General features: G+C 33.7%; 15 protein-coding genes across 22 annotated transcripts; 7 read left to right on the forward strand and 8 right to left on the reverse strand.

The window, feature by feature from the left end:
- Positions 1-4,710: 4,710 nt before the first annotated feature.
- LOC106786508 (endoplasmic reticulum metallopeptidase 1-like) lies at positions 4,711-10,757 on the reverse strand. Its single transcript, XM_014747976.1, has 15 exons — positions 10,475-10,757; positions 10,064-10,359; positions 9,345-9,897; positions 9,115-9,242; positions 8,906-9,037; positions 8,708-8,828; positions 8,289-8,591; positions 7,987-8,216; positions 7,666-7,846; positions 7,393-7,577; positions 7,147-7,302; positions 6,860-7,065; positions 6,614-6,726; positions 6,353-6,528; positions 4,711-6,291 (listed from the first exon to the last, which is right to left on the reverse strand). Exons 2-15 carry the CDS (start codon positions 10,064-10,066, stop codon positions 6,127-6,129), a joined length of 2,652 nt encoding a protein of 883 aa, XP_014603462.1. The 5' UTR covers positions 10,067-10,359; positions 10,475-10,757; the 3' UTR covers positions 4,711-6,126.
- Positions 10,758-11,157: 400 nt separating this feature from the next.
- On the forward strand, positions 11,158-15,206 carry LOC106786510. The gene is made up of 9 exons (XM_014747977.1): positions 11,158-11,790; positions 11,879-12,549; positions 12,638-12,947; positions 13,056-13,399; positions 13,458-13,683; positions 13,758-14,096; positions 14,174-14,327; positions 14,388-14,551; positions 14,664-15,206. The coding sequence occupies exons 2-9, from the start codon at positions 11,927-11,929 to the stop codon at positions 14,961-14,963; spliced, it is 2,460 nt and encodes an 819-aa protein (XP_014603463.1). The 5' UTR covers positions 11,158-11,790; positions 11,879-11,926; the 3' UTR covers positions 14,964-15,206.
- LOC106786511 (26S proteasome complex subunit DSS1) lies at positions 15,188-16,133 on the reverse strand. The gene is made up of 3 exons (XM_014747978.1): positions 15,948-16,133; positions 15,783-15,879; positions 15,188-15,653 (listed from the first exon to the last, which is right to left on the reverse strand). The coding sequence occupies exons 1-3, from the start codon at positions 16,030-16,032 to the stop codon at positions 15,602-15,604; spliced, it is 234 nt and encodes a 77-aa protein (XP_014603464.1). The 5' UTR covers positions 16,033-16,133; the 3' UTR covers positions 15,188-15,601.
- A 229-nt stretch (positions 16,134-16,362) lies between these two features.
- Positions 16,363-20,868, reverse strand: LOC106786512 (diphthamide biosynthesis protein 1). The gene is given in 6 exon segments (XM_014747979.1): positions 16,363-17,365; positions 17,510-17,769; positions 19,177-19,384; positions 19,495-19,878; positions 19,954-20,261; positions 20,347-20,868. Coding segments are annotated over 6 exon segments (1,731 nt in total). The 5' UTR covers positions 20,663-20,868; the 3' UTR covers positions 16,363-17,110.
- A 391-nt stretch (positions 20,869-21,259) lies between these two features.
- LOC106786536 (E3 ubiquitin-protein ligase MIB2) lies at positions 21,260-26,162 on the forward strand. Its single transcript, XM_014748028.1, has 11 exons — positions 21,260-22,365; positions 22,486-22,601; positions 22,703-23,094; positions 23,185-23,397; positions 23,547-23,718; positions 23,787-24,054; positions 24,135-24,446; positions 24,527-24,890; positions 24,985-25,196; positions 25,290-25,540; positions 25,615-26,162. The coding sequence occupies exons 1-11, from the start codon at positions 21,938-21,940 to the stop codon at positions 25,926-25,928; spliced, it is 3,042 nt and encodes a 1,013-aa protein (XP_014603514.1). The 5' UTR covers positions 21,260-21,937; the 3' UTR covers positions 25,929-26,162.
- A 919-nt stretch (positions 26,163-27,081) lies between these two features.
- Positions 27,082-28,120, forward strand: LOC106786474 (39S ribosomal protein L30, mitochondrial). 2 transcript variants are annotated; one of them, XM_014747890.1, is made up of 4 exons: positions 27,082-27,221; positions 27,294-27,447; positions 27,516-27,642; positions 27,731-28,120. In XM_014747890.1, exons 2-4 carry the CDS (start codon positions 27,341-27,343, stop codon positions 28,016-28,018), a joined length of 522 nt encoding a protein of 173 aa, XP_014603376.1. In that variant the 5' UTR covers positions 27,082-27,221; positions 27,294-27,340; the 3' UTR covers positions 28,019-28,120. The 2 variants fall into 2 exon arrangements, with proteins under 2 accessions (XP_014603376.1, XP_014603377.1); XM_014747891.1 differs by having other exon boundaries at positions 27,086-27,191; positions 27,272-27,447.
- A 567-nt stretch (positions 28,121-28,687) lies between these two features.
- LOC106786468 lies at positions 28,688-38,499 on the reverse strand. Its single transcript, XM_014747880.1, has 16 exons — positions 38,479-38,499; positions 37,986-38,228; positions 37,271-37,902; positions 36,319-37,190; positions 35,421-35,652; positions 34,738-34,792; positions 34,034-34,315; positions 33,623-33,934; positions 32,478-32,893; positions 32,207-32,419; positions 31,756-32,124; positions 31,421-31,532; positions 30,928-31,343; positions 30,580-30,807; positions 30,146-30,491; positions 28,688-29,910 (listed from the first exon to the last, which is right to left on the reverse strand). Exons 1-16 carry the CDS (start codon positions 38,482-38,484, stop codon positions 29,584-29,586), a joined length of 5,061 nt encoding a protein of 1,686 aa, XP_014603366.1. The 5' UTR covers positions 38,485-38,499; the 3' UTR covers positions 28,688-29,583.
- A 3,433-nt stretch (positions 38,500-41,932) lies between these two features.
- LOC106786473 (retinal homeobox protein Rx2-like) lies at positions 41,933-45,207 on the forward strand. Its single transcript, XM_014747889.1, has 3 exons — positions 41,933-43,110; positions 43,526-43,698; positions 44,548-45,207. The coding sequence occupies exons 1-3, from the start codon at positions 42,987-42,989 to the stop codon at positions 44,965-44,967; spliced, it is 717 nt and encodes a 238-aa protein (XP_014603375.1). The 5' UTR covers positions 41,933-42,986; the 3' UTR covers positions 44,968-45,207.
- Positions 45,208-45,547: 340 nt separating this feature from the next.
- Positions 45,548-47,358, reverse strand: LOC106786471 (dual specificity protein phosphatase 12). Its single transcript, XM_014747885.1, has 2 exons — positions 47,018-47,358; positions 45,548-46,811 (listed from the first exon to the last, which is right to left on the reverse strand). Exon 2 carries the CDS (start codon positions 46,802-46,804, stop codon positions 45,758-45,760), a length of 1,047 nt encoding a protein of 348 aa, XP_014603371.1. The 5' UTR covers positions 46,805-46,811; positions 47,018-47,358; the 3' UTR covers positions 45,548-45,757.
- A 144-nt stretch (positions 47,359-47,502) lies between these two features.
- LOC106786470 (nucleolar complex protein 4 homolog B) lies at positions 47,503-49,910 on the forward strand. Its single transcript, XM_014747884.1, has 6 exons — positions 47,503-47,806; positions 47,997-48,099; positions 48,168-48,581; positions 48,666-48,713; positions 48,806-49,169; positions 49,260-49,910. The coding sequence occupies exons 1-6, from the start codon at positions 47,669-47,671 to the stop codon at positions 49,762-49,764; spliced, it is 1,572 nt and encodes a 523-aa protein (XP_014603370.1). The 5' UTR covers positions 47,503-47,668; the 3' UTR covers positions 49,765-49,910.
- A 486-nt stretch (positions 49,911-50,396) lies between these two features.
- LOC106786469 (probable serine/threonine-protein kinase mps1) lies at positions 50,397-54,003 on the reverse strand. Of its 3 annotated transcripts, none has more exons than XM_014747883.1 (6): positions 52,486-54,003; positions 51,663-52,403; positions 51,411-51,571; positions 51,101-51,312; positions 50,615-50,998; positions 50,397-50,484 (listed from the first exon to the last, which is right to left on the reverse strand). In XM_014747883.1, exons 1-6 carry the CDS (start codon positions 53,523-53,525, stop codon positions 50,458-50,460), a joined length of 2,565 nt encoding a protein of 854 aa, XP_014603369.1. In that variant the 5' UTR covers positions 53,526-54,003; the 3' UTR covers positions 50,397-50,457. The 3 variants fall into 3 exon arrangements, with proteins under 3 accessions (XP_014603369.1, XP_014603368.1, XP_014603367.1); XM_014747882.1 differs by lacking the exon at positions 50,397-50,484 and having other exon boundaries at positions 50,503-50,998; positions 52,486-53,569; positions 53,640-54,003; XM_014747881.1 differs by lacking the exon at positions 50,397-50,484 and having other exon boundaries at positions 50,503-50,998.
- A 677-nt stretch (positions 54,004-54,680) lies between these two features.
- Positions 54,681-57,660, reverse strand: LOC106786472 (casein kinase II subunit beta). Of its 3 annotated transcripts, none has more exons than XM_014747887.1 (5): positions 57,351-57,660; positions 56,607-56,682; positions 56,104-56,206; positions 55,632-56,013; positions 54,681-55,511 (listed from the first exon to the last, which is right to left on the reverse strand). In XM_014747887.1, exons 1-5 carry the CDS (start codon positions 57,485-57,487, stop codon positions 55,400-55,402), a joined length of 810 nt encoding a protein of 269 aa, XP_014603373.1. In that variant the 5' UTR covers positions 57,488-57,660; the 3' UTR covers positions 54,681-55,399. The 3 variants fall into 3 exon arrangements, with proteins under 3 accessions (XP_014603373.1, XP_014603372.1, XP_014603374.1); XM_014747886.1 differs by having other exon boundaries at positions 55,632-56,016; positions 57,351-57,657; XM_014747888.1 differs by having other exon boundaries at positions 55,632-56,016; positions 57,205-57,657.
- Positions 57,661-59,042: 1,382 nt separating this feature from the next.
- On the forward strand, positions 59,043-60,609 carry LOC106786478 (probable low affinity copper uptake protein 2). Of its 3 annotated transcripts, none has more exons than XM_014747896.1 (5): positions 59,043-59,222; positions 59,626-59,643; positions 59,706-59,968; positions 60,085-60,311; positions 60,375-60,609. In XM_014747896.1, the coding sequence occupies exons 1-5, from the start codon at positions 59,205-59,207 to the stop codon at positions 60,467-60,469; spliced, it is 621 nt and encodes a 206-aa protein (XP_014603382.1). In that variant the 5' UTR covers positions 59,043-59,204; the 3' UTR covers positions 60,470-60,609. The 3 variants fall into 3 exon arrangements, with proteins under 3 accessions (XP_014603382.1, XP_014603383.1, XP_014603384.1); XM_014747898.1 differs by lacking the exon at positions 59,043-59,222 and adding an exon at positions 59,313-59,536; XM_014747897.1 differs by lacking the exon at positions 59,626-59,643 and having other exon boundaries at positions 59,044-59,222.
- Positions 60,610-60,645: 36 nt separating this feature from the next.
- LOC106786477 (carbonic anhydrase 2-like) lies at positions 60,646-63,680 on the forward strand. Its single transcript, XM_014747895.1, has 9 exons — positions 60,646-60,715; positions 61,221-61,480; positions 61,589-61,628; positions 61,697-61,735; positions 61,803-61,970; positions 62,032-62,194; positions 62,268-62,373; positions 62,444-62,671; positions 62,761-63,680. The coding sequence occupies exons 2-9, from the start codon at positions 61,439-61,441 to the stop codon at positions 62,926-62,928; spliced, it is 954 nt and encodes a 317-aa protein (XP_014603381.1). The 5' UTR covers positions 60,646-60,715; positions 61,221-61,438; the 3' UTR covers positions 62,929-63,680.
- LOC106786475 (tetratricopeptide repeat protein 27) lies at positions 62,921-66,245 on the reverse strand. Its single transcript, XM_014747892.1, has 8 exons — positions 65,953-66,245; positions 65,026-65,887; positions 64,872-64,938; positions 64,455-64,787; positions 64,159-64,332; positions 63,925-64,077; positions 63,670-63,831; positions 62,921-63,595 (listed from the first exon to the last, which is right to left on the reverse strand). The coding sequence occupies exons 1-8, from the start codon at positions 66,020-66,022 to the stop codon at positions 63,005-63,007; spliced, it is 2,412 nt and encodes an 803-aa protein (XP_014603378.1). The 5' UTR covers positions 66,023-66,245; the 3' UTR covers positions 62,921-63,004.
- Positions 66,246-66,387: the final 142 nt, after the last annotated feature.

Consider the following 66,387-nt stretch of genomic DNA (forward strand, 5'->3'; position numbering starts at 1 on the left):
TTTTATATTTTTGGAACGTTCTCTTTAATATTTTTTATACTTACAGTGGTCAAATTTTGATAAAGTTTATTTTAAATAAAAGTACACTCTTTGCCCTACACGTACAATACTTTGTACAACTGAAGCTCTCGCGTTTTAAATACTTAAAATTTCATAAAATGAAATACTGCAAAGTACATAATAAAAAAAAAAATATAGGAAATTTAAAAAAAAGAAAATCAGAACGTTATAATCCTAATTTCTATTTAATACAATTAATATTTTTGGTATACACACATGCGCAACTTTAAAAAAGCCATATAAACAACTTTCTATCGAAAAAACTTTTTTATGTTACAACGTATCAGTCTAACAGAAGATTTCGAAGAGGAAAGAAAATCAACAGCTAAATCCATGCTTTTGTATTACAATATAAACATTTTTATCGATTAATTAACAATTATTTTAATACTATAATACACTTTCCTTATATTTCAGATTGCTTAAACACATCCGTACTGTTTTAAGAATTACAAACCTTTTAACATACTCTACATATTAAATAATTTCTATGTGATATTCTTATCGATGATAATATCCCCCTCCAAAGTCATCACTATGCAGGAACGTAACAACAAATGTGCATTAGTTTAAACTATTACATAAAAATGTAAACATGGTAAAATAAGAGTGTTGGGATTTGAAATTTTATCAATTAGATGAATTATTCCCTTTTTATACACAAGCGCAACGTTCGAAAAGTCATATAAACAACTTTCAATAAAAGTATTTTCATAGAAGAGAAAGTGCCAGTCTCAAGGTGCATTTCGAGGAAGATGGTTGACAGATCTTATACTCGGAGCTTTTTAACAATAATTACACTTCTATCGATTATTTAACAATTATTTTAATACTCTAATACACCCTCTTTATATTGCAGATTATTTAAATACATATGTACTGGTTTAAACATTCCATATGTATTAACGTACTTTACTACGTACTAATAACACGACGTTTTTTAAAAAATTATTATTTCTAAAGCATATTTTATAAACTTTTATAATATCATACTATTCTTAGAAGTCTGCAGAGTATTCCGAGTGCCTCAATGCTCACAATTTATTTCTAGAAGTATATAAAATTAATTTTTTAACGAGTGACTAACATCTATGTTAATAGATCATTACGATCATCTATAAAAAAGTATTTTCTGAAGCTTTTTTGTAAACTTTTATAAAATCATATTATTCTTAAAAGTCTGTAGAGTATTTTGAGTGCTTAAATGTTTACAATTTGTGTCTGGAAGTGTATTAAATTAATTTTTTTATAACTAACCATGATGCTGGGCGTCTATTAAGAGCTGGACGTCTATTATCAACCAATCAGCGCTCTTGTTGTGGGACGTCCTACTCTCTGCCCCGAATACCTCTTGTACCTTTTGTATCGTCATGCCCTCCTGTTACAAATCTTTCATTTTTGCGACGGTAGGAAAACGATTCAAACTACTGGAACATCTGGATTCCCATTGGAGATTAGAAAAACGTCAAAATTTTGATTCGAGGGTGGCATTTAAATGCCTTTCATATTGTATATAGATATAGTAAATGTATTGATAGATGCATTCATTAATATTTTATTCAAGCTATTTACTATTGTTTATTAATTTAAATAGTCTCATATACTTAAATGTGATCTGGAAAGGCACATGATATGCTACCGCTGAAAAGGACAAGTCCCACAATCTCCGAGCTTATACAGAATTGCCACAAAATTATATCATTTTATTCTATCGTGGTTGGAAGAGGGATCAATGAAATAAAAGTATTGCAAGAAAATAAATTGCATTAAAGTATTAGTAATGTTATTAAGTCATCGATTATAGTTATTATCTGTTCGAACATTCGCGAATAAATTATTCTCAAAGGATTTTTAAAAAAATGTTCTCTTTATTTCCTGCCAAATAGCACAGTCACGATCGATAATAATTAGATATTTTGTATTAAATTTTATGGACTTATATCAAGCAACCTATATGTTTATAATTTGTTTTGTGAAAATTTGAATAAATAATATCTATAAAGAGAAATACTTAACATCTTGAAATATACTTTCCACTTATTTATAATACTAAGGATTTGTGGTTTTAATCTCTTTTATTCCCTAATTACAAAGACTAAAAGTACACTAGTAGTAATTATAATTTATTATTTATTTGTGTGTAGTTAAAATTATATAAATATAACAAAAGATATCTTGCAGCATAATTTAATTTGACATTTGAACTTTTCTAGAACATAATTGAAATGCGTAATTATGGGGAGCACTCCTTAAAGTATCCTCTCTCCATATATATATATATATATAAATACTCATTATTAAAAACAGTAAATAAAACATACGTCCGTTTTTTCTTCCATCTTCCTAGTTCTTTTATCTTCAAATACACAGCATTACTATTAGTGAATTCTAGGACGAAATCTGGAGATTCGGCTGGTTGGCTGGATGTGACACAGCCGAATATCGAAATTCATCAGCTATGCCGACATCTTGCCTTCCAGGCGCCCAATTTTAATTTACTTCCAACAAGATGCCTAATCAACATTCAACATTGGATTTTTAAATAAGGAGTTGTTATACGATACTCAACCTTTTAGCAGCATAATATTTCAATTTCACGGGGAAAACTGTTCACGACAAATCCACATTTTCTGACATTTATTACCGCATCGGATTTTAGAACAATAAGTTCAATCACAAAGGGAAAAACGTTACAATCGTAGAAAGATCTCTGATAGAAATGATTTGAAATTCACAGATAGCAATAAAATATATAATAAATAAAATTACCGAGACGTTTGTATAATTAGAAAGAAGCTTATTTTAAAAGACACCTCCACTCGAGCTCGAGGTTTCGAGGTTCGCTAAAGAACTGAACGTGTCAAGTTGTTACTTTCGAAGAAGTAAAACTAGGGACGCAAGGAAGAGGAAAACGATGCTACTGGATGTCGAGAGGGGATGAAGTTCCGTATTTCTTCGCTTCATTGGTTAGAATTAATCGTTTACCTCCTGTCTCCTTCAAACGGGCATCCTTTCTTTATTGTCATCTTTTATGACAATTAATGCTTTTTTTTTACCAAATTCGGCAACATACGAGCAAGACATTTGACAAACAACGTCATTTGGCAAACATAGTCTTACTAATTAATATTCAATCCAACCTACCGACCAAAAAATATCTATCAAGTGAAATTTCGATGGTGAGGCAAAGAAAGGAAGAAAAGAGAAATGCATCGATATAGGTAGATATGGATACGTTGTCACGAGCGTGCGTGCGTGCATAAATCCTTGGAATATCGTTAACCAGTAGTCTCCAGCGCTTCGTGACTTCCGCTACCAAGGAGCAAGTTGCGCGCAACAAACTCATATATGACCCCAACCGTCTATGACCGGATATGAAAAAGAATCGAGCTTCCAAATCGTTAGACAGAATTGCCGCCACGTCGTGTTGAGACATTCTTATGCGAATCACGCGTTCGCGTGTACCAAATTCTGATCGCAGACCGGTGACATCACACTTATTGTATGTATATATTTACTTGCGCTAATTTTCTATAAATATTCTTATATATTAGTCGAATATGATAAGAAGAAATTCTTAGCGATTCATTGCTAGATCTATGCAGACAAATTTACCGAGCTATAGTACATGCAAAATATGCTATACGCATTATCATTTTATTTGTCTGCACACTAATTGCAACTTTGATTAGATTATAAATAAAAATAAAAAGCATTAAATTATTGAGAGAAGGGAGAATCGAACATATTTGCAGAGTAAGTCTCCGAAAGGTTTGGTAACAATGATAGACTACCGTCGTTGTGGTACTGATCGTGGTCATGGTCGTGATCGCTGTCGTTATCGTTGTCGTTATCGTTGTCGTTATCGTTGTCGTTATCGTTGTCGCCGTCGTCGTCGTCGTCGTCGTCGTCGTCATTGTCGTTGGCACGGTATTCAAGTGACGAAGAGAAGAAGGAAGAAAAAAACCTACGGAGAATAATTAATCAGTACGCGAAACACGTACGCGCGCATACTTCACGCACGGACCTATAAAACTGTAGAAAATCGCACTAATACGAACAACGATGGAACGCACCTACGTGTTCCTTCCATCCGGTTTCGAACATTGGGATCCCTAACTTTCCTACGAAATAAATGAACATAAATAATATTAAAAAAGAACACAAATACATTTTATATTATGCTTTGAAATTATTATTTGCTTTATAATTGACATTAACTAATATAATTTGTTAATTCCGTAAAAAGTCGCAAAGACTAGTCAAACTTTTTTAATACACGTTCCTATAGAAATATTTTTGAATATTTCAAGATAATTCTTGAGGAAAGTACAGCGTACAAATAAGATTAGCTTACAGGAAGACACAGGAGGATACAGGAAGATACTAAAGTAGATATTAAAGTAGATACTAATTGAAAGACAAACTATTAAGAATTCGTAAGAAATAGTCCATTCAAATAAAGGCAAACTACCAGAATTTGTTAATTTCGAATTACCATTATATCAAGTTTTACCAAAATTAATAAATTCTGGTAGTTTGCCTTTATTTGAGTGGACTAAAAGCAGATATTTTCTTGCATACAAGACGAATATTTCAGAAGCGAATAAGATTTGATCAGATTTACCAAAAATAATAACGAAATGGAAATGAAGAAATAAAGGTAAGAATTTTATTGAAAATTGAAGCTAAATATTAGGACGCAATAGTGGTAACAAGCTTGAAACGTTATTTAAAATTCTTTCTTCTAAGAAATCGTGGCCATTCGCAGTATAACTGGTTATTATCTATTGCTAAAGTGTGAATAATTTAAATAACAATCAACTTCGATTTAGATGTAGACGTTAACAAGTTACACCTGGTATATTCCTAGTCAACAAAGTATTTTACAACTAGATCTTAATTGTATTGCGCTTTAATTAGTAAAATCTATGAGTTTCTATCTTTTTCTTTTTAACTCCATAGTGCCAATGCGTTGGCATAATTAACGCTATTATTGGTAGAATCTTATCCCATAAAAATGGTCTAATGTCGTAAATCGTAATTAATATTTAATCTTGGCATAACTATGCAATATTATTTATAACCCAATGTATCAGCCTTTAAAAACATTACGTGTCGATATTGATTTTCTAATATTTTACTATTTCTATTACATCTATATGTCATTTTTCGAATAAATCATACAAAATCAAATAACATAAAAAGAAAAACAACAAAACAGATGGCTCGATCAACCAGATGCCAATTGTAATTGGCACGAATATAGGACTCTATTTAATTTTATTTAACCAAGAAAATTTCTTTAATTCACTTAGCTTTATAATATGCCGCATAGTATGTATCAATATTGGCACATCTCTTACAAAACAAGAGAGACCTAAAATACCGCCTATCTCCTATCTTACAATGCGATTTAAAATACGATTTACAACATGATATGTCGCGTACAAACGCATTAAAATATTTCTAATATTCAAAATAATTTAAACGTACAATATAATAAATTTACAATATTCTTTTTGCATTTTTCTTTTTTGCAAAAATCCTACGACGATTTATGAACAAGATACCTGCTAACGTAATGTAATTGTTTATTAAATTATCGCATAATGTTCCAAATCGGATGTATGAATTCAAATGTAGTTACTTACGAGTATAAAGATATATAATTTACTTTTATGATTAATTTCTATTTATTTTAACTTATTTCATCTTCGATATACTTTACATATCATTTGATAGATTATTAAAAATAAATTAAAAAATATTATAATAACAACTGAAGAGAGATATATCTCAAGATTATAAACCCTATTTTCAATTCAAACTTTAACTATTGACTAATACATAAACTATGAAATTATGCTCAAGTATTATTAGGCATTTATTAGATCTAGGCCGAAACAATTAGATAAATGCATTTTCTGCACTATGATATTGCCATGGTACCTCGTTTTTTAAACATATAAATAATTATGATTTTTTTCAAGAAATATATATATATATATATATATATATATATAAAACTTTGGTTTTAATTTGGTACAGCAGAGTTTAGGTCCATTAAAATTCCCAGGAAGTGTATGTTGCAGTCCATGGTGTTATAACAGCCCATGGTGGAAACTGATTTAAAAATTCTTTAAATCTCAAAGATTTCTGGTATTTTCCATGCAATGTATGACCAGCCAGGGCAATTGATAAAGAAGGGACATTTTTTAATGTAGATACCTACAATATAGTAATTGCTTAATTTCCATTAATTATACTTAATAAAAAATTATAGACTTACATTTAATTCGAGAGAAAATGTATAAGGAATACAATCAGAGGCACAAGAATAATAAATGAAATAAGTTTCTCTGCCATTCCACATAGGACCTTTCAATGGCTCTTTGTCCGATATACTCCACTTTTCTAAATGGACATTTTTGTACGGAGAAATAATTATACCTATGTGATCTGGACCTATATAAAGACGAAAAATTATTATATTAACTTTTAATCTTATTTATTAATTATTAAATTCTTCAATTTGCTAAAACACTATTACCTGTTACATTAAAGGTAAAACTTGTAACATTATGTTTAATTATTTTTGATATAAGATCTAATTTGGTTGGAACATTTATAAATGGTGCAGGTCCTGATATCCAACTAGTCTTCCTATAAAAGCGTAATTTTGTTTCATTATAGATACAAATTATATTCTTGGCTAATAATGTTATCTAATATATTATCCATAACTAGCACGCACAAATTGTTTCCAAAAAGTAATATAAAATAAATATATTTTTACCATAAAAATGTTGTAACTGGCATTAAATATGGTAAACCACAATATAGCTCGTTCTCACAATCCTTGATCGTTGGTATGGCAGCGTTAACTTCTGGTACCATAGATTGTACACTGTGAGGACTATTCATATCTAAATCAACCAGCCAATATCCCGTTCCAGAATATCTTAGACTACCATCAAAATGGTAATATTGTCTTTGTGTGTGCTGCGTGTTAGGAAATACGAAATGTTTCAATATATTGCGAATATATTGCATATCTGCAATGAATTATATTTTTGATTTTACCGCTATCATAAAACGTTGCGGCGCAGGAGATAATGGATTACCACTATAAGGGAAACCAAGAGGTGTTAATATTAGTATTCCAATTGCTATTAAAAATATTCCTGTCAATACGCTTATAATCCGTTCTGCATTCTTTATTATAATTACTATAGGCATCTGAAAGAGAAGAAAAAAGAAAATAAGAAAAAACATGAATAGTATTTGCGTAAATATATTTTCTTTTTCATGAAATAATGATCAACTTACTGTAAAACTAAATAACAAACAAAATAATAATGACAATATATTAGCCATAACAACTTCAGAGTTAAGGCTACCGCCAGAACGTCCCATTATAGGAATAAAAAGATACAAAGCACCGAGTGTTAAATAAAATGATTGCGTATAGGGTAAAGTGAGCATTCCTATGTGGTAACAAAGCCATTTCCAGCCTGTGGAAATTCAAAATAAATATACATATAAGTATCTTTTGACAATGAAACTAAACAAGAATAGATATTAATTAAAATTAGTTAATACCTCTCCATTTATAGAAATAATTAAGACGTAATACGTTTCCAACAGCAGGAAAAAAAACCCAATACAAAGGTATAAAGCCAGACCTTATCTTAAGTAAAATACATAAGAAAAGTATTACCATCCATATAACAGAATATGCATCGCAATAAATTTGATACAAAGTCCACATGGAATTTATTTCCTGTAAAATTTATATTATTCTACATACACACAGTGTATTTCTCTCTTCATCGTTATTTTTACAAATTAAAATAACATAGATTAATTGAGATGAGAAATATTAACATTTATTCATTATACTAACAAAAATCAGCCATTTACCTTCTTTTGTCGAGTTCCAATGTACAAGAATAAAATCATTGAGGTGAAAACAGTTGGACAAACATATAAAAAGAATAGCCATGCTGGTCTTACATACCAACTCATTACTTTTCCTAATTTTGTAAGAGTTCGTGCAATCGTTGTACATATAAACGATGATAGGAGCCACGAACTAACAATAACAACGACGCAAATTAATAAATGTTTTAAATATGTGAACTTCTTTGCATCTAAATAACAAAATATAAGCTCCAATTTAGTAGTCTATAGTCAATTATGTTAGTATAAATATCAATATTTACCTTTGCGTGCATTTTGTATACTCATATATATAGAATATATTCCTATACAAATAGAGAGAATATTTATTGTGCTTGCAACATACAATGGCCATCTGATAACGAATGCACCCAAAAAATCAAAAAATACAATATTTTCTACTGCATTCTGTGACGTTATATCCGGCAAATCCTCTAACATTATTCCTCGGCCAAGAGCAAGAATATTATCTCCAGTCCTCTGCAAAGATCCTAATGGAATTTGATCGACTGTGTCAAACTTTGTATGATAAACATAACCATTGGTTGACCAAGCAAAATCTACACCTGAACAAAATATATTCAAAATATAAATATATGAAGTTATAGTATTTAATAATATTTTATTAAAAATAATATTTTTAATATATAAAAATAAGTTTTTAATATGAACATTCAATTACCAGAAATATTTCCAAAATCTCGGAATATTCGGAAATCAGTATCTCCAGGAACAATGCCACTTTCGAATATTTCTTGCGCCAAGGATGATGCAAATGGATATGGAACTGATCTAGAATAAATCTGAAAAATGGGAATCTATTGAAATCAAATGAAATATATAAAATAGATAAAATAAATAAACATGAATTAATATAAACCTCCAAAATCCATGGACTATTAGGACCAGCTTGAAACAGTAATTCTCTGCCACCTGCACCACATGCTTCCAAGTTTATAAAAGTTCTAATCTCCTTGGCCCAAGAGTGTTGCGTTATAAAACCATGTGAAGCCTGTAAAATAAAAAATTATACTTTTTTATTTGTCATTTTCCTGAAGTTTCAATCAATCTGGAAAAAATGAGATATACCTCTAATAAATTCTCTTCTGCTCCATTAAATAAAAAAATAATATTATGCTTCAAAAACTGTGGACTGTAAGCAATTACGCGTAATATTTCTAACATCACAGCACATCCAGCAGCATCATCAGAACCACCTGTAATTATATTCAAAGAATATACTAAAAGAAATGAATTTTCCTTGAAAAGACAAAAATAATAAAAAATTATTGTTATTACGTTATATATAAAATATTTACCTGGACTCTCCGGAAAGGTATCAAAATGACAATTTATCAATAAACTATAGTTTGCTGGATTACGTGGCCCAATTTTAACAACAACATTCTGAACACTTCTATATACATTTGTCATGCCATCTAAGAATTTCAATGGAAATGATCCGCTATGCTTAGTAATATCGATTGTAATTTTATGACTTTCATGCATATTATTGACAATTTCATTAATTGCCGTCGTTAAATATTTAACAGCTAATACTTCATTCTCATAGCTTCCAACAATTCGTGGGCCAATAGATGTAAGGTTTATTATGTGATTACGAGCTCTTTCGGCAATAAATCTACCAGGATAAAGTTCTTCATTTTCTATCGTACAAGGTTCTGGTAAATGTTTCTCTAACACAATAATAATGAAGGATAGAAATAGAAAAAAAGTAAGCACAAAAAATAAATGTGGAGTTTCATTTGGCAGTATATCTTTCCTCTTAAAAATAATCCTATCATCTTGTGAATTACTATCCAAGAATCTGCGTGTAGTATTCTGACGCAATCTGACTCCATCTTTCTGAAACTAGACACATTTTATTATATTTATTTATATTACATAATAAATATATATATATATATATAGATATAAGTAGATAAATAGATAGATAGATTGATTTGAACAAAATAATAAACAAATAATATCACATCACTGTTCACTAAAATATTCTAATAATGGGAAAAAGCCTTACCATGGTGTTTTATTTGGTATTTATATTATATTTATCTTAGCGTATGCGAGCCAAATTTTAAAAAAGCATAGAAAGAAATATAAGAAGAATATGACGAAGGAAATTGTGTCACGTTACTTTGTTGACTGCATAATACCGCATCGAAAGCAACGTTTGTGCCTTTTTTTTTTAAACTAAAAAAAACAAAACAAATCCTATTTTTTCCTTTATGGTTCTTCTACTATTTATTTTCATTTACACAAAGTCAACTTGTTAAATAATGGTCACTATTTGTTGGTGACACGGTAATCGGAAAACTGAGAAAATAATTAATAGTACATTAATATGTGTGTCGTTTTTTTTTTTTTTTCATAAGAGAACGGTACAAAGGTAAATGACAATTATATCTAATCTTGCTGGAATGATACGTACTTATCTTTTTTTTTATTATTTCATTATAATTGAGCTCTTTTTTATGTAATCTTATTTAATATTAATGAAATTTAAATTAGGTTATGGCAAAATTTTGACATTGCCGATGAATATATTCGATACTCATGACATTAATAAAAAACAAAGAAACTATTAATTGCCTTAGTTGAAAATTATAATAGATGTTAGAAGAAATACTTGCTGATAACATTCGTTTATCATTTAGTATTCATGGACTTGACGTAAACGGCATAGGTACCAGTACATAAAAGGAAAGAGATGAGAGAGAGAGAGGGAGAGAAAGAGAGGGAGAAAGAGAGAGGGAGAAAGAGAAAGAGAGAGAGAGAGAGAGAGAAAGAGAAAGTGTTTTGTTTGGTATATATATATATATATATATATATATATATATATTTATTCATTATATCGTGCGTGAAAGAGATGCATTACCTGGTAGATCTACATACACATCATACATAGAGAGACAAATGTTGCGTAATACGCGAATTCTAATTGATCATTAATCCAAAATTTTAAATTGATCCAAATTATTTCAAATTATAACAATATATATTTCGTCGATAGAAATGGTTTCCTTTTTTTCTACCTAATTTATTATAAAATATAATGTGTGGTAATAAATCATACAATTATTCTAAATTAAAAATTAATTAATTAAAAAAAAACAAATTGTGTTATAATTAACATGTATCACATGTAATATAACTTTTTAATATTCATGCATATAAGCCTAATATCTAAAATCATTATAATTAACTTTCTAATCGATAAATTATCATCGACAAGTAAAAAGCTATGATTAATAGTGATTATGATTAAGAAATCATAAGTAATGGAAGCTAAAAGAGGTTAACTGATATACAGAAACGTGCTAATAATCCCGCTATCAAAATAATATTTGTGACATGAGACATTTGAAGAAATCTCTTTTATTAGTTTTCGATACTTCCTTTTACCTTGATCGTGGTGAATTATAACTATAAAAATGCACTTAATCATCATTTAATCATTTCCTCGATAATCGTAGCTATTACATAGGATAAATGTATTTTCATATTTTTCTAGAAAAAAAAAGATACATTCGAAATAATAAATGGATTATGTGAAATATGTTTGACAATTAAACATTATAATTACACATTGATAATAATGTAATGCTATCCTCATGCAAGTGAATTAAGACAATATGCATTGATATGTGTTTCTAAAAATGTAAATGAAAATTGTTAAAGCGTACAAAGAATCGTATTTAAGATTCATAGTGGGGATCAGTAAGTCTCATAATTTAATACATATGTGTAAGTGAATAAATGAAATACATTGAAATTAAAAATAACACAAGATACAATGTATATAAATTGTGTAAATATGTTTATTGCTTTCTAGATATAATTATTATTTGATAGAAATTTAATTTAGACGTGATCAAGAAAAATGGAAAATATTATACTAATAAGCTGGCTGAACAAGATATTATTGTTATTTTGTATAACAAGCATTTTTTTGTGTTTAATTATTCAACAATGGGTTGAAGTTACACCAGTACCTATATATATTTCACTTTCATGGACTACATTTGTCATGATCATGTCAATATGGCTTAGTTGCATTTTACTTAGATTTACTTTAAAAAGAACTGTGCCAATAAATATAGAATTTATAAAGAAATGGATTTATAAAAGACTACCAAAATATTTTGAGTTGGAATATTTGGATACGGAAGAAAAAGCAAAGATGTCCAAATTTGAAAGAGCATGTAATAACAAAATACATATAAAAACTGTCAATCCAGAAAATACAAATGACTTATACAATGGAGATTCCTTATCAAAAAATAACATTATATATGTAGACAACATTATAAGAGAAATTAATGTTGACTGTATAGATGTTTGGTACAAAAATATAAGTACCGATAAAGCATTTCCTAATGAAGCCCAGACATTATTAAAAATATTATTAAGAAAAATATTTCAAAAAGCTAATTCAATAGATAAAATAAAGCTTGCTAATAAACTGGCCGATGTAGTATTATTACATTTAAAGGAATATCGCAGGTAATTAGAATTATACCATGAATTTGATTAATTACATCTTATAGGACAATCATCTCTTTTTATTTCAACTTAATAAATTATTTTACAGAGCATTGCGTAGAGTTGAAAAGGGTACTTGTACAAATCTAGAAGAAGCGTACAGATGTTTGCATCCTGGTTCCCGAAGTTTGCTAACTTTGGAACATATATTTCATCGTCTAGTTACCGTTTTAACTCAAGAATTTTTGCAGTGGGAATTGACTAGTTCCCTACCTTGTAAATTATTAGTATCTATTTTAGCTAGAAAACTTTTGACAATGATCCAAACGATTAGTTGTCCTAATTGGATGTTTGAAAGTTTATTAAAATTACTACAAAGTACACCAAAAGAAGCAAACAAACTGTGGACAAAAGATGATGTAAATAATTTATTATTATATATTTTATATATATATATATATATATATATATATATATATATATAGATTAAGTGAAAATATTCACAAAATAATTGCTATTAATTTTAGGACATTGTTTCTATAGGGTTGAGCGATGGTATAACATCCGCAGTGGCTACAGTAATTCCATGTCCATTACTACAACCTGCATTTTCTAATAAGTCGATGACAAGATTAGAGCAAGAAAATCAAAATTCATCATCGTCGATCGATCTTGGAAAGCGGTCTTTAAGTTTAGAAGGTTTAAGAATACAGCATAGGGGTCTTTGGGGAGACATAAACATATCAGAGGTGGATTCAGAGATCGATAATAACAGAATATCACCCATATATGAAGAACCAACAGATTTTGCCACAACTATTGCAAGACTAAGAAATCTGTTACAACAAAAGTCTACTGCAACTACACCATTGTAAGTTATTAATGGATTGTTAATATTAAAATTGTTTATTTTTAATTTATTATTACAGGCGTACAGAGGACAAATCTTATGTAATATATGAAGGTAATCAATTTATAAACTTATGTATACCGTGGACAGAATTTCATACGACAATCGATGGCTCGCAGCAATTATTATATTGCATTCAATTTGATGATGTCGAGCAACGTGGAGTAGATTTGTTTGAGACTACAACTGCCACGGTTAAAAGGCAACACTCTGATTTTGTCCAATTACATACTTCTCTAGAAGAGGTAAGATTATGTTGAATTAAATAAATTCAATTTGAAAATTAAAATCTATAAATATAATCTTATTTGTTTCCCAGATACCATCAATAGCCAGTATTATGTCAGAATTAGAATTGCCAGAAGGTGGACGCGTTGAAATGGAAACTTATTTACGAAATCTCTGTATACGTTTAGCCAATGAATGTCCAACGCAATTACGTCATTTTTTGCGGCCAAATAGTAATGCAGGAAAAAAGGCAGATATAGTTGCACCACGGTTTGATAGAATTTTAGCTAAAACTGTCAGTGGGGTATTTAATACTTTAAAAACAGTTGTGCCTAGATTTGAGTTGGATTCGGAAGAAGAAGTTATACCATTGCCAACATTAATACCCTTATCCGATATACCATGGAGATTCGTAGAAGATATTAAGTCGGTGAATAGATATATTGTTATTTTATGAAATATACTATGCAAGATATATTACATTATAACTATGCATTATCATTATAGAAAAATTTAGCATACGAATTACAGCAATTGGTGGCCGAAAGGATTTATTATTGTTCTGTGGATACAGCATACGAAGCAGTTGATAGTATGGAAGGCAGTGGAGATTCTGAATTAATGGCACATTGGTGGAACATAGTTAACACTTCTTACGATGGTAAGAACATTTTATCAATTTGACTTTAACAAAATCTGTGTAATACTATATACATTACAGAAGAAACGGAGGAGTTGGATTCTAAATTATCTTTAACTTGTGTTGTTATCGATTTAATTTGCGAGGTATTGACTGGTATTGGGAGTAACAATGTGTTACAACAAGAAGCTGTTGTTCGATGGGCTAAATTATTATTTGGAAATATAACTGAACCCCTTATAGAGGTATTTCTTGAGCAGATAAAATACGACTTGATATTTATTATATATATATAGGGTGATAAAAAAACAGGGTCCGATATTTGAAGGGCTTATAATACTTATATATTATTTTCAGAAAATGATTATGAGGCTATCAGACAGTTTAAGCGATATGTCCTTTACATATAATTCACAAAGTAACGTCACAACAGAATCTGCTCTACTTACAAAGGATAAAATATTTGAAATATTAAAACAAATAATCCCGTGCGATATGAAACTTATTTTTGGAGAGGAAGATACACTGAAGATTTTCAAGTATTTGCTTACTTCATATGAGATAAGAAAGATTAATCTGGACTTAAATATGCAAATTTTAGATGTTTTGATGTCACAATTACTGATTTCCTGTAGAACAAATCATGATGCATGTTAATTGTTGTGTTTTGTGTAACTTGATAAAACAGAAGCTTAAAAAAGTATAAGAAAAAATACACATATTAAAACATGTATAATTCATAAAAAAAAATGAAGAACTGTGTACCTGATCACGTATTTGCAATAAGAAATGCCAAGTATTTATTTAGTACTATCTCGCGCAGAATAGCAGATAATAAAGATTATGTGTAATCTGTAAATCAGTATATCTCTGTATCAGTGTTTTATAATATAAATATTTAATGAACCATTTTCGTACACTATTTTGTAATTGAATTTTTATTACTATCAGAGAGTAATTTTTTTTATTTTATATATCATATCGGTTGGTATAATGTAATACCATTTAAAATAATATAGTTTTCTGTAGTATTATTCATATTTGAATGTTTCTGCGCATTATTTTAACTTAATTTGAATAATTTGCAAAGTACATCTGTAAGATTGTTGTATCGCAATATTAATTTAAATACTATAATCAAATAGTCTTTCTATAGTATATATATTACGTATAACAGAGAATCCGTAATGCACATATGTACATTGTTATAAATTTAATGCAAAGAAGAAGCACACATTAAAATTTACATAACTTATCAATGCATATGAAGAGTAGAGTTAAATATCACAAATTGTTTAATCTTCTTTTGTTGGTTCACCTTGACCTTTTTGTTTTTCTAGTTGTGCTCTAAAATGACAATGCTACATATTAATCGCTATACATTTATAAAGAATATAAAGAAAGGCACATTGTAGAGACATACAATCATAGGAAGAAAATAAGATTAAGGTGAAATATCTATTACGTGATATATACCTCAATTGTTGATTAAAGTCATCTTCAACGTCGTCATCATCCCAATTATCCTCCCATACACTAATATCTTCATTATCTTCATCTTTTGCTGTCCAATCTATCAAATGATTCAGCGAAATAAAGGTTATGTTTCGATATATCCCATAATAAAAACGTAATATATACCTTCTGCTGGGAATTCTTCAAATTCATCATCTTCTTCGAGTAATCCTAAATCTACTTTGGTTTTGTCGTTCTTGCCGTCTGTCATTTTACAAAATCTACTTTGACTTAATATCAACTGGCAAAGACCACGCGTACAAGTTACATGAATCACCTTAGAATTGCATATACTGCGACTATAAATTTCTTACGGTGGGGGCTCCCCCTCCATGCAGCAAAGTTTCTCTATATTCATATATTTATCTCTTGCTTGCGTACGGCAAAGTGTTAGTTGCGTGATTTATAACAAAATTGGTGAAATTGATCGCGGTTTATATAAATGATTTATACAACATTATTCGTAATATAATTAAATATTCTTGTTGCATTTTCCACGATTCTGTGAGATTATCTGATATTGTTAAAGAAATCAAGTTATTTTTTTCATGTGCATACAATATATTACGTGTATATATACATATCTGTGTGTGTATGTATGTATGTATGTTTGTAATTACTCATTACAACTACACAGTTTTCATTTTTCACAAAATATATTATAGTACGATATAAATATATATTACGTTAAAAAATAATTTATAAATTTAATAATATTATCTCTAGCAAGTAAATCCGTAATATTTTCATCCACGAAAAAATTCGTATATTAAACATCTATATATCGTAAAAGTAACATATATATCTCTCTAGTTTTATAATACTTTGATATACTTTGTTTATTAATAAACAAATGTTAAATGCTTTGTACTATTTCAGCATACGTTATACCATCTAATAATGAGCATATAATAAATAATGATACTGAGATTGCAAAAGATAATACTGATAGATATGAGGAATGTTAATATCATTTTTGTTGTTTGCAGCAACAACTTGATGCTGTAATGTATTATCAATAAATATTGTATAAAAATGTATACGAATAATAATAATATAATATATAAAGTCAACTAATTAAAGGATAAAAAAAAGTGAGTAGTTTTTACTCTTATGTCATAGCATTAATGTTCTATATCTTGAGAAGAATATGGTATGTTATACGATTATGTAAAATGATTTTTAAAACTTTGAGACATTCGCTTTTGATCTACATTGTTAATATTTCACAGACTTGTAGCTTTGGTTTCACTATTTTTCTATTGTAACCCATTAAAATGTACTTCCTTTTAATAGAAGCTTTGAACTTCTGGACTGCAAGATCTTGAAGAAGCCGGTGTATTTATGTCCATGCAAATATTTGCGTTACACGCTGGTTTTTGGGATTCCGATATTTCAACTTTTTGATTAGTAGGGTTTTCATCGTTTCTTATTGCACATATTATATCCGTAAGAGCAACTATATAATTTTTGGCTAATGTAAGAGTTTCTATTTTGGAAAGACGTCTTTCCTTGGTAACATGTGGAATTACTTCGCGTAGAGACTAGTAAAAGAAACAATAAACATTTTTCAATGTCGCACATATCTTTCAAATAATCTTGTAATAATAATTATTATTATTATTATTATTAATATTTATATTATTATTATTATTATTATTATTATTACGAGGGAAATCAATATTTACCTGGAATGCATCATTCAAACTGTGCATTCTCATTCTTTCTCTTTCATTACTTTCTAATCTACGAAGCGTTCTTTCTTTGGATGTAGATGTTCGCGGGGACTTTGATAATCTAAATTTGTCTGATTTTCTTGATGTTCGACGTACTGTACCGCTATCTTGTACTCCTTGTTCAGTCCACTTTGCTTCCCAATTGCTTTCACCCGTTACTTTAGATCTCATTATACGAAGCAACTGCGTTATCAAATGTAAATTAATCTATACTCATTTATTATATCATTGAAAATGTACGTTACTTAATCTAAAAATTAAGATCTTAAAGTATTTATACAACCAATACGATACTCATTGTTTTTATCCAAAGAGTAAAATTCGACATTATATTTTTACAAGCAAAGATATATTGAATAAAAATAAAATATATATATGCAAGAGTAGTATATGTATTATAATAAAATTGCTATAAAAATATAATTTTCTCTATGATATACTTGAAAGCTTCGTAAAATTAATAAATAATGAGATAATAAGATGAATATATTATATAATTGAAAAAAGAAAAGAAAAGAAAACAAAACAAAATGCGGTATAATTAATATTAATATTAATATTTATATTTATATTTATATTTATATTTATTATATGAGAAATTTGTAGAAATAGCATTATTTAAAGTGACGATCTGAAGAGGACTGTCTATTTTTCCGATATTGTAAAGAATCATACCTTATATATAATTTAATGATGTTAAAGAATTTGAATCGCTGTTCGAGTACCGCGTGTACTTGTTGAGCCACGCTGGAAGACTGCCGTCGCGACGTCGGGGTGCGGTCGGCGCCACCTTCCACCCTCCAATATTGCACCACCTACGGCGTGGCTGATTCTTCATTGCTAAATGTCAGAATTTCTTTTCAACTATTACCTATTGATAGATCAAACCAAAATGTAAACTCATTTTTTTATTTCCGCCAAATAATTAGATCGAACACGTTGTGTTTCGATAATTAAATTGTTTAATGAAAACTTAATCAAAAACTTAAATCAAAGAAATTAAAGAAAAATGCAGGAGTTTAATTTTAAATAATAAGTCATTATTTCGTTTATTTTTTATTTCTACGAATGATTTCAACGTCATTCTTGCAATAAATCTTTTATCGCTAATAGAACAAACAAATGTAAGATTCAAAGAAGAATTGTATTGTTATTTTAATTCAAAGAATAAAAAGAACATGTTTAAAAGGACACCTAGTATATATTATAGCGTTCGAAATGTTTGTATGTATGCGTCGTATATATGAGTGGCTACAGGTGGGCGTATGACGTAATTCGCCCACGCGGAGTCCTATTTGCTTATTACCGCTTTACCACTAACTACACCAGCCAAGAGTGTGTATTAAAAAAAGGGTGCGCGCATTATATTAGGGATGATTTTATTTTTTCAAATCAAATCAATTAATATATATATATATATATATATGAAAAAATATTGATATCTAACAATAAGATAAAGAGAAGAAGAGCAAGAGGAAGAAAGAAAAAAATAAAATAAAATAAGGCATCGTATAATTTGTTTCTTTCAGATAACAAATCTATAGGATTATTTATTGGCAATAAACTATCAGTAAGCTATAAAAAATATTTTATTTCTTATTCTCCAGTTTTACATTTACCACAACATGTATTAACGCGTTTCTCTAATTCAAACTCTTTATGATTTGGAGTCCATGGACCTAAACTAGCCGCGGAGTAAAAATCCATAGGATATGCTTGATTTCTATCATATTCGGCCATCTCCAGGGCGACCGCACCTTCGTAGGGTGTAAGAAAAGGTTTATGGAAATGAGCACCCCAATCGATGCTGAGACGTGGACATGCAACCTTAAACATTATAACAAAATAATCTTCTCAAATATCATATTTGAAAAGAAATCTAGCTAAAATGAAGAAGCGTTATTTGAAAAACTTTCCTTAAAGTTGTATTAATATACCTGTATAAAACTATCTACGTTTCTGAATAACTTCATTTTATCTGGGAATATTTCGGAAAGCAAAATAATAATACTTTCTTTTCTTAAAGCTTTCAACCTATTTTGTAAGTGATCCACAATTCTTGGATGTCCCTGGCGACCTAAAGTCCCAAGTATCATTCCAAATATTTGAGCACTCTTTGCTACATTAATCGCCGAGAGTCTTGTTTCACGCATTTCTTTGTGATCATAGAATTCTTCTGTCATTTTTTTTTCATAAGGATCATATCTGAATGCTCGTAAATTTGGATTAGCAATCATAGCAGCTTCGAGGTGAAATCTACCATCTCCTATATAGACTATAGCATCTGTGCAATGCGTTTGTGGCGCAGTGCAACCTAAAATCTTTAATAATGATTTATATTAATTTGATATATTATAATAGAGTAAAATAAGAATATAAAATAGAAAGAAAATCACTTCGCCTGGGCTCAATGGTTTACTCTGTGGTATAGTAACTTCGTATCCATTTTTTTTTAGTTCCATTGCAATAGCTTGTAACGTTCCTACAAACTGTATCGTACTAACGAGTGAAATTTTTGAAATAATTAATAAAGATGCTTTAATGCTTTCTATACAATGTACAATGTCAATACTTATATTAACAAATACATAGAGAATTTTAATTCCAATAGTTTGATCGATAGGTATTAGACAAGAGTGTCCATAATGAATCATGAAATCTGCATCTAATGCTCGAGCTGTATAATCATCTATGCAACAAGCACCTATATACAAATGAATATTAAATGAGATAATCAGATTAATAATAGATAATATTCACAACGTTTATTTATAATTATAATCTTTTACCATATGTTACATCACCCATAATAATACTTTCTGCATCCGTAAAATTTTCAATAATATCAGCTATAGTTGTTGCATACATTAATAATCCTTCGGGCATTTGTAAAACGACTCTTTTCGCTTTTGTTTCTTTGATTCTCCATATCGACTTGTGTATTTCAAAATTGTAATTATTAGGCAAAGCTGCAACGGCTGCATTCAATAATGGATCATTCAAAAGTTCTTGCGGTATCTTATTAACTTTGATTGGAGCTTTAAATACTTTACGAACTGGTTTGGCCTTAATTACGACGGCAGATTCATATTCTGCGATCATCATTAAATGATCTGCTTTTATTTAAATATTATGTCATATTATTTCAATTAAATCTTTATTAAATACACTAGTTACTATGCCTTAATAATTCAACGGCCTATCATTATTCATGTATCCAAAAATGTAATTTACGATCAGATAACCTTACCGACATAATAACATTATCTTTGTTCTGCTAAACGTCAGTATTGCCAACTGAATAGCCATAACATTTCTAAATTATTACAATATGTATTTTGAAAAATAACCAAACGACATAAGCAAAGGCTGACCAATGAATTTTGATTGGACAATCCATATGCTTATAATTTAATCAGAATCTCACATAGGAATGAGGCCATTTCTTAAGCCATACACACATATTATTATTTCTAGTCCACCGAGATCCTTAATGTTATTTTCATAAGTATTTTAAATATTAATGACAGAGACAGATTTCAATTGTATTGTTGAATTTTTGATAATGATTAAAAGAAAAAAAGAGCTTCGTTATTTGCTGCTACTCGTGCTCTCCTTTACGGGATTGGCTCAATCCGATTTCATCTGACTCTGCATGGTGGTATCTTGTGTATGCTTGCATTATATGTATATATATATATAGATAATATGGATTACGATAGCGGTGTGACGTTGATTTAACTTCTCATTTTGTTATAATAAAATGAAGTTGTAAAAATGTATAAAGGTGTAACTGTTTTGGAGTGATAAAATTCTTGTATGCTCTGTCTCTTTCCTTTTTATTTAACAATGATTTGTAAAAATCAATGAAGCATAAGTCATTTGTAGAATGAAATGCAGCATCATTAAGATGACATCAAATCTGTCACCCTTTGAGTACGCTATTTGACCAAATCTATTGTTATTATAAATTTTACGATTGAAAAGATGTCTGCGAATAGGTTACTTAATGCTCACATTATTTCAAAATACGTTTTCTACGTGTTCCTAATATTTTCTCTATCACATAATTAATTGTATTTGTCATGAGTAACAACTGCATACGTAAGTTGGTCAATTTGACAGGCTGAATCAATTGTGCTTTATAAGTATAATGTACTTTAGTATTCTTCTAAAAAAAATAAAGTAGTTTTAAGTGACTGTTGGAAAGAAATCATAGTTGGTGACATGTTTGGAATATCAGTTTTGTGCTGTGTGGCAAGGAATGAGGTTTTTACAGTTGTTTTATCTTAACTATGCAATTTATCTACATACATTTGTAACGTCCTCTAGCTTACATATAATAGTGATTTAACGCTTAAAAATAAAACACTTCCAAAAATGTTGGAAGTAGGTTTGCGCGTCGTGCGTGGTCAAGATTGGAAATGGGAGGACCAAGATGGTGGAGAAGGTCATGCCGGTACAGTGGTAGAAATTGGTAAACCACCATCTGGAAGTTCAGCTTCTAGTCCTAATCCTGCTGATAGAACGCCTGACAAGACTGTTATCGTTCAGTGGGATCATGGTTCTAGAAGTAATTATAGAATTGGATATCAGGGAGCTTATGATTTACTTGTCTTTGACAACGCAGCTATCGGTGTGAAACACTGTAATATTATTTGTGATGGATGTAAAAAGCGTGGCATAATTGGTATGAGATGGAAGTGTACAGAATGCTCTGATTATGATTTATGCACGCAATGCTATATGGCAGATGTACATGATTTAACTCATACTTTTCAAAGATTTCAAACTCCTACTTCTATAGAGTTAGTAAAGTTTATCTATCAAAGTTATAATTTTTAACTTGTTCATTTTCTTTTTCTTTTGCATATTCTTCAAAATCTATAGAAATTTATTTCAATATATATGTATATGTTGGTGCATAGGATACAGCTTAGTGCGAGAGAAGGTTGTACCAAGATACCATTGAAAGGTATTTTTATCGGAGCAAAAGTAGTTCGTGGACCAGATTGGGAGTGGGGAAATCAAGATGGAGGTTCAGGTAAATGCAAGTATATATACCATATATGATATAACATTATGCGACGTTTCTAGCTCATTATTGTTTAGCATTATATGGTTTTTTTTCTTTCTTTTTAATAGGTAAAAGTGGAAGAGTTATGGATATTCGTGGTTGGGATAATGAAAGCAGTCGTTCGGTCGCTACCGTTACATGGTCCATTGGTAGTACTAATGTCTATCGACTTGGATATAAAGGTTGCGTAGATTTATGTTATATAGAAGAAGCCACTGCTGGCACTTATTATAAGGAACATCTTCCACTACTTGGACAACCTATAATCGTATATCCAGACAGTAAACACGATCCTATATTGAACAGAGGCAGTACTTCCAATGTTGTTGTTTCTAGTCTTCGTCAATCAACATTTAACATTGGGGATAAAGTCAAAGTTTTGATTCAGGTAGAAGCTCTTAAAGAAATGCAAGATGGTCATGGTGGATGGAATCCACGTATGGCAGAATACATAGGGAAGGTATTGCAAAATAATAAAATGCATTATTAAATAAGTTAATATCTATATATATCTAACATTGTTGTATGTGTATTTTTTTTTTTTTTTTAGATCGGTACTGTTCATCGGGTAACAGACAAGGGAGATATTCGTGTACAATACGAAGGTTGTAATAACAGATGGACATTTCATCCAAAAGCTTTAACGAAAGTAACAAGCAAAGACATATTCTCTCTTGGAGATATAGTTAGAGTAAAAAATGATTTAATTACGGTGAAACATTATCAACGAGGACACGGAGAATGGATAGACGTAATGAAAACAGTATGTATTAATGAAGTATCTTTTCTTATATTTAATAAAAACTCTTTACTCTATTCTTTTTCTAAACACATAACTTGTTCTTTTTAGCTAATTTTACTTTTCAAACGTTATATCTTGAGTATAATTCTTAGATAAGAATTATTTTACAGGCTCTTGGAAAAACTGGAAAAATAATAAAAATATATTCGGATGGAGATCTGCGTGTAGCACTGGATGGTCATACGTGGACATTCAATCCTTTGAGCGTATCATTGATGCCACCTGGATCGCATAGCATACCTGTTATAAATGAAGAAGCAGATAAGAATAGAGATCGATCAGGTATAATGGTGTGAAATATGATAGAGATATTGTATATATGCAATGAATAATTTTGTATTATCGCATAGTCAGTGCAACGGATAATGAAGTAGAGAAATTGTTACGAGATGCTGCCAGAGGCGAGGCAGGCGTTCAAGTGGTAAGAGAATTTTTGAAAAAATATCCTAGTAGAGTAGATGCTAGAGCTGGTGGTCCTAGTGGGGAGAAAAAAACCTGCTTACAAGTAGCTGCACACCAAGGACAGCACGACCTTTGCGTACTTCTTCTCGATGCCGGAGCTTCTTTACGAGCGGTCGACGAAGATGGGGATACTCCACTACATTATGCTGCTTTTGGGTAAGAAAAGAAGAAGAAAAGAAAATAAATTAGAATAATTAGTCTATCAATAATATTATATTGTTATAACTCTTTGACAGTAATCAACCAGAAATAATGGAATTACTTCTGTCGCGAGGTGCGGCTATCAATGCTGTAAATAATGGTAAATGCAGTGCTCTGCACGTTGCTGTAAATAAACAGCACGTTCAATGTGTAAAAATATTGTTACGTTATAATTGCGATGTGAATCTACAAGATTCATATGGGGACACAGCGTTGCACGATGCTATTGGAAAAGACGCGCTTGATATTATCGATGCGCTTTGTGCTTGCGAAAGGATTAACTTTACTCTACGTAATAAGCGTGGTTTTAATGTATTACACCATGCTGCTTTGAAGGGTAATGCACAGTAAGTATGCAGCAGACGGATAACTGATTGTTAATCTTTTTTCATAGTTAAGTTTAGATTATTTAACTTGTTTGTTCTAGTGCTACGGAAAGACTGATGACAAGAGCACGGCATTTAGTAGACGTGAAAAAGGAAGATGGTTTTGCGGCATTACACCTTGCAGCATTGAACGGTCATAAAGATGTGGCTGCTACGCTTCTTTCTCCAAATGGCGGATGTGCAAAAGTAGATTTACGTAATAATAGAGGACAAACGGCTTTGCATTTAGCTACTTCGCAAGCGCATTGGTCCCTGATAGAACTGCTTATAGATTATAACGCAGACATTACTAACACAGATGAAGACGGAGATACGGCATTGCATATTGCTGTCGCCAAAAGTCCGAATCAACCGTCGACTATACCGACGCCAGAATGTAGCAGAGATTCACCTATTATTTACGGGGTACTGTATTGTCTATTATCAAAAGCTTATTTGCTCCTAGATATACGGACAACTGTTAACGCGATACAACTATGAAAAATCGCGGTTTGTGCAGATTTGGCAGACTTTAACAACGCAAAAAGCAAAATCTGAATTAGCATTGGCTTGTTTTCTGGTAAGCGTGGATAAAACTCGTACACTTTTGGAACATGCTAAGAATTCGAAAAATAAAACTCCTTTGGATCTTCTCAATGAGGACTCGCAAGTCACAGTGTGCACTAAACTTTTAAAATCATACGAATATCAAAGCAATAATGTACAACTTGAGTAAGTACCATTCTTAAATCTTCATTTTGTTCTCTTGAATTCTTTCACGCGCCATGGGTAAAACGATTCGTATTATAATGAACAATATTACAGAATAGGAAATAATTCATCGTCTAGCTATGCAGAAGCTACGATACATCATAGAACTTCCACATCGGAATCAGAACTATTGCGTGAAAACGTTGAAATTAATTCTACCGATTCTGCTAAATGCTGTTGTAGTTGCCCACAGTTTTTAATTAACTCAAAAGAAGAATCTCGTTTCGATCCTGGTGGTAGTGTTCCTAATTTTGTTGCTTGTTCGCATTGTAGACATAAGACAAACAAATCAGAAATAATTCAAGGTAATAATATGCTACTATAATATTCATATTAACAAGTTTAAATGATATTGTTTAATATATTTTCTTGGAAACAGATGGCCCAACGGCGATGGCGAATATACCTACGGTTAAAACGGATAAGAAAATAACAGATGTTTCATTGGAATATAAAATAAAAGAAGATAAACGAGATGATGAGAAGGAAAAAGAAAGACACCTTGAAAGATTACGTTATTTGGAAACTAGGGTAGCTGATCTCGAAGAAGCTAATATGTGTAGCATTTGCATGGAACGTCGACGAAATGTTGCCTTTCTATGTGGTCATGGTGCTTGTGAACATTGTGCAGCACCTTTAAAAACATGTCATATGTGTCGTAAAACCATTACTAAAAAAATTAACCTATATTAGAAATTAAATTAATGAGATAATAATTAATGTCAAACTATGCAAAAGGAATAGAAAAAAAAATAGTAAAAGTATAGTTAGACAAATTCCTATTTGGGACTGAAAATTATAAAACAAACTCATTGTCAGTTGAATTTCAAGCGTAAGTTAGATTTGAAGTGTCTTCACCTTTTTCTTTCATTTCTCTTTATCTAATTTTATTAGTTCAATACACAAAATAACACTTTTTTAAATAATAGCATTTAAGAGTATTAAGTGAATTATTTTAAAAAAAGAGATTGGTAATTAATGTATGCAATTTATTTTAAATATTGCTATACGGTAGAATCTTCATTATATGAATGGTGAATGCGTGAAGGTTTACATTGTGTGAACTATCATATGAAAGGTATTCCTACTTTAGTACTGTAAATAAACCAAAATATTACTTGATTTTGTAAGACGAAATCTACAATAATGATTCAGTTTCAAAGTGACGCTTGTTGCTCTATTATATGAAAAATTCTCTCAATTAATTGAAATAACTTATGTGTATATATATATATATATATATATATATATATATATATGCATAAGAACATCATTCACATTTTTATACCAATTTATTGAAGAAAAAAACGAATGTATTATATTATTAATTAAAATAAAAGAAAGGAAAAAGAGAGTTCGTGTGAGAGAAAGAAAATTAGATTAATTATCCTTTAACGTAGATTAGTCTAACGTAGATTTTTCTATTATCGAATATATACAGTGCGAATAACATAGGATTTATTGTTAGATAAGTAATAATAATATAATATTTTACTTTTATCATGTTTTTACGGATGTACGGAATTTATATTATGCCTTCAAAAAATAAATACTAATTAAATAATAGTAAAAAAGCAGATTGTTTTGCAATCTTTAGAAAAATACTTTATCTAGACTTTTTCTTTACTAATTATTTTTCAAAATTCGAAATGACTATATAAGATAAATAATACATCAGGAACAGTAAGAAGGGCCACACACAATTGGTTTATTTCAAAGATAGATAAGAATAATAAAGATAGATAATAAAAATAAGAAGACATATATAAGGCATTTAAACGCTAGGTTGCGCTGACAAGTATGACTACTAGCGCCGAGAAGTATGACTACTAGCGCCGACAACTATGACTACTAGCGCCGTTAGAATCAGATATAATACGATTGAAGAATTGTATTATTATGTTTTCAGGTGTATACTTTCATTTTTTGTACGTTTTATGCGAATGTTGAATGACGGTACATACGTAATTACAAATTTCTATTTAAGTGAGTTGAATATGATCTGAAAGAAGAAAAATTTCTTGTTCATTTTACAGAACGTTTGATATATTTTTGTAGATGTAAAGGGTGATTATTTGTAACAAGGATTAAATTTGTCAGCGATAATGGCAAGCAAATGGAAAGTTTTGACTAGCTTCGTACGCAATTACTCTACACCAAAACAGTGGGAAGTAGATGCAGTCAAATATGGAAAAATTAAATATTATCCAAGGTATGAATATTTACGTGTAACTTGTATCGACACATACCGTAACGACAATTTTAAATGGTCGATTTTAGATCACCAAACCATGAAGATCCTCCGATTATACCATCGAAGCTTTTAATGATCACATTGGTAAAACCTTTTGCCGGTAATCCATATTGGGAAAAAAATACACTTAAACAATTGGGTATCCAAGAAAGAGTAAGAGAAATGTCATAAAATATTTGATAATAACTTTGACAATATTTCCCAATATTATTATAAAAATAATAAAATATTTGGCTTATAGGGAAGAGATCCGGTAATAGTTAAAAATATTCCCGAGATATGCTCGATGCTGTGGAGAGTTAAACACCTTGTGAAAATAACTCCAATTAAACTACCGGACCAGTTGCCCGATTCGGATGATTTTGGTGGAAGCTATCTGCACGAGAATGGAACTTTTTATGTCATCCCTAAGATAGATCCATTGCGCATAGAGAGTACCGACAAATTTATAAATAATCCCAAAAAATTAGAAAACATAAGATTAAAAGAACAGTTAAGATTGCAGTGGTTAAACGGTACTTTACCATAATATGTAATAAGATGTATTAAATGTTGAGCTTAATCTTAACAGGTAATATAAAAGTATAGTCATTGAACAAATAATATATTATTTATTCGTGTACCAGATTAATGGTCGTGCAACGATTTGTTATAATTTAACTTACAATTTATATCCTACTAACCAGTATGTTGAAATTTCGTCAAACTTGCAGTTTGTTTGTCAATGGTATGATAGGACCCGATAGAAGTAAAGGATGCGTGCCGCTTTAGATCAGTCGTGCGGTCCTATACTCTGCGATATTAGATTATGCAATGTCTACGTTGAAAATGAAGAAAAATAAAAGGGAGAAAAGAAGAAGAAGGAGAGAAGGAGGAGGAGGAGGAGGAGGAGGAGGAGGAGAGAAGGAGGAGGAGGAGGAGGAGGAGGAGGAGGAGGAGGAGGAGGAAAAAAGACATTAGAAAAATCTAAATCTGTCAATGTGAATAAAATAGTTCAATGGTGTCGTTCTTAGATTGAAAGAGAAATGAAAATTATTTTGCTAGGCCTACATCGCATCTTCCGGAAAAAGATGCATATACACGGGTGCATAAATAATAAGCATAGTAATAACGGCAAAATACGAGGACGAGACTCGTAGATCGTGCGCAAGTGGTGCGCTTGAAAATTGGTTATCTATTTGGAATGCTAACAAGTATCTATGCTGAAATCGCAAATTCGATATCCTATTAGTATACTAAGCTCTAGGAAAACAACTGTTGATATAGTAAGTAGATTTGAAAAAATTCTAATAACATTATCATTTTTGGAAGTCCTAGTAAAAGATATAAAGACAATAATCTCTGTTTCGGTTTCGTTCGACTTGTCCTATTTGAAATTTAGGTCGAACTCGACCGCCTACGACTTCGAAGCTTCCAAAATCGCCTGTCTCTAGACGTATGGTGGATGCAAATTGTGTTCTGCGGATTGGTAGCTTTTTCAGGCATATACATCTTGAAGAATTTTCCTGCTCGTTCTTCTTGCGACCGATCGTATGCTTTGCCGCTAAGGAAACTCAATAATCTCAAACTACGTCGTTTTATTCTCAAACGATTTAAGAAATTACTTTCCGACGTCGCTATAGTATTATCACCGTTGTTCCGACTATAGGATTCTTCTAAGAGCTTGTTGCTTTTGCTTTTTTTAATCATAAACTCTAATTGTTTTCTACGATCATGTTGCGCATCTAATTGTCTATATTTGCGCCTATTGTCGGTCGGTTCATCAATCGCACCGATCGCGATCGCGGCGTAAGCTTCCTTTTGCAATCTTTCGAAACTAATCTTTTCGGCACTTCTATTGCTAGACTCTTCGGCTCTCAGCGCGACCGATTCCAATTCTTTCAAACGATGTTCCTCTTTGACATTCTTCAAAGAGTCCGGCGACGCTAATTCGAGCTTCGATCCTTCGTCAACGTCGGAGAGTTTTCTATGAAGATCTACGATTTTTCGACGAAACTCTTCGTCTTCTTGGTTCAATTTCGCAAAAATACGATCCCTCTCGGTTGCATCGGAACTCGAGCTGACGTTTTTCAACGTAGTCGATTGCAACCTCTGTCACCACCATCCGACTTGATGTTTTCCACTTCCAGGCGAATCCTCCTCTTCGAGTAAAGGTTCGAGTCTTCTTCTGCTTAAGAAGCAACGAAGCGAACCGAGGCTACCTCCGCCGATTAATTGATCCATGCTTAGCTCGGGCAGTCCGCAATCCTCGTTATCCGATTCCTGATCGTGATCTTCCTCCGTCGATAAATTCAGACCATAATTGTCTTCACCGGAAGCGGTCAAATTGTCGGTCAAATTGTCGGTCAAATTGTCGGTCAAATTTTCGGTCAAATTGTCGGTCCCATGTGGCGGTGGCGGTGGCGGCGGCGGCGTCGGCGGCTAAGGAAGTCAGGCACATCTCGGGCTAGTGATTCTTTACAAACAAAGGGCAAGCGAGTCATGCAAAGGCGTGCGAAGCTTACAGGCTATATTCGATGCTTTTACGGAAGGTATTGGTAAATGGCATAAGAAAGATGTAATATTTTATGTGATTTTTTTTCTTTTGAGGCAAACTGCCACCGCGATACCTTCTTATACACGTATAATATAAATGAGCCGCTAAAAATGATTTTACCGAATGCGTTGTAGTAAAGCTCTCGTCGTCCGGACCACCGGACGTTGGAGTACCCCAAATGTCATCTCCCGAGGTTGCACCCGATGTAGTCCCCTCCTCGTCGTTAGGATCGAGAGAAAATTCCGTCCTTTCTGGAGGGACTGGCGGTTGAAGAAGGTAACCACCGACTCCCTCGCTAAATTGCTCCAAAAGAACCATTTTGCTAACAACATAATTACTAGCTCTTGCTGTCCAAGCTCTCAAACCTGAAGGTGGTGATTCCGTTTCACGATTTTCGTCGTCTCCTTGCTCGTCCAATTCGTCGTCTTGGTCCAAACTACTCATTGTACCAAATCTTCTTAAGGTTCTACGGTACAATTTGGACGATCGCATTGGAAAAAAGGCGAGATAATATAAGAATGATATTAACGTTGAACTTATTAGTCTAAATCTACCTGTAAGGTGGTTCCCCGTCGCAATCGAGATCATCTTCGCTTCCGTCTTCCGTATTACCATCGGCAGAAACGTAATTCGGACTGTTACGTCCTGGACTGTCGTGTAGGCCGTTTCTTAATCTATATCTCGTCGTATAAATATCTGGCGTAGGTGGCATAACAGATATTTTAGGAGGTAACGGAGAGAAGGGGTCCCTCGGAAGTGGCGGTGGTGTAGGGCACCCAGACCTGAAAGCAAAGGGAAGAAGAGAGGAAGGAAACGTAATGAATGAATATTATAAAATCTTAAATGTACTTCATTTAATAGATTAGATTATATAGTTATGGATTATAGATAAGGCATATAACCTATGACATCGTCTACAGATGCTGATAGAACTCGTGGAATTGTCTCTCGAAGATACGTAGCTGCCATTTTTTCTCGGCGTAATGCTATTGGATTTGACTGTACTTAAACTGGCACTCGAGGCTGTGCTCTGTTGCTCTACGTCCGAATTAGCGGTTACAATCTCTTCCGTAGTTTCCGTAATATCTTCAACGGGCCTCCCTTTATTTTCCCCAGGTGCCCTTGCGGCTAACTCTTCGGCAGTCCATTCTTCGAGAGAGCCTTCGTTATCGGATGGCGGTATTTGATGAGAATTGCGCACCCATTGGGCCAAGTGATTGTCCTCTCGCGTATTTTTCAAAATGTCTACGAGACTTTCGTTCGAACGGCATTCCTCCTCCTCCTTATTTTCCTCGCGCTTACTCGAGTCCCGTAAAATCTGCTAGGAATGGTATATTAAATAGCAAATGAAAGGATTAAATGTAACTGTAATGGGGTGGATCATTATCATCGTACCCGCGGACTTTCGATCGTTTCTCGAACTTGAGGAAAGTTGGTGTTGGTAATCGGGCTTTCCTCGGGGCTGGCAACGCTCGACGTTCCACCATAGCCTGTATTTAGATAGATTCTAAAATACAAGGGATTAGTACTTGGATAAACGATAATATCTAGTGTTTAAGAATGCATATTTCGTTTGTTTTTTACTAACTTGACGTAGATGACATGTTATCTATCGAGCAGGCACCGTGTTCGAACAAGCACCGTGTTCGAACAAGCACCGTGTTCGAACAAGCACCGTGTTCGAACAAGCACCGCTCTCTCAAATGTTAATTACGTTCGTGGGTACTCACATTTGCCGTTGCAACAAGTTATGCCAGACAGCTTTGAGCTCTGGACTGGGCGCTCTCAATATGATGACTCGTCTCCGAGGACGACTATGGGGACTACAACCACCTCCGCTGTTGGTCACTTCTGTCTGAGCGCCGTTCTCGGAACTGCCATTCGAATTAATTGCCACCTGTAATCTGAATTCCGTCGGCCTCTTTCTGATGGTAAAACATGCCTCCGCAATATTGGCCAGTCGCAATGGTTCCTCGGTAACGAAAAGGACGCGATCCCTTGAAACGCGAGCAAAGACCAATAAATCGGTAAGAAGGAGCGCCCAGGATGGTTGCAAACGAGCACGACCTTCGACCTTAGCTAAGGCACCGCCAAAAAGCCTGTCGAATATATAGTATACCAGCCGTATAGTAGCCGTACAATCGATATGTCGAACGATTTCAAAGGAGAGAGTCGACTGACCATTGCCTTCCTGGCATAGCTAAAGTGAACGGTTTGCATTTGGCAAAAACCAATCGCGACTCGACTTCCTGTAAACTAAGTAACGGTCTTCCGGTGTCTCGCGGTGGTTCCATCACGGCCGCATTGGCGGTAGCTTCTCGGTAACCTTGCGCCAAATCTCGTGCTTGCTGGCAGTTCCTTGGCGACGCCAAGCTCAATAATCTCGTCATTTCTCTGAAAGGTGGGGGAAAGGGTTGTTATCGAGGTCCTTAAATATATAGCGATCTAATACCTGTAATGCTCCAATGGAAGCAACAGGACTCCAGTGAGGTCGGGCCGCCTTTTATGAGGAACGGCAGGTTCGCAGACCAACTTTGCGAAGGCCGCGTTACGCCTGAGCGCAACGAGCAAATAACAAGCCCATTGCAGTCCACTGAGGTATCGTCTGTAGGCGGCCGTAATCTTGGGTATCCTGCAGAGATAGCAATCGACCCCGCCACCTTCGTCCCTAATCTCCTCGGATATTTTTAGCAATTCGTCTAGATTTTGAAAGAGGATCATGTAGTCCGCCGCGGAGAGAAGGTCGCGCCTTTCGGCCAGCGGTCGAATGAATCTCGTCTGACCGCTCTTCAGAATCCCCCGGTATCTCGTCTCTCGTACCGATAACTCTTCCTCCGGTGGTGCGTCCGGAGCAAGATTCGGAAAAACCTGACGTAGACGTAGACGTGCAAGATTTTCGTCCTGTCTTTTCGAACTACTACCAATCATCGAGAGACCGCATGCATTAATGTCCTTACCTACGAATGTTCTTATTTTTCAATTAACTGATCATCTATCAACTAATCATTATTGCTTAGGTACGGTGTGTCTACGTATACGTAATTCATGGAACGAAGCCAGTGATGAGATTGAATATTGGTGCGCAGATATCGCTAACCGGGAATAAAACCAGTCAATACCAAAATCATGCGATTTTGTATATATTATGTGGAATCGTTGTTTCAATTGATTTAACAGACTTTAATAGACCTTAGTAGTCTACCAAAGAACAGAATTAGCTTTTTAACTTTACTCTATTATCGTTTTTTCGACTCTTGCATGCAACGAGAGAGAAAATAGCCGATTGGCTAATTTCGCATCTTACACCTACTTACATAATACATACGATTCAAGGAAGATGGGGATGTGATATAAATAAAAAGAAAACAATGATTTTGTAGTTTAAAAGAGAAAACTTGTTGACAAGAAAACAAGAAAAGATAACCGAATAAGTAAAATTGGGAGGAAGGGAAATGAGTATAAATGCAAAGGGGTTGTGTTGTGATCGTCGAGGCACGCTTGCTTATAAAATATCGCGATAGGGGAAGGAAAGGATTTAGAGGGGGCGGGGCGGGTGGGTTACTGTCGTCGAACTCAGACCAGAACGCCGGTACCGACCTCGGCGTTGAACGCGACGGCGTGCTGACTAGGGGGACCGACGACGGTTTGTTGAAGAGTGACATTCATCGAGCTGGGCCTGTGCTGCGAGGAATGAATGCCTCCCTTGCGGTAAACCTCGAGAACGAGCTGATTCGTTGCCGCCTGGATCAAACTCAATATTTCGTCCCTTGGTTTCGTAACGACGTTCACCGTTTCGACGAAGACCACGTAATCGCCTGGCTTCAAGCCGGATCTTTCGGCAGGACTTGCCGAGTCTACGCGCTCGACGCGCGGCGGTCTGCCCCAGGATAAGGAGAAACCCCATGGCACCTAGAACCACGCGTAGATGAGAGGAGAGACGTAATAGATGGAGCACGCAAGGAGGGCAATTCCTCGACCTACTGTAAATAATAACATTTCCATATATACCTGATTCACGGCACTTTGTCTAATCAGTCTTCTGGTTACAGTACAAGGCGTCCTACCACCTTTCGCGGTAAAACCTGGATGTAGAGGTAAGCCGGTCAGAGGATCGACTGGTTCTAGTTCGAGATGCCTCAAGTACGTCAAATCATCGTTCCCGGAATTGTTGTTATCTGATTCTCCATCTTTGGATAAAGGTGGCGTGACTCCACATTCTTGTGGTACTCCTGCATAAGGGGTACTTGTATTTCGGCTGGATCCAGATTCGAGCGGGTGCCATGTCGCTTCCTACGATATACCAATATAATCAATCTTCCTAATTCGTCTTAAAAATAATCGATAAATGTCGGGAGCTTTATTAACATCTCTAAATGCATGTCGGTTCGAGAGCGCGGTCATTAACAAAATTCGAGAAGTTTTAAAAGAACGCCGATAACGATAAAAGCAATGCAATAAATGGCCACAGCGATCATTGTTTGTTACGTATACGTTAGCAAATACCGAACACTAGACGAATATAGGAAAGATCAAATGTCGTGGAAATTCCGCAACGGAGATTCGTCGAGTACTGGACAAGCGAGAGGAGGAACTATCATCGGCTTAACCGTGACCTTAAGCGTGAAGACCTACGAATCGTCCACGATTACATTATACGCGTTCTTGCTCTATTCGTATTCGCGTTTTTTCCTATTACAGATAATAACCGTTACCTTATCCTGAGACAGAGGTAGAGGTAAAGTCATACAGCCCAGCAGCTCGCTACGTCTGAAAATGGAAAAAACAAGAAAACAACATGAATATTTAGGTGATATTATTTATCGTACGCAGTGACGACGAGTTTTTATCGATGGTTGTTGTCACCGATGATGCGTGTCACGAAATACACGCGACGCGAACTCAAATAGGATTGAGGGATGAGATTATTTTCCTAAGATATATCTACGATATACACGCGTTATAGCGGTGCGGATGTGACGAGAGAGAAATGCACGTGGTGATGCCGATGCGCATGCCTCGAGAGAATCGATTCCCCTCCTACCGCAAAGAACCCTCGCGATAATCTAGATATATTAGTTTTTATATTAGAAAATATAATTTAATATTATAAAGCCAATACGAAAGATTTAATAAACGAATCATTTTCGTTCTACGTTTGACCTCTTACCGTTTACGTACGATAGCATGCCATTCGAAGGTTTTTCTCCTGCTCAATGATATAATTACGAATGAATCATCAACTGTCATGGAGTTTCCATGTGTGGAAATGTTTTTCTACCAAGACAAATTTGATACCAAACGTCAACTCGTTTCGCTCGTCACGCGTATCGTTACTCTGATACATGGACAATTTTCCAATAACGGAAACGATTATTCGTTACTCGAGCATGCTCACCTTGCTCGACGATCTCTGTGCCAGACCGCGATATCCAGGGATGTAGATTTGCTAATGAACTGATTAACCGGGCAGGGCAATAACAAGGTTTCGTGAAAGGCGGGATTTGGCGTGGCTCTGTGAACTGCAGTTCTCTTGACGACTCCCTCGCCGTTGATATTTTTTAAGCTGACCTTGACGTAGGCGTGAATAGGTCCCTCGTAGGTTCTTCGAAGGTCCTTGCACCTTATCACTGCGCGAAAGAAAAAAACCATTTTTTTGTTTTCCAAGAGATAAAGAACTTCGTTACGTATTCTATCGTTAACCCGCGATCGAGTCTCTAAGCCTAAATCAATTGTCCTAACGTACAGTACAATTAGACGAAGGGAATTTCGTAGCTGTTTTATGCAGCTTACAGATACCGGTAAACACCGGTACCACGACGAGCATTAATTGCGCTAAAAAAAAGGTATTATTTGCGCGTTGCGGAGCCATGCCGTCGTCGCAGCTAAGGGCGAAATCATTCCAGGGCAGCTCTACCGAAATTTGTGTAGAAAACCGATTGATTTGTTATACTACGGACACTTTCACAATCTCGCCCCAATATACTTAGTCGAAGGAAATAAAGGAAGAGGGGGGGATAACTAACCAAAGTTTGGTTCTTAGCTCTTTGGTCCGAATTCAAGATTCTCGAGCTTTTCTATGTTTATTAAGCCTACTAACCGATATCAAAATTGTAGGAGGGTCTGTGGGTTACTGGCACAGTATTGCTATTTTCTACGGTGCCAAGTGATAAACCCCTTCTCCCTCGTAGAGAGTGCGTGCACGCGCATGTCCCGTTAGAAGCACCGACGAATCACCAATAACGTATCTAGAAACCTAAGAAACCCCGTGTGTCTTTTCATTATTTTTTACTCACCTCGAACTCGTATGTGATCGGCAACGAACGAATACTCGATCTCGATGGATCCGCGACGATCGATATCGGATTTAGATGGCTCGCTCTCCGGACTATATTTCAAGCATCTTCGAACGGTTGCGACCAACGGAACCTCTGGAGTATTATCAGAGGTCGGCTTTAAAATCGACTTCGAACTACGATTGTCCTCCGTCAAAGCTGATTTAGGACTTTCTAATTCCCAGACGTTGCCTTTTACGTTATTTCCCGAATAACTTCCAGCCTTCTTCCGATCGTCCGGTTCGACGATATTTGGAAAAACATTCGAAAACCCTTCGACTTGTTGTTTGTCCTCGAAAATTGAGTCCAAGTCCGTCTCGAGGGTTAACTTCTTGACATTAGGATTGATTGCCTCTATCCTAGGAGTATCATCATTTTCTATCTTCGGCGATACTTGCTTGGAAGTCGGATCAACCGTTCTTTTCGGTCTTTTACCCTCGAAAACGGTCTTCTCTTTCCTCCGTTGCTGACGTTTTCTACGTATACCACGTTGTCTTTTCAAAGTGAACTCTCCCTCGAATTCGTTGGTCGGGGTTGGCGACGTAAAGGACCAAGAGATAGGCGAGGGATCCTCTAAAAGCTGACTGGCCGAGGATACCGAACTGTCGCTCTCGGTCCTCCTCTCGTCTTTGATATTCTCGTATTTGATATTCTCGTCTTCTCCGCGGCATTCAACGATCGTTTCATACGTATGATCCTCCTCTAAGGAAAAAGTTTCATCCTCCGTTGTAGTAGGAATCGTACCGTGAATCTCGAGTATCTTTTTTCTTTCCTCGATGTCGTTAAAAAGAATCTCCGCAACGGTTTTCCCTCCAAAATTTGTTTCCTTTTCTCTGCGAAAAAGAAACAATACGAAACGATATAACGTCGTTATTTAGGCAGTTGCACAGACGACAATAGGAGCAATACTTACCTGTTGAGAACTTCCGTAACCGTATTATCCATATTTTCAAATTTAGGTAAATCTTGATCTAGAGCCAAATTTGAGAGTTTCCCGGCAAGCGGAGTTTGCTTCAAAGGACTGCCGGCTTCGACGACTTTTTTGTAATACGGAGTTCTGTTTCGAGCATTGATCTTTGTAATCTTAGACAGTTTCGATTGAAAATGTCCCTTTTTACGATTACTTTCCCCCAATTTCATTCTAAAGTTGTTATTTTGGGTATACGCTCGAGACTTATCTAATGGCACTGACTCGACTTCTATCACGTCTTCGGGACTAGTGGCCATCGAAATCTGATGAAAAAAATCCGATACGTGGGACTGTAAATTAACGCGCGCCTCATTGACCACGTTTTGCGGCAGCTCGGTGTTGCTTTGATTGATTCCAAAGGATCGTTTGTTCGATCGACTTTTTAAGAACAAAGTTGGATCCGTTGGTAGAGTTAAAGCTGTCGAACGTTTCAATCCATTTGGGAAAAAGGTCAATGGTTCTATATCCGCGTCCACTCGCGGGGTACCCTGATAAAAGTTCTCCAGCTTGGGTGATCTCTCCAATCGTTGAGAGAGCGATTGCCGTTTTCCTGTTCTTACATTGGTTTTCGTTGCCTTAGAAAACAATCGAAACAAAAGTCAACTCGATTATTATACTCGAGGACTCTTTCCTCGTTGTCGAGATAGATTAAACTTACTTGAAAATAAGTCCTCAAGTCGCTGGCATGACTACGACATCGTCTCCGACGAACTGGCGTAGGTTTGATCGAAGCATTTTGTAGGTTCGATGAATTTGCGTGCCTGCCTAGAATACCGACGGCCGGTGGCGTGTTCGACAGATCTCGAAAAGGCCTACGGGCTGGCTCGCTCAAAGCGGGGGCTGAAGCGTGGGGCGTCGAGCTACTCGCTGACAACGATCTCGAAACGGTCCACTTGAGCATCTTTAAAAGAAAATACCAAATGACGTGTTCGATGACGAAACAAAGGGTTACACCTGTCGAGGTGTTTCCTTACAAGAGGCCTAAAGGAAATAACATAGCAGGTGTAACCGTTTGACGAATTGCAAATACGTTTTATTTGTTCGTTCGTGGTCATTTCGTGGTCTGACCGTTGATTCGATTAAAAACATGTGCATTCCATCCAAGAGAAAAGCATCGATGACACTAAAATGATAGACAAAAAAATCATTACCAACATCAGGTTTTTACTTTTAACGGTTCTTCAGGGGGCTAAACGCGACGCATTGTTAGGTAAGTATAAAAATGCATTCATTTGCATACAGGCTGTTGCCATGCTGCGCACGCGCTTCTGTCCTTTAACACGCGCTATTTCGTTCTCTTTCTTTCTCCCTCTCTGTACCACATTGAAACACATAAATACGGGAAAGTGAGTAGTGCTTTAGCGAACACGAACGACGACGAGGACGACGACGAGGACGACGACGACGACGCGTAAAACGATGGTAAGCACCTGCCCCTAAGGTGAGACTCACGAGGACAGACATAGGGAGGACCATCTGGCTTTTGTAAGCCTCCCTCCTATGAGGTGCAATTTCAATAAACGTCGATATAACCACGCTCAATTTTTCATCGAGATTCATTATTATTGTTCATACGTATTACTTTATATGGAATAACCACGTCAAGTGCCCGAGTCGTTGCCAATCTTATACCTTGCGCTATATCCCCATAGATTAAGCGCAGGGCACACAGTTAAATTATAATATCATACTAATACATAGTTTGTACTATTCTTCCACGATAATAATTTATCCATAGATGTATCAGTTTTATAACTGTCAGTTATATATATAAGATGTAAAATATTCGTAACTAGTTTGAAGAGCTTTGCTCGAGGAATAACAATATCGGGTCTTAACCAATTCTTTTCATCTACATACCCTCCTTTTTTTTCTGCTCCGTTTATCCAAGGAACGAAACAGGATTGACCTCGTGCCATCGTACCACGAATAAGCGAGTAAAATGGAACGACGGTTGAAGACTTACCTTCCTAGTGATTTAAACATTACTCTCGAAAACGGTTCTACCCGATACGAACATTGCCATTTGAGGAAATAGAAATTCCAATCGCGTCATTGATACATGTCTTGTCATGCCTAATCAATATGATAAACTAATTGATCCTCCCTATTCCAAAATACTTGGAATGGATGTTGAAGTATTACAAATTAGGAAAAGAACAAAATGATTAGAGAAAAAGCAGGTGGTGACGAGGACTTGTTTACCCGATATCCTGTTTCCCGATTACCCTTTTCACTCGCCAGCAACTTGCGAACGCAACGTATACTCGCGATACGGCTTATATACATACCGCGAGCGACCCTGTGCACCTTTGCTTGTATCGCCGTGGTCCCGCAAATGATAGAAAGAGAGAAGGACCCAAGAGTTTAACTGACGACAATCAAAGACACATTCATTCGGAGGTTACTCGCTTTTTCACGACTTAAGAAGAAAGAAAAATAGACCAGGGGAAGTGGATGGGGAAAGAAAGAAAAGAAAAAATAGGAGGGAAACGCGTCGCAAAAAGACAGACCTTAGGCGCACGTTATTTGGAGCACACCTGCCCCCGTCTGTCTTTCTCTCTCCCTCTTTCTCTTTAATTCCCATTCCCAGCGTTTCTATAATACATGTCGTACGTAAAACGCATCACCGATAATCCTTGCTTTTCTTACAATCGTTGCCACGAAAGACGTTCTTTATACTAACGAATCAATATTACATTGCTACACATTCGCATATATATCGTGATAAGATTTCGTTTATAACACCAAGAAAGAAAAATCGTTAACTGGAAAGAATAATGAGGAAAAATAAATCAAAGGTAATGGTCTTATAATAAGGTTTTATAGTAAAAAGGATGAATAAAATAATCACATAGAAAAAAATATGTCTTGAACGAATTAGTAAATGAAAGATAATAGATAAAAGGTAGTACTAACTTTATTTGACTGAATCCTTGACTAGCATAAATCCACGAATTGTATCAATTATCACTGTTATGTCGTATATCACACATCGAACTCGTGTGCACATAATACGCTAAAAAACAAAGTCGAACGACGACGTCGATAACGACGACGACGACGACGACGACGACACGATCGCAACACAAATGTGGTTGCTACGACGGTTGGTTCCTTACTGGTGTGGTGGGGTAAAGCTACGGGCCTTATGTAAGGGTCCCTAGACAAGGTTTTCAAACTACCTTTCTCTCTGGCCCTCTTTCTTTCTTTCTTTTTTTATATCCCCACTCTAGAATCGCGACCTGACTAAGCCAACCATTCAAAATCTCTCCAGGTGAACGATCACACTCGAAGATACTTGTAATTACTTCTATATGAGAAATGATAGAAAAGATCGACAATTTTTCTTTGACAGGTTTATCTTTCGCAAACAAATTATTGAAAGTTGTTCAAGCACGGCCACCGTTCTAAACGTAGATGTAAAATCTCTAACCATCATCGTTATCTTTCTCTTTCTCTCGCATAGCCCAAGACTATTTTCAAATATCAAAGATGCTTCCTTCTAACCGGTTTTTGTTCAGTTTGAACGTTAACCATTACAATCGCACGATGCATCACAGATAAAAATGAAAAGGATCCTTCCCGAGATATACGTACGATATTATATTAAGGCGTTGTTCGAAGAAATAGCATTTGTACCCACGACATGAACCCCTGCGAATATCTGCTACGTGATTTTTTGGAAAGCTTGAGAAACGACTTGGCCAGTCGGCGGCAGCCCTAGTATCTATCTATTTATACGATTCGAATCGAGCGTAACGCGAAAGAGCGACAAAGTGAGCGACAAAGTGACCGACAGCTACATAATTGGTAACACCTAAGTAGATGCAACGAACAAAATTGACGTTGAATTGACCAATTAAATACTGGACGACTAACCATATTACCCTAACTCAAGGAGTGGTCAACCCTAGGCGTCATCCACGTATGGTATAGCATTTTGTTGCAAGGAATGAAGCATTATTGTAGTAGGAGTAACGGGTAACTTGCTTCACGCTCTGTTAAACCTACACCCATCGCCAACTTGATGTAAAATAAATGAATTAGAGCAAGAGTATCTAACGACACATTCGACGAGTACAAGAGAAAGGAATATCGAAAAGGAGAGCGCGCGCGCGTTTACGAGGGGTTTCGCATGCGTAAAATTATCAGCACTCTGTCAACCGAACCCCAAAAAGGAAGACAACATTTCGAGCGTTAATTGGCAGGAATGACGCATGGTCGTTATAATTGCTCGAACGACCCTAAAACATGCGCTAACATCATGGGGCATGTAAGATCTCGGCGATCGATCTAGTCTACAATTTGCGTCTTTCCGATGACAAAAGACAGTCAAATTTGGAGAATGAGAAAGTTTAGTATGAGAGGGATAGAGAGAAAAACGGGGATATCGTCAGGCACGCCTAATAATTCTCCGAGGGCTCAGCGCGACTTGTACGTGTCAGCGCGACGTGTACGTGTCAGCGCGTCGCGACGCGCCCCTCTGTCTCCTCGAACCTAAAACACACCGAGTTCAACTTCTCCCCCTTTGCTTTCCAAATTCTTCGTCTTCCACAAAAATTCATTATAATATCCGTCCGAAGATAAATAGATAACAACCATCCTATAAGCTTCCTATAAGCATCTTGTAAATATATTTTCGCCATAACGTCATAGCGACCGCTGTTATAAGTTTTTTATATTACGACATTTATTGAAAAAAAATGAATTTGCTTAGCCGATGGGTTCTTTTCTTCGGTTCTTCGTTTTCCGATTTTGTCAACGATTTACCATTGATATAGTAATAAAAAAAAGAAACGACATTAAGCCAAAAAGACATACGCCTTCGCGGAAATAAATAGGTTCTCAGATCTGTCGTTAGACGCGCACAGATAAGCCTTTTTGCTTCTAAGATCTGAGTCCTGCCTATAAAACGAAACGTAAGTAGTAATGTTTGAAAACCAATGAGCGCCTAATGAAGGTGGAGCCTGCGAAGAAAATCTCCACCTACTCTTAAAACGCTCTATTTCTCCTCTCCTCGTATGTTTCACTGCGTCGCTTCTGATGACGACCGAGGGAGAGAGAGAGAGAGAGAGAGAGAGAGAGAGAGAAACAGAGAAAAAGATGCGAAGAGACAAGAGGAGAATCTTTCAGTACGTCTCAAGTCGGTTTAGTCGGCTGATATCCCAGTACCCCAAGTAATATCTTCTCCCTTTTGCATTTTTTCAAGTTCTTGCTTTTCGTTGAAAAACGCGCGAAATTAATTCTTTCTTTCTTTCTTTCTTCCTTAAAGATGAAAATTTGACACAAGTTTGACGCATGTAACAGCAATTAGATCGAATAACACCTTGTGGATTCGGTAGATTAAACAGCGCAAAAAGATTTATACGATCAGCGTTTCGTTGATTATCACGACCCCAACTTGTGTAATAGATAACTCGTATAAAATTAAATGATACCTTACAAATCGATAGTAGCAAAGTTTTCTTCCTTCCATCGGTATCACAGTCAAAAAAGTATCTATTTTCTAAAATATATGACGGACAAAATATCGTCATGCTTTGACGGTAACTTTGTTCAATCGATGAAACTAAGTGACTTAACGTTGAGGTGACATCACAAAAAGAAGAATAAAATAGAAAATATTTAAGAATCATTCAAACGAACTGAGAGCAAAATGATCGGCGCGAATATGGATCAGGATGGTAATAACATAATAACGTCGCAATCAACGAATCCTCATGCGTCACAAGATTTCACTGTTTCACGACTATTATCAACGTCGACGATGCATTCGTTAGGTAAGTATAAACATAACAAATAATAAAATATCCTAAAATAATGCTAGATTGGTCTAAATTGATTCTTTTAAGAAGAAACTTAGTAACTACTTGATACCGACGATAGGTGTTCGATTCCATCGAAATTGTGTGTTTCCGCCCATGCTGCTCGCGTTATACCGCTTTGATGAATACTCAAGCACAGTAGATTCATTCAAGAATAGCTGCCGCGTCTGTGCCTGCTCCTTTCCTTTTTTTTCTTTCTTTCTTTCTTTCTTTCTTTCTCTCTCTCTCTCTCTCTCTCTCTCTCTTTTCCTCCGAGCGACTACTTTATCGTATGCGGCATCTTCCAGTATTTCCTATATTGAATAAAATCTCGAAGAAAAAATTGATCTATGACACATGCACACACACACACACACACACATACACACAGAATGTCACACAGAAGGAACATCGGCAAGCAGGAGACCAAGGAGAAGTAGAACAACCTTTTCGGCGCAACAGCTGGCCGCTTTGGAAAGAGTTTTCGAAAGGACACATTATCCCGATGCTTTTGTTCGCGAGGAACTTGCTACTAGAGTATCCTTATCGGAGGCAAGAGTTCAGGTAATTAAATCTCGATTCTAAATATTATTTGTCTATTATTCGTCTTGTAACGCGTTTACTCATAGAAAAATAAGGTCTTTCAAATAAGGCAGCAGAATCTTCCAATGTAGAAATAAGAGGACAGTTGCCAACTAAGAAAGTAACCAACTGTCTCTCTTGACACACGTGTTCTTGAGATTATATTCGAAGGATAGAAACATGTGAGCGAAAATGAGCGAAAGAGAAAGAGATGGTAGCAGGAAGAGTAGGGAAAAGAAGAGGGAGAAGGGAGGCTACGAACAGCTAGGCAGAAAATCGAAGGAGACAGGTTGTCAAGGAAAGAAGCTATGATTAGCCTGCTGCGACCTAAGATCGTACGCGTCTATCCAACAGCATCTGCGTACTTTAGCCTAGCGTACAGTCGTAGAGACGCGATCCAGCACGTGTGTGCTTTGCAAACTCCTTCTCACCACCCTTCGTTCGCGCTTTCATTCCTTAGACTCTGATCGTCTGTCCGTCTTTCCGTCTGTGCTCTGTCTCTCTCCCTGTCTCTACGAATATGCGTACGCCTGCCAGGAGCCGTCACGCTGTCCCGTCTTTCCTAAGAACGCGTCGCTAAGCCAACGTATGCGTTGTTTGGGGGAGACATTTGTGCGGCATGCCGCAAAGAAACACGACGAGCCTCTTTTCGCTATCACCGTCACTTTTTCTTTTCTTCCTTCGCCATCAGCACGACTATTTTCTCTCTCTCTCTCTCTCTCTCTCTCTCTCTCTCTCTCTCTCTCTCTCTCTCACACACACACACGCGCACGCTCGCATTCATCGTTCTTCTTATTTCATTAAAACTATATAGAAGTTTGCCTTTTGCAGGTATGGTTTCAAAATAGACGTGCCAAATTCCGGCGAAATGAAAGAAGCTCGGCTCTTAATCGCAACACGTGTACGAGCAGAGAACTAGAAACTACCACCTTACCACTTCGACCGATAAGAGTAAGCAACCACGCGCACGAAAACAATGCGGAAAATAATACGTTCCAAGCACAGCAATTTCCGCAATATTCCTATAGCGAATATTGGAGATCGCCTCAACATTATACCGCCGTTCAAAGCAGTAATTGTCACGGATTTGTCAACGCTAATCTTGGAAACGTAGCTGCTTTACCATCATATCATCAATCAGCAGAAATTCACAGTGCCGTCGAAGGAACGACTATAACTGGTCTAAGCGCATTGAGATTGAGATCACATCCTTACAGTGCTACATATTCCGCCATGCACGCAAGCATGTGACTCTTTCTTAATAATGATAAAACGAAGAAATGCTGCGATTAAACCTAGACGCCTTCGATAATACTTCTCTTTGGTGCTTTATATGCTTCCTGTGCTTGCTTCCAAGAGATTCGAGCATTTGCACAGGATTCGTTTGTTGAAACCAAAAATGCTCTTGCTCTCAACTGTAATCAACAAGGTTGAGTTAAAACTTATCTATTACAAAAATTCAAGTTAATATAATAATCAAGACTTTTACTCAGTTATTACGAGTTTTATAAACAGGGTATATATAATAGATATTTACATAGATGAATAAATAGATACATACGTATACGTTTATATATAACTATGACGAGTGCCAAGGATACGGTATACAGGGTATACATAACGATTCCTTAACGAGATTCACTGTATTGCATATATGCATATATATATATACTTTATAAAATACGTGAAATAATGCATATGGTCCTAGCGTTGGAAGTCAATTAAATTAGATATAAAACATCCTCAATAATACTGTAAGAAATATTATTAATTACAATGAACATATATAATTGCTCCATTACGCACGATAAACAACTGTTTTTTTTTGTTGCAAACGTTTTATCATTTTTAAATCGAATATGCTTTATGATATAAATATAATACAAATGTTTAGCAGTTTAATCGTTAATAGAATGACAAATATGACAATCGTTATCATTGTAATTATCCGTCCAAACAATCGTACGTACATATATATATATATATATATATATATATATATATACGTACGCGTCTTGATTGCATAGATTGTCTTGGCATACTAAACCGTTACCTGGACATTCTGAACTGCGTTACTCCAATCGACTTTAGAAGGAACTAAGTAAAATGCCGGAGCTATTTTACTACCACATGGGCATTGACTACCAGCTATCCAACTAAAAGAGCCTAACTTTGTATTACACTTTGGACAATTCAACTTTCCTTCCACGTTGTGCATTATATCTGGCATCCATGCCAAAGGCTCCACAAAATATATTTTAGTGCAAAGTTCTGTCACTTGATTTTCTTTCTTTACATTGACATGTTCTGCTCCTTCCTTCCCATCTTTAATCTGTTTGAGCATACGTTTGGAACTAACGTGTCGCCAAATTTGTCTTTGGTGCGTTGTATGTGGTAAAATATTACTCGCGCTGGCAACGATTCTTCGACACTTTTTACAACGATAAACAGTTGGTTCTGGACGTACAGTCGTTAATGCAGGATCTGGCTTAATTAAATCAATACAATTTTGAGGTAAAATTTTAACTTTCCTCACTTTATCCGCAGCTATTTGCAATCTGTACATCTTAAATTGAACGTTAGTATTGTCTATGCCAAAATCCATCTCTTCGTATAATTTCAGTTGAGCTATAAAACCAGGATTTGGCCCGACGAAATGTCTTTTTTCTTTGACCATTTCTAACGCGTCTAAAAAAGATTTCCTATGTTTCTTCATAATATATGCAATGACAACGCTAACAGATCTTGATACACCAAAGTAACAATGTACCAGGATTCTACCTTTTGATTCTAAAGCTTGATTGATAAATTCATAAGAATCTTCCAAATGAGTTAATAAATCTTCTCTCGGCATATCTGTTATTTGAATATATTTAATGATGAGATTGGGCAAACGTTCTTGAATCTTTCTTGGTAGAGGACACGAATCAACCGTAAGTATGTGAGTCATATTTATTTCTTTCAACCATTCCACATCGGTAGCAGCTGTTAGATTCCCTAGAAATAAATTTGGTTCGATTTCGTCAAAACTAGATGGACCGGCATCAAAATCTTCTCTGATTAACTTGTTATCCTCGTCTTGTGCCATCCTTGCCCTGTAGAATTATTCGATTAAAAAGACTAATTATTAATAACTATTTAAAAAAACATTAATAACTATTTAACCTTCGAAACGCGGACATGCTCAAGCAGAAGGAATCTAAAATTTGAACTAACTTCTTGCCATAAGAAATTTTACATTTCCATCTCTAAAATCTTATGGAAAGAATAAAGTAAAATATGGATTTAAAAGTGGACTCACCCCTACAAATTTCCAACTATTCGATAGTTATTATATAGTTGATATATGACAGAATATTCTTTGAAAATAGAAACACAGCACAGACATAGGTATCCACGCAAACACAATACATATACCGTTGATAACCTATTTGGCAACTTGGCTCATTTCACAAATATGCTAATATTTCTACTGATATTTATTGTTCGTTCATTGTTTTTTTTTGATCGTGAAATATGACATTTTGGAAAGATTAATGAAAGGATCTCCATAATAAACACACTCGTCATCTCGAAATGTTCTTCTTATAGTTGACAAAGGTTAAGAAAGTCTATTTTAAAATAGGTTTTCCAATTTCTTCTTATCCAATTTTTATTTTTTAATGATTTTCGATGGCAGAGCCAGGTGAAACGCAACGTTCACTTTCTGAAGCAACGAACTTTTCTGCATCCCCTGTAATAGACTCAACTTATCTAAGCCTATAACAATTTCATTGTCTCGGTCGGTAAAAGCGAGCACGCCATTTTATTAAGCAAGTCTTAATTTTGAAATATTTCGTGTATATGTTACTGAACACGTGACAATAAAGGACGAAAAAGTGGCTAGTTCTGACTAGAAAGGCTTCGACGCTTTGACCTTTGCCATTTAAGCACGAGTCTGTTGTAAAGAAGGATGGCGGATCTCTTGGATCTTCCCGGTGCTTCTTCTATGCAGAAGATGTCGACTAGAACGTTTAGACAGAAAGCTCAAGAATTTCTTTCTTCGCGAAAATATGCCAACAATCTTGTCGACATAATTAGCCAGTGGGATGTAAGCTAATTCTCTCTTTTATTATATATCAATATATTAATAAATCCATATATCCATACATATATGTATATTTGCTATCAATCCGTCGTCCATCAGTTTAATCGATTCCATTCGATTGCATCGTAATTCATTTTTCTTAAGGTTCATTTAGAACCTTATTAAGGACTTATCTGTATTTTCTTTCCATTAGGAATCTTCCTCTGCCTGTTTACTAACCATAGAAACAATATTCGTGGAAGTGCTTAAACGGGGTGACATGTTTATAGAACATACAATTATTCTTACCATCTCAGGTAAAAAAAAACTAATAAACTATAACAAACTAACTTTAGTTGTTCTAACGAAAAATATTCTTTTAAAGAACCTAGTCCAGAATCTCGTTATATCAATTGGTTGCGCAATTGTTACGAAGAAGTGTGGGAAAAAATTCTGCTATCTCTGGAAAAATCTCGTCCAGCCATTCAACTGCAAGCTCTTACTACGGCATTGAAACTATTAGCCCAAGAAGGTAAAACTCCGTTGGAACCAACTGGCCATTTAGGATATTACTTACCGTTACATCGTCTCAAACCTATTCTTATGTCTTTACTTTCCCCGGAGAAAGACAATATTAATCTTATAAACAGATTTCAAGAGATAGCTACATATTTGGATGCGCTTTATTATACATGGAAATGCCTTCCATCTCTCACTCCGAAGAGACAGCCACGAGAGACATACATAAAGAATTTACTAGAACTTATAGATAAATTGCCACTGCCTAAAGGTATGGAAGGTAAGTGCATTTTTAATAGCTATAATATATGATACATATATGTATATATTATTTCGTCCTGAAACTGGTTTTCTCCTTTTTCAGAAAATGAAATCTGCGAAAGTAAACAATTATTGTGTGGATTAAACGGAGGTAACTTTATATAGTAAATACTAATATTGTACTAAAAAAAAAAAGAAAGATAGATCTATTATATTTATTAATGATCTAATTATCTTTACCAGCCACTAATAACTTTACTTGGGATCAAGCCAGTGTAAGACGTTCGCTTAACAAAGTATGGGCGTGCGTTATGCATTGGGAATTAACGCCTCAACTACACAAACAATTGTTAATAGTGCTTTTGGAAAGAATTATGCCACATCTTGAAAAGCCATTAGTATTAACGGATTTCCTTATGGATTCCTTAGATGCGGATGGTCCTATCGGATTACTTGCTTTACAAGGTGTATTCTTACTGGTTACAAAACACAATTTAGAATATCCAAACATTTTTACTAAACTTTATTCCATGTTTGAGCCAGAAATTTTTCACACTAAATATAAAGCACGATTATTTTACTTGTCTGATCTTTTCCTCAGTTCGACGTAAGTAAAATTCAAGTATGAAAAAATGATATTTGATGAAAAACTAATGTCATATCTTACATCTTATCGTTGTACTTGATTATTTTTCAGTCACCTACCGGAAGCATTAGTTGCAGCATTTGCTAAGCGACTCGCACGTTTAACATTAGTAGCACCACCCGAAGATATTCTTATTATTTTATTATTTATTGGCAATCTTCTTCTAAGACATCCAGGTTTAAAAAGACTTATAGACCATCCTCAAGGTGGGGAATTAATATCCGAGGAAGGTACAGGAACCGGTGATCCATTTCTTATGGAAGAACGAGATCCCTTGCAAAGTAATGCGCTTCTAAGTAGCCTTTGGGAAATCAAAGCTCTTCAATGGCATATATTACCAAGTATTGCTACAGCCGCACATTTTATTCGCGAATCGCCTTCCTCTGTCGAATACGATATGGCATCTGCACTTCAACGTACTGGAGGACACATATTTGATCGAGAAATAAGAAATAAAGTGAAAGATATTATGTTAACGTTTGAACGTCCAGATTCTATGGCATTACCAAAAGGTGAGCGTCTATTACAGTACTGGCAACTTACATCTATACATTGATTTGCATTATTAAGACTAATAGTGAAGCATTTCTTAAATAATGCAATGCATACGTACGAGATGATCAAGATTCTCGTGCGAGATCATCGTATTAGTGTGAAACAGTGTGATGTTATAAAGGATGAGTATTAGAAAAGGATTATGATCAAATAAGACATTCGTTCTCGTTTTTTACCTTCCTATCTGTGAATAAAAAAAATTGACGTGTATATGCATCGGTAATAATTAACTTTATATCTGTTAAATATAATCTCTGTTAAAATCATATTCTTCAACCAGTTGATTTATAACGTGTCATATGCAATCATAATCTTAAGCTATAAATAATAGTGTAAGAATTATTATTAATTATCTACGAACTATCGGGAATTAGAATAATCATTTTCGTCATCATACTAAGTCATTTGTACACACGAATATATGAAATAATAAAAAGATATTTATTTTAAAATAGTATTCTATTTCTTTTTCTCTCTCTCTCTCTCTCTCTCTCTCTCTCTCTCTCTCTCTCTCTCTCTCTCTCTAAATTTATATTTTATATATATATATATTTATATTTATTATTATTTATTATTTATATATATATATATATATATATATAAAATAATATATATACAATGTATGTAATATATACATATATATTCTATGTACAATGAATTATGACAATCAGCATGCAACAGAAATACTTTTTTCTTATTCAACATCCTTCTTTTCCCATACCTAAAAATAATATTAATTTTAATATGATAGTACGGTACGATAGAGTAGTCAACAAATAGTAGAATAATGTATTAGATGAAAATATCTATATGTATGTAAAACAGAGTAATAATAATTTAAGTATTATGACCTGTGTCAGTCTTCTCCATTCTTCTTCAGTTAATGCATGCTTTATCTTTACTAAAATACTTGGTGATATCTCTGGAGGAATAGATAATAGAGATTTGGCATCCTGTTTGATAGGTATATACTGTATCTGTAAGAGTTCTGCTACCGTTGGTCTAGCTTTAGGATTGTGTTGAAGACATTTACGCATCACATCGATCAAAATAGGAGGTGGCTCAAATTTCTTATTAAACAAAAGAACAGACGTTGGAAAAGCAATCTTCGGATTCGGATTCGTTATTGCATTGACTTTAGCCCACTGAGAACGTATGTGATGAAATGGAGTTTGTCCATATACAAGACCATATAAAATACATCCTAAGGACCACACATCTGATTTGTAACTAATCTATATGGTAAAATGGAATAATGCATTATTAAAAGATTCACGTTACATAAAACATTTCTATTATAAACTATTATTTCCTTAGTACAAATACATAATACCAACTTTATATTTAACATTGTGATTAGGAGAATCTCCATTTCCTCCTGTATCCATTAAAGCTTCCGGACTAATATAATTTAAAGTACCGATTGGACAACTTTTTACAACAGATGTCATATCTGCATTCATACTAGAAGCAATACCAAAGTCTATTAATTTCAGACGACCGCATACTAATAAAAAATTAGCTGGTTTTAAATCTGAATGTATGACTCCTGGAAAGAAAACTTTGTCATTATTTCCTTATTCTCAAATACAATTTATATATATTATTTAATATTAGATTTGATAAAAAAAATGAAATGTTATCTACCGTGGTCATGTATATGTTTAACAGCCGTCAACATTTCTGTCCAATAGTAAAGAATCATTGTTAATGGAAGTTGTTTTTCCTGTGATGTAAGTTTTAATAAACGACTAAGATCGGTATCGCCCATCTCCATTACTACATAGACTAGAGGGTACTTAATCTCACTAGAAAAATATATTTTATTTTAACATTATATATATATACAATATTTCTATATCTTTTATGAGTAATCATATTTATTAAATTCAATCTTACTAATCAAACATCTTGACTATACAGGAGGCCTGCAGTTTATGTAGCATAGAAATTTCTTCTAAACATCCTTGGGCCGAATCTTTATCCATGCGGTTCAAATTGACGCATTTGATAGCTCGTAATTCGGACGACATCAAGTCTTGTACTCGTAAAACTTCTCCGCTCATGCCGCGTCCTAAAGCACCCAGAATTAAATATTCTTTATTTTTCACCACTATCTTCTTATATCTTTCCATGGAGTAGGAGGAATTGGATGGTATCGAAAATTGCACATTAGATATTTTATCTACGACTTGTTTTATATTCTCTTCTACTTCTTTTTCGTTAGAAACGATATTTTGTTCTTTCGAATTCATAAATTCTTCTTTAGAGATGGATGTAGCATGTTTATTAGAAACAAATATCATTTCTTTTAGACTACTTTTTTTCCTTCCATCATTTTGTCCAATTTCCGACTGTTCGGCAGAACTACTAACGAGCGTCTGTACAAACTTATTCTCTAGTTCCTTTGTATTTTCTTTGATTATACAATTTCCATCCGAATTGATCTCTCCGTGTGGGGTATCAGCTATATTGCTATCAATTTCAGTTTCTTCTACTCTCGACAGTTGTTTGCTGTTTAATGTTCGAACTTTAGATTCCGTCGAGTAGATAGACAAGTTATCAACGGGATTGAATTGATCTAAGCACATAGTAATTCCCAGGGGTTGTCTTATACGTTTTTCTCGTTGATAAGGATACCTGGAAGAAAGGGTAAAGAAAATAGTAAAAATTAGCGCGTAAAGTCATATTTATTCATTCAGGTTAAATTTATTTTAATAACCTAGGCGTATCATCCTTCTTTCTTATTACTTGCATTAACATCGAATTGGTAGGAGTTGGCGTAGATACAATGGATAAACCTCTACTTTGCAATGGCACTTGTCTTGCATTATTCTGCAACAATGTGGAACGGATCGTGTCGGAATGAACGGATGATCTAGTATCAAACGTCGTCGGAGTCTCGGAAGAAGAAACATTTTCCGAATTAAATTTCAAGTATTTCTCCTCGTCCATAGGAGATTTAGATTTAGATGAATTTGTAAGTGTAGGGTTGATATCTCCCAATGTATTTTTGTCATTGATCAATATAGAGACCATACCACAATCAGTATTTTTACCTACTTTATTTTCACTCTTATTATTAAACGTTTCTCTATAAATATCTTCTTTGGCAATCGCATTTCCTACTTTCTCTTCCATACGTTCAACATAGATATTTGCTAGAACATTTTCATCTACTTTAATGCCTGATACATTTTTCGGATACAATTTTAGTCTGAAATTAGCATCTCTTTCATCTTTTATCGTATCATGAAATATCAAATTTCCATGGCTTGTCATATTCGATGAATCGTTGCTTTTGGTATTCTCTACACGAGTACTTCCCAAAGATATTGCTTCGTGATTATTTTCCTTATTAATTTCTTTTCCCTGGTTATCGGTCCTATTAACATTATCGCATAGAATAGTACCGACTTCCAGTGATGAGCCAATACTACTATTTGGTTCATAGTCATTATTAGCTTGTAAAAGTCCTTTGAAAGAAGAGTTGGACCGTGTACTGTTACCCATGTGTACATCTATTGATTGATCACGGATACTTTCAGAAAGGCATATAGGTTCGGAGTAGAAATTGTTGTGACATACAACTTGGGTAGAATCGTGGTCTGTTTCGTTTTCTAAATTTATTGTTTTGTTTTCACTTTCTTCGTCATCGCTTTCGCTAAAATTCAATAAAGCTTTGACGCGAACCGGCTGAAACTTTGGACGCGTGTGCAATCCACCAGCACCACAACTTGACCGAGCAGAGTGATCTTCCATTCTTGACAATTATTTAAATAATAATATTAAGTAATTTTTGCAATCTAAAAATATGCAAATTTGGAATAATAGGATAAAAATATAAATAGGATAAATGATAAACTTGTCAACTACCGACTGATTTCACTCTAGTAATAAAAGTATAATGTGCCGTTGTTCGTTTAAAAACACCATTATACGTGCACTTGACAATATTCCTCATGTAGCATCGTAGAAACGTCAATTTTCTTTTAGTTTCCTTGATATAAAGGAAAAATCAAAATGGGGCATGGATAAAGTACATTAACGTGTTCGCGTATCAAAATCACGAATTAATTGAAATCGTAAGAAATGATTATATTAAATGAAACATTGTTATTAATCCTTGTATTATCCATATATATATATATATTTTCAAATACAAACTGTTTCTCTTATTTTCTACCGGTTAGTATAAGATATGTTACGCCATCATTATTTAAATTCTCGGGACAAATTCTGATTGGTTGGTATTAGAGCACAATACTTCTTCTACTATGTATACGAAACGTGTCCAATTCAGATTAATAACCTACAAAAATATATGATCAAAACAAGAGATTTATTAAAGGATTGGTCAAAATCAAATTATAACATTAGAATTGTATACTTTACCACACATATATAAAAATGTCTATTCTATTCTAAGTGGCACATCAACAGAGCACTTTCATTTTCAGATAGAGTTTTTTTATTATATAAAATCTTTTAATTCTCATCATGATAAGAACAGGACCATGAAGAAAATTTCAATAATTTGAATACATTTCTTATATTTTTTTATATAATTTTATTCATTGTAAATAATGTTATGTTCTTAGGTATATAAATCATTATTTATTTTATTTCTTCTTCGATCTGATTTTTGAAAATTATTTAAAAATGATATCTTAATTAAATACACAATTAATGATATAATTAAGCAAATAATATTTTAAATAAGTTCAAAGATATTCCTAATGTCTCTCTTCTATATACATGTTTTATGATGAATCAAATTAGTAAAGTGATTTGAAAATTATAAAATAAGATAAGTATAACAATAAATATCATTAGTTTGATATTCTTAACGATACACATTATTATCTGATATTCCTCTATCAGATATTTTGAATGAATCACACGCATAAAGAAGTCTTTTCATTATGTTTCATTGTTTTATTTATTCGAAAATTAAATGAAAGTATGACTAACAAATTCTTTTATGCATTTACTCGATGTGATATTGATGCCAACAATGCTCCTCAAGTAATGGTCGACCTTCGTAAGGTCATACATAGGAACTACCTGGCAGCAGTCATAGTTATACAATGGGACTCATACGAACAATTACATTCTATCCATATTTCTTATCTTCCTTCTTATAATCTAGCAATTATCCTAAGTATGTTTTATCCCTTTTCTCGCATATAAATATGATTTTTTGTATCACAACATAAATAGTCAGTTGATAAATGAAATAAAAATGCCAATATCCTCCCTTCTCGTATCAATTCTATGATTGATAGATTGCTCTATTGTCTCATTCTCTCTTTCACTTGTTCTCTTTTTCTTTCTCTCATTCTCTCTTTCTCTCTCTCTCTCTCTCTCTCTCTCTCTCTCTCCCTCCCTCTCTCTCTTTTCCCTCTAGCTCTTTTTCAATACATAAATACTTCTTTATAGGTAAACTCGGAAAGCTTTGGGAGGTTTCTGTATCGTACAGTTCGAAAGATTAAGAAACAGCCTTTATCGCAACATGTTGCACAGATGTATGTGAAGAGAGATATAAAAAATAATATTTTATTTAAATCGCAGGGACAAAATTAGGAATTGCATTATGAGTAATGAAAAATGATCTAAAGTATGTCAAAGTGTTTTTAGCGTTTCCCATTATTGTAATTAAGAGTTCGTAATGGTGGCGCTTTGAAGGTTGATGCAGATTGTTGCTGCATCTGATATGCCAATGGATGAATTTTAAAGCCATATAACCTGCAAGTGCCATGTAAATGGGAAATCAGTTATTATAGTTTTTATAAATGCCATACCTGATGAATAATTTTATTATTCTCATAAGAAAAGAAAAATAAGAAAGTAAGCGATAGGAATTACCTAGGTACAAATTGATTTGTTGCACGTTTTGGTCTGTACTCTGGATGAACCATGAACAACATGTGTGGAAATCCTGTACCAAAATATGCACCATCGGTATGATGGTGTCTAGAACTTTTAGGTGTATAGACATCCATACACTTGGGACAATAACTCTTAACCATCGCTTCTCCTGGAACGTCACTCAGACCCAGAGGTAACATAGGTTGAGACTCGCAATATACACGTGGACAATGACCAAAATCACCAGACTGATACTTTTCGATCATTTGAGCAATTCCTCGATTTGTAAGGATGTAACGTGCATGAATAAGACCATAAAGCATTTCTGCAGCTTGTTCGATCAAATCTGATTGATTTGGATTGTCATCTAAATCGTCATCTACTATAAATAAAAAGCAGTTATCAGAACTAATGTACAATAATGTATTTCAAGTGAATGTAAGGAACTTAGCACAACGGGTTCACCTACGAGGCTCGAGATCTAATATCATATCTAATGCTTGTCGGTAATGTGGCACTTGTTCGTTCAACCCTGTTAAATTAAATTTGTCCTGAATATAGTCTTCGTCGACCTGAAACAATATAATAAATATACGTATGCATATATATACATATATAGATTACAGGTATGACACATAAACGACAATACAAAATATTAAACAATATAATTCTAAATAAGAATAATACACTATTGAAATGAAGAAAGATATATGGAATAATAATTGAGAAATGATAGGTCATAGCAATGCGTATAGCAATACGCATATCAATGATACATTATTCCTAAAGTTAGAAATATAAATAAATATCCATTTTTATCACTCCCAAGCGCATCAAGCGATGATTACTAAGATGCTGATGATAATAAGAATATATTTAGATTCGGTTAAAGATTTATTATTGCTTCATTGACAGATTACTAAAGAATAACTAATTGTGAAGAGAATAGAGACATATAGATATTTGACTTACCTCACAGAAAAACTCATTGCCTCTGAGGCCACAGAACCATGATATCCAAGATACCTCCTCGGAGCTGCTCATTTTTCTGCGGAGGAAAAAATAGAAGAAAACTATTCTTTATTAATTTAGAGAGAGAGTATGTGTTGTGTGTGTGAACTAAGAAGCTGCCGCCGCCACCACCGTCGCGTTAATCGAGTGTAGAGAGCGCGTGTGTAATGCGTGAATATGCGCGTGTGCGCGAGAGTCGCAAATCGTATCTTTATGAATACGTGTGAGTGTTACCCTTGTGTGGATTGCGTGCGCGCACGCGCGTACAAAAGAGAGAGAGAGGTTGTATAATACAATAGAACGGATGCACCAATACACGTGCATTGGTATGAAGGAATAATTCCATGTATACGTACATATATATGTATGCAATAAGTGTGCACGTGTATCATATGTAGACGTATGTACATAGGTATATACGTATGTGTATCACATTTGTGCTTAGTGGCCGTTTGGCAATTGGTTAGAAAGACGCGAATGGGTGCAGAGGGAGCAATGGAGTTTTGGCTTTTACTAAGCAAGATGCCCGACATTACGGCCTCTCCGCGGCTTCACCTACATTGGCGTGGTCATCGCTGCTTCGTCAACTGATTTTCAAGTACAACGTATGATCCGACACGACCAGGAAGCACATTACTCGAAAAAAGCTTTCTAGGACCGAACGGCCCAAAGTAAACCCAAAAATAAACAGCCCTTACGGCTTACCTTTTGGTGCTTTGATTAGCCACGCTTGCTCGTCGGAACGATGTAGATGGCGCTATTGTCCTTCCTAATTTCTTCCTTAATACCAACCTTATATTTAACGTTGTCATTAGGAGGTATCCGTTTCCCTTCTTATCCATCAGAGCTGCTAGACTAATACCATTTCAAGTATCAATTGGTGCAACTTTTTATAATACATGTCATATCTGTATTTATATTAAAAACCAATATCAAAATCAACACAATAATAAGTTTACTTCTAAAACGAGTATTCAAAACAAAACGTTCAAAGATATATCTAATAAAGCATGAAAATAAACTACATACGTACAATGTATCATTTTTATTATACAAATTATCATCCTTTCAATGTTTAATTAATCGTACACACACAAACAAGTCTTTTTATTTTATTTCTATTAAGTTTTATTTATTAGAAAAGAAAATTTAAATACAACTAATAAATAATTCTTTAGTGCATTTACTCTATCTGATAAGCTTGACAGCTATATTTTCCGCATAAATGGTTCAATCTTAATACGAAGGTCATACAAAGGAACTACTTGGTAATATTGTAATTATATTTTAACATAATGATCACTTGAATGAACTATTAAATTCTTTCCAAATTTCTTATCGAAATTAATAAGCTGATCGATTATTCTTCCCATTTAACTTAATTGCGAAATGGTCTGAATCACAGCATTCTGCAAAGGCATATTAGGAGAGATATAAAATATAATATTTCATTTATATCCAATAAGAAATTATATTTAGAGTGTATCAAAGCTCTTTTAACGTCTTCCATTTATCTCGTCTTTAAAAGCTTGTAACAGTGTTGCGATGGTTGACACAGATCGTTGCTGCATCCAATATTCTAATGAATCAATTTGATAGACATATAATCTGTAAATGGTACAAACTGTTGTAAAGTAAATGCAATATAAATTTCAATATGAATGATTTCAAGTCAAATCTGCTACTTGTTGATAGTATGGCACTCGTTGACTTAACCCTGTTAAATTAAATTTATTTGTAATGTTATCTTCATCAATCTAAAACAATTTATTTAACTATATGCATAATTTATTAAAAATTTTAATTAAAATTACATACATTTGTTATCGTTAAATGTTAAATGAAAGCAAATATCCATAATTCTTATGATTTAATTTCGATCATAGAAGGATGAACAGATACTTGACTTACCTGGCAAAAGAATTTGTTTCCTTTGACGAAACACAAGCACGATATAGAAGACATTTCTTTGAAACTGCTTATTTTTCTGCGGAGGAGAAAAGTATTTATTTATTTATCGATTTCGTATAATCTCGTCGTTGTCGCCATTTTCGTCGATTTTCGTATATTGGACGTTACGTTTGCATAAAGAGAACGCATGCGTTGATTCGCGCATGCCTAGACTCACGGATGCGTTGATTTACGTATACATAGATTCGCGCATGCGTTGATTCGCGTATGCATAGATTCGCGCATGCGTTGATTNCATAGATTCGCGCATGCGTTGATTCGCGTATGCATAGATTCGCGCATGCGTTGATTAGCGTATGCATAGATTCGCGCATGCGTTGATTCGCGTGTGCATAGATTCGCGCATACGTTGATTCGCGTATGCATAGATTCACATATGCGTTGATTCGCGCATGCATAGACTCACGCATGCGTTGATTCGCGCATGCATAGACTAACGCATGCCTAGACTCATGTGTACATAGATTCACGCAAATACAACACGTTTACGGATATGTATTATATAAATAAATACATTCGTAAAAACGATCGTTGATATTTTTAGTTTTGGATATTATGTATTAATTTTTCAATGAGATGTAAACAATAATGAATAGCATTATAATTGTTAAGTATATATATATATATATATATATAAGTATGTGTGTTTAAAAGCATGTGATTTTAGAGGTTAGACGTCTAACCTGAAAACTTTCGTTTCAATGTTAATTTAAATATTTCTTTTTTAAAATATTGTCAATAATAAAATCTTAAGATCTCATACTTATCTATTTTAACTTGAATTGAATAAAGACATTTTTTATTTATTCTGTCGTTGATATGAAACGTGATTTTAGTGATAAGCATTAAAGAATGTATAATAGATAATGCTACAATTATGTACAAGTAATTGTAAACAATGGTCTTTTGGGTAAAGCTAGGTAGATATTAGAATGAGTGATTAACTAGATATATATGTCTCTTATCATACCAGTGCATTAATATGAAAATGTATTTTTACTTTTAAAAGATATTGCAAGCAATTACGGTAAATATAAATTTAACATCGTTTACAATTAATTGTACATCATATTGTAAATATTTTTCTAGATGCATAGGTGGTATTGGTTCGGAGAAGACCTGGGTACATTCTTGTTTCCAGGGTACAACATTTCAACTGCTAGTACTTTTATCTCTACTTGTATAGGTTTAATTAGTCTTGCAATATTATACGAGGCTATGAAAATATCTCGGATTAAATTGGAACAAATAGCGATATTCAAATCAAATTCCATTTCTAGATCTTCAGAGAATTCTTCTTTATTGTCTGAAATGTCGCCAAGATCATTTGCTTCTTTTTCTTCTAGGAATTGGTATTATTTTGTACAATAATAATTCTTATAATACATAATCCATGCAGTAAATTTTTCTAACGAAAGAGAAATATAATTTTAAGCTAACGCTTAACATGATTATTTACTATTATTAGCGCAAACTGCAGCGAATGGATGTTACAAGTACTTCATTGGTCTATTCATACTACCCTTGGTTATATGCTTATGATGGCAGTTATGACATATAATGTATATATTAGTATTGTTCTTGTCATTGGAAGTTGTTTAGGATATTGGATATTTGGTCCTGTATTGATAGAATTAAATATGAGACGATTTCAAGAAAGACAAAAAATCATTAAGTGTGACAAGAAATGTACAGGTAATTTAATAATCGCTCTTGCTTAGCAATGAATCAAAGTCTTTGTATCTGTGATTTTTGTAGATAATACTCACAACCAAGAAAGACGCGAATCTGCTGTTTCTGTCATCGCTGAACAATTAGTATTGGAAGCAACAGTAGAGATTCATATGCAGTGAGATGTTTAAGAAGATGGGTTTTGTCTATACTTTTTATAATTTAAATCATTATAGTAGACATATATTTGTGCCTACAATTGAGTACAACGAAAAATTACAATAAAATAAATAACAGAATAAAATCATTGAAACTAATAAAATGATAACTAATTGCTTTTATAACGCCCTATATTAAGCAACCATTAGCTCGATTTTACTTGTGGCGCAATGCATATCATAATAAAAAGCTGGACAAAGGGAAAACAAGTAAATTGCATATAAGTTATTTAATAAAAAACTGACTTGTTATAAGAATGCTCCGAGAAATGTTCATAGCCAGAACCTTTTAAAAGATAAAGATAATAATCTTGTATAATTCAAAAACGAATATTATATTATTCTTAAGATATATTTATTTTCATCATTTATCCAATCTGTTTGAATATGATTTTCTTTTGTAATTTTAATAATTGTAACTTTTTCAAGAAGTATTCTTTTCTTTTGTAATCTTGTAATTATGTAATATGTCTGTTAGGTGTGTAAATTTTGTTTCCATGTATCTGTTGTTACATACGATGCCATTTGAGTGACAGATGTTTAAAATGAATGCTAATTATATATATTTTGTAAATGGTAATGCAGATAATTGATCTTTTAAAACGCAAATAATGACATTATGCACATTAATCTACGAATGAAAATAAGTAACATTTCGGAGATGATCACTCTTATGAAATACATTTTTCAAATATTCATTATAATTTAATTTTAGGATAATCTAGATATGCACATTATCTAACCATGTGAATAATTTGTAGCTACAATTATTTGTAGCTTTATTATTCGAGAAATAAAAATGTGACTCGAATGAAACTTTTGTTATACAAATTTGTGTTCAATGATAGAATGTGTTCTATCGAATTCATAATGAATAAAGAAAGGAATGAATAATAAGCACAGTAGCAGTGCGCGATTCTCTCAGTCTAGCATATGCACCTTGTCAATACAGTCAGTAATATCATGGGAGCCAAAGTAAATAATTTATTCACGATATTTCATTAATTCTATATAAATCTAATTATAATTTGATCTCTTATATTTTTAATCAACTATCATTAACATTGATATTTATATTTACAGATGCACAAATCTAACTTTATTATGATTCTACTGATTTTGTGTAAGTAGATAAACTCTATCAAAGTAAAAAGCATCAAATTCATTGATACGCTATCTTCTTCTTTCTAGTACCATTTACTTTTGGCCACTTTGGCTATAGAAAACGAGGTAAACTTTAGGTTTATAATAACGTTTATACTATAACGACTTTTTCTAAATTGATCATACAACACAGATCAACACATGTGGGCAAAACAATTCAAGTTATGCGCTGGAAAATTGCAGTCTCCGATAGCATTATCATCTTCTAATTCTATCCCGCTGGCTTTACCTGCTTTGGAAATGATTGGATATCACGATTTGCTTCCACTTCCTGTTACAGTAGAAAATAATGGCCACTCTGGTAACTATGTAAATACATAATATAATTAAGTTATCAAGAAATTTATAAATATTTTTTCTAGTTACTTTAAATATTAACCGTAATATATCAAGAAATCAGTCAGAAATACCTTATATATTTGGAGCTACACTAAAGAAAGGCCAAATGTATGAAATGGAAAGCTTACACTTTCATTGGGGTGCGAAAAATAATAGAGGGTCTGAGCATACATTCAATAATGTTAGGTATTAGATATAGTGAAGATTTTACTGGTCTTTTTTTCTTTCCTTTACAACTATATTATCAATATTATTGCAGATTCCCAATGGAAATGCATATAATTCACAAAAATGCAGCTTATTCTAATTTTTCTCATGCCCTGAATTATCAGGATGGTCTTAGCGTATTAGGAATATTTTTTCAAGTAAGGAAAATTTATTGATATCATTTTTTAGGACAAAAACGATTATATTTAATCGTAAAACTGTCTCTAGTTACAGGAACAAGACAACGAAAATCTCAAACCCATATTGAATATTTTAAGCGATGTAAAGTGGGTGAACAAAAAAAAACATATGAACAGCTCAATTACTCTGTCTTCTTTAATGCCAACAAATACAGATACTTTTTACACGTATAAGGGTTCGTTGACGGTACCACCATGTAGCGAAACAGTAACTTGGATTATTTTTTCAACGCCAGTAAAAATTTCATTTCAGCAGGTATAATCCTATGTTAATTTTTTATATTTTTTTCTCGTTTTAAAAATAATAATTTAAATAATCTGTTATTTAATATTATATTCCGTTAGATGAATAGATTTAGGATATTATCAAATGGAGAAGACATGCTTGCAGATAATTATAGACAATTACAAAATATTGAAATGAGAAAAGTATTTGTTAGACGGCTTTCTGTATTGAAGTACAATATGTCCAACATTGACTTTACGGATTCTAAATTCTGGTTTTGGCATTGAGCAATATTATTATTATTATTATTATTATTGCAAGTGTAATTAGCAATGAGAACAAGTTATTAGCACATATAAAATGTTAGCAAAACTTGTCGGGCGTTAATTGGCATAATTTTTCCAGTTGATTTAAAATTTCTATTAAATATTTTTCAACTTCTTGTAAACTTTTCATTACCATAGCATTTTCTGAATATATGTCTTTGACCTTTCTGACAACTCCTTGTAATGTTAATTTAGCACTGCCTAGCAATGCTTTTTTCGACTTTACGTGATCTTCACAATAAGACGAACAACGTAAATACGTCTGAGATAATTTACAGCACAATTGTAAAACAGATAGAGTTGTATCTTCCTTTCGGTACCATTTGGAGTCTGAAACAGCAGCACGATATGCTTTCTGCAAATATTGTATAGCCTTCTGATCATCAACGTCCGTTTTCTTAAGCAGCGTTAGTTCAGAATATAATCTCCAAAGATCTGAATTATTAAATGTATTTTTAGATGTAATTCTTCCGAATAATTGAAGTGTCGGTACAAGTAACGAATTTCTACATAATTTGCCGTCGGCATCTTTAATGTTCTTTTCAATAGCATTCGTTAATATTTCTAAAATCTGAATATCTAAATGCTCGTTTTTTAAGTCTAAAATGCGATTATAGCATCTTACTACCTGCAATGAGCGAATTATTAATATTTAACTATATATTTTATACTACAAAATTAGATGAATACAAATAATAATACTTCTAAAAACTGTCCCAAATCAATGGAAACGACCATCAAATTATCCCAAACTTCCCAACGATCATGATTGCATTTAATCGCCTCGTAAAGAACTTTCCATGCTCTGTATTTATCACCTAATTTTATATATGCTTTTGCTAAATTGTTCCATGCCTCAAAATTCTGAAATTCATGTTAAAGAATAATATACGTAAAAAGGAAGTATAGTCATTGTTTAACTCTAAGTCAGGTATAAATAATGAGAAATTGACAAACCGTTTGTTCTAAAGCACAATATCGTCGATATGCCATTGCCGCTAGTTTCCAATCCTCCATTTGTAATCCTGCAAAGCCAAGTCTCAACCATACATTCTCTTGGATATTATTTAATTCGACTGACAACTTTAAGTGTGGTATAGCTTGGGCATACTATATATAGAAAAAGGTTTAATAAATAATTAGTTACTAGAGCTAATTTTGTACAAGTATAGTGATTCTATTCATACATACGTCTTTTTGTCCAAAATAAAAGAATCCCCAGTGCTTCTGTACACGACTACTTTTCTCCTCTGATAATTTCCATGCCGTTTCATAATGCTTTACGTCGCCAGTTGCATCTCCCAACAAACACCATAATTTAACAGATGCATTTTTAGCAATTTCTTGGTGTATAATTTCTGCAGCCTATATAGAAGTTAAACTAGATTTGTATTAAAATCATTAAAAGTACTTCATATAATATCATTTAAAAATATTACTTTACAGATTATATTTGGTGTATGTATATAAATTAGGGAAAATCCTACTTTTTGTTTTAATCCCAAAATGTTATAACAAGCTATAACATCTTCCCAAAGTTTCAACTTGATAAACAAGTCTAAAGCCCCTTTTACTAACCCAAGACTAAGCATGAGATTAGCTAACATTTTTTCCAACATCCATATAGGCTTCATTCCGCTGGAAAAAAATATGTCCAGTCTTTCTGTGACTGGAACCTTACAATCATAAATTTCTTTTAATAAATATTCAGCTTGTAGCATCGAACGTTCTACAGTTCTTTTGTCATTAGCTTCGTAAATGCATCGACGACAAAGAGCTGTCATTTTTAGCGACCAATTTTTGGTATTATCGATTACTTTCTGTAAGGAAAGAAATTTTTCTTCTTATTGCCTTACATATAACTGCACAATGAACTTTTAAAAAGATTACTTTATTATACTCACAATTACGTATGGAATAATTTCTTCATCCGTAAGTTTATCTCTTGGCTGAGACAATTGCAGCTGGGTACTACAGAACAAAGAAAATATCATTTTATTGAGACAAGTTCATTGTTATTAAAATCTGTTTACATAGAGAGAAAGGAAAAATCCTTACTGTCTCGCTAAAACAATGGCTTCTCCCAATGCTCCTAATTTAGTTTCATCCTGAAATGTAGAAAATTGTATACGTTCTAGTCTTAACTCGTCATTTAAATCTAAGGACTTTGGTAAGTTTTTACAAGATCTTGTCTCTAATGCATCCTCTTTTTCCACATTGACTTTTAAAAATAATTGCGGCTTCTCTTCTTCTTGATATTTCGTTCGCTTACCCATAACACCTTGCAATTCCATTTTAATTTGAGCAATTTCTTCACTTCGCGCCAAATATCTTTCTGAATATTCTATTCTTTTGTAGTAGAAATAAAATTGTGCAACTTCAAGATTAAACAAAACTTGACAGAAAGTAGATTGTAAAATATGTGAAGTATCGATATTAGCGATTAACATTTTTATTTCTTCAAATATCGTCCCTGAAGTTTCCTCTAATATAAATTGATGCAGTAGATTGCTTCTCAATAACCACCACATGCAACTTGGATATCTCTTTTGCATATACTCGTTAGAGAATATTATTTTCGAAAGATAAAGAAATTCTGGTTTCTTAACGTTTTCGTTACATTCATCGTGCAAGGATAAATACTTGAGCGCTTCTTCTCTTTTAACTGATAATAATTCAATTCCTCCATCGTCCATAATCGGACCCGTCCAATTATATTTAACAAAATGAAACAAACTTGCTATACTTAGGCATAGCCATTCATTGCTATTCGTTTTATTCATTTCTATATCCTCATATACGATTTCTTGCAAATCGTCATTATTATTAAGCAACTCAGATAATCTAGCAGTTACTATTTCAATAATTACATCCTCGTATTCTCCTTCTAATATTTTGTTCACGATAACTGCGTCGCATACTAATAGAAAAATGATACATAGATAAATAAATATGTATGATATACACGTTATAAAATTCCTTTACCTTTATCGATGACGTTCGTCAAGAGTTGTATTTCTATTTTCTCATCTATCCTTTCTCTTGGTTCTTCCATTATTCTTTTATATATTTATCATTTATATATGTTGCAGTAAATTTACTTAATGATCAACACACACAATATTGGTTATGTTCAGTAGGGTGAATGCACGTGGCGACAAAATCATTACAAATTATTCAGAATAATTTAAATTAAAAGAGAATTACAAATGTCATTGAATTCAATGAACAAAAAGCAAATGAAAGACAATATTCAATGCATCTTCGTTTATTCATCATCTTATAAATATTAAATTTAACTTATTATACAAAATTATTGAATATTTGTGCGGCTGGTTGGTTCGTAACAAGGATGGCGATCCGTGATCGATTAATCGGAAAATCGATATTTCCAATTCATCGGTCGTAAAAGTCCAAAAA

Source organism: Polistes canadensis, unplaced genomic scaffold (assembly GCF_001313835.1).
Source record: "Polistes canadensis isolate GaletaPanama2010 unplaced genomic scaffold, ASM131383v1 scaffold_75, whole genome shotgun sequence".
Lineage (NCBI taxonomy): Eukaryota > Metazoa > Arthropoda > Insecta > Hymenoptera > Vespidae > Polistes > Polistes canadensis.

Bases quoted from the DNA above. Each gene is read 5' to 3' on its own strand.
- LOC106786508 (XM_014747976.1), bottom strand. The intron at 9,243-9,344 runs GTAAATATTTTA...ATATAATTACAG, and splicing joins TACCTTTCCGGAGAGTCCAG to GTGGTTCTGATGATGCTGCT. The intron at 7,066-7,146 runs GTAAAATCAAAA...CCTAACACGCAG, and splicing joins CGCAACGTTTTATGATAGCG to CACACACAAAGACAATATTA.
- LOC106786536 (XM_014748028.1), top strand. From the start codon at position 21,938: ATGTTGGAAGTAGGTTTGCGCGTCGTGCGTGGTCAAGATTGGAAATGG. The intron at 23,719-23,786 runs GTATAATGGTGT...ATTATCGCATAG, and splicing joins TAAGAATAGAGATCGATCAG to TCAGTGCAACGGATAATGAA. The intron at 24,055-24,134 runs GTAAGAAAAGAA...ACTCTTTGACAG, and splicing joins CTACATTATGCTGCTTTTGG to TAATCAACCAGAAATAATGG.
- LOC106786470 (XM_014747884.1), top strand. From the start codon at position 47,669: ATGGCGGATCTCTTGGATCTTCCCGGTGCTTCTTCTATGCAGAAGATG. The intron at 48,582-48,665 runs GTAAGTGCATTT...CTCCTTTTTCAG, and splicing joins ACTGCCTAAAGGTATGGAAG to AAAATGAAATCTGCGAAAGT. The intron at 49,170-49,259 runs GTAAGTAAAATT...ATTATTTTTCAG, and splicing joins GATCTTTTCCTCAGTTCGAC to TCACCTACCGGAAGCATTAG.
- LOC106786472 (XM_014747886.1), bottom strand. From the start codon at position 57,487: ATGGATAAGAAGGGAAACGGATACCTCCTAATGACAACGTTAAATATA. The intron at 56,683-57,350 runs GTAAGCCGTAAG...TTTCCTCCGCAG, and splicing joins GCTAATCAAAGCACCAAAAG to AAAAATGAGCAGCTCCGAGG. The intron at 55,512-55,631 runs GTAATTCCTATC...TGGCACTTGCAG, and splicing joins ACAAATCAATTTGTACCTAG to GTTATATGGCTTTAAAATTC.
- LOC106786478 (XM_014747896.1), top strand. The intron at 59,969-60,084 runs GTATTATTTTGT...TACTATTATTAG, and splicing joins TCTTTTTCTTCTAGGAATTG to CGCAAACTGCAGCGAATGGA. The intron at 60,312-60,374 runs GTAATTTAATAA...TGATTTTTGTAG, and splicing joins GTGTGACAAGAAATGTACAG to ATAATACTCACAACCAAGAA.
- LOC106786477 (XM_014747895.1), top strand. From the start codon at position 61,439: ATGCACCTTGTCAATACAGTCAGTAATATCATGGGAGCCAAA. The intron at 61,629-61,696 runs GTAAGTAGATAA...TCTTCTTTCTAG, and splicing joins TATGATTCTACTGATTTTGT to TACCATTTACTTTTGGCCAC. The intron at 62,195-62,267 runs GTATTAGATATA...ATATTATTGCAG, and splicing joins CATACATTCAATAATGTTAG to ATTCCCAATGGAAATGCATA.
- LOC106786473 (XM_014747889.1), top strand. From the start codon at position 42,987: ATGATCGGCGCGAATATGGATCAGGATGGTAATAACATAATAACGTCG. The intron at 43,111-43,525 runs GTAAGTATAAAC...ACATACACACAG, and splicing joins GTCGACGATGCATTCGTTAG to AATGTCACACAGAAGGAACA. The intron at 43,699-44,547 runs GTAATTAAATCT...TGCCTTTTGCAG, and splicing joins TATCGGAGGCAAGAGTTCAG to GTATGGTTTCAAAATAGACG.
- LOC106786468 (XM_014747880.1), bottom strand. The intron at 37,903-37,985 runs GTAAGTTTAATC...TTGTTTTCTAAG, and splicing joins ACTTGAGGACTTATTTTCAA to GCAACGAAAACCAATGTAAG. The intron at 33,935-34,033 runs GTATATATGGAA...GCGTGGTTCTAG, and splicing joins GACAAAGTGCCGTGAATCAG to GTGCCATGGGGTTTCTCCTT.
- LOC106786474 (XM_014747890.1), top strand. From the start codon at position 27,341: ATGGCAAGCAAATGGAAAGTTTTGACTAGCTTCGTACGCAATTACTCT. The intron at 27,448-27,515 runs GTATGAATATTT...GGTCGATTTTAG, and splicing joins AAAATTAAATATTATCCAAG to ATCACCAAACCATGAAGATC. The intron at 27,643-27,730 runs GTAAGAGAAATG...TTTGGCTTATAG, and splicing joins AATTGGGTATCCAAGAAAGA to GGAAGAGATCCGGTAATAGT.
- LOC106786475 (XM_014747892.1), bottom strand. From the start codon at position 66,022: ATGGAAGAACCAAGAGAAAGGATAGATGAGAAAATAGAAATACAACTC. The intron at 64,939-65,025 runs GTAAGGATTTTT...TTTGTTCTGTAG, and splicing joins GCCATTGTTTTAGCGAGACA to TACCCAGCTGCAATTGTCTC. The intron at 64,333-64,454 runs GTAGGATTTTCC...ACTTCTATATAG, and splicing joins TTTTGGGATTAAAACAAAAA to GCTGCAGAAATTATACACCA.
- LOC106786471 (XM_014747885.1), bottom strand. From the start codon at position 46,804: ATGGCACAAGACGAGGATAACAAGTTAATCAGAGAAGATTTTGATGCC.
- LOC106786510 (XM_014747977.1), top strand. From the start codon at position 11,927: ATGGAAAATATTATACTAATAAGCTGGCTGAACAAGATATTATTGTTA. The intron at 13,400-13,457 runs GTAAGTTATTAA...TTATTATTACAG, and splicing joins TCTACTGCAACTACACCATT to GCGTACAGAGGACAAATCTT. The intron at 14,328-14,387 runs GTAAGAACATTT...TATACATTACAG, and splicing joins AGTTAACACTTCTTACGATG to AAGAAACGGAGGAGTTGGAT.
- LOC106786511 (XM_014747978.1), bottom strand. From the start codon at position 16,032: ATGACAGACGGCAAGAACGACAAAACCAAAGTAGATTTAGGATTACTC. The intron at 15,880-15,947 runs GTATATATTACG...ATCATTTGATAG, and splicing joins TGAAGAATTCCCAGCAGAAG to ATTGGACAGCAAAAGATGAA. The intron at 15,654-15,782 runs GTATATATCACG...TTGTCATTTTAG, and splicing joins GACTTTAATCAACAATTGAG to AGCACAACTAGAAAAACAAA.
- LOC106786469 (XM_014747882.1), bottom strand. From the start codon at position 53,525: ATGGAAGATCACTCTGCTCGGTCAAGTTGTGGTGCTGGTGGATTGCAC. The intron at 51,313-51,410 runs GTAGATAACATT...TTTTCTTTCCAG, and splicing joins TAAACATATACATGACCACG to GAGTCATACATTCAGATTTA. The intron at 50,999-51,100 runs GTTGGTATTATG...TTTACCATATAG, and splicing joins ATCACAATGTTAAATATAAA to ATTAGTTACAAATCAGATGT.